We start from the raw sequence: 72089 nt of genomic DNA on the forward strand, positions 1-72089 counted from the left end.
CAAGACAGCCTAGAGTGCAAATATGGGTTTACTGTGCATGGACTTGGTGGTTCTGTGGATGAGAAAGTACTCTAGATGAATGGAAAATTTTTCACAGAATTATTTTTTTTTTTAATCACAAAAATCTCTGGTTCACCAGGATCTGCAGCCCTTTATCCAACATCGATGTTTCTTTCTACAAGGAGAATGCATAATACAAAATGGAGAGAAACATCTATGTTAAGCAGCATTCAAATTAGTTGCTTTTGTGAACAAAGAATCAAGATTTCTTCAAAGATGTTTATTGTGGAGAAACTTAGCTTATTCAGACCTTGCCTCTACCCAGATGTTTGTTTCTATGTTTGTCCTTTCACTACTGGCTCACATGGAGGCAAAGCATTTCATCCACATCAGTGCTCTTTCAGCACAGTAATTGCTGCGACCTAGATTCTGGTTCTGCTACTTTCAATGAATGCCCCACTTTTTTTTTACCTTTTTTTTTTTTTTTTAAACAATGTTAGAAAAAAGCTCTTTCAAAATAAATGTAAAACTTTGTCTGTTGCCTTTAGTTTTCCAGCTGTGACAATTGAATATTCTAATCACCCCAAAGTAGAAACAGGACTCAGGCACATCATCATTTTTACCCTTTTTAAGTCACTTTTATCCTGATGTCGGTGATTAGTTTTGTGCCACTGAACAGGGAACGCTATGCAGATGAGTTGTATATGTAGCTATAATTTTATCTACAATAATTAAAAGTTCACTTAATGGTGTTTGCATTCCTTAAGCCCAGCATAGACAAATACATAAGAAAAGAGTTAGAGAAAATATTTTGGCATGTGAATATTAATAAAAGAATGTTTATTAATGGATATTACTTGTGGAAATTAGAATCACACAAAAGAAGATTGTCTTTTCAAACTGCTATACAAAATATGAGGTCACAATGCACGGGACTGACTTAATGTATTTGTTAGAGGATTACATGCTTCCCACACGTCTTCACCTGAGTTCACCCTGAAGTCTTTCACTCACCAGCTGTCAGGCAGAAGAGCATGATTATTGTGCCCTTTGCTGCAGCACGGAGAGCCAGGCCACCCGCGGCAGCTGCCCGGCTTAGGTTGCTAGTGCCTCTCCTGTATCACACTCTCCAAGTCTGAATAAACCATCCTACACTTTCCCACAACATCACGGTCACTTACCAGCTCTCTGAAGCCATGGCATTTCAGCTCCTTCTTCCTTGTTTCTTAAATCGAAGGGTATTTTATTGTTTCATGAGCCCCAGACAACTCTCGGCTCTGGTTTCAGCTCAATGCAATAACAAAATACCCCACTGTGTCCAACCACAGGCTAAGCTAATTTTTTTAGACAGACAGCCTTGAGTGACAAAAATGAAAGTTTCTCTAGCTTACTCCGTTACTTCCTCCTAATGCTTTCCCCTTTCTCAGACACTGGAGACATTGCCTTCACAGATTTAGACTAGCTTCTGAGCTATCTTGAAAGTTTGCCTCTCTGTTCCAGATTTTCAATAATTAGGGAAACTAGAGACCTCTGGCAAATGCTACATTATAACAAGTAGTCATAAAATTCAGGCTTCTCTCAAAGTCACAGTGATGGAGAAACCAACTATGTCACATACACATCATTTGCAGACTGCAAAAACTCCTTTCTATGTGGAAAATTTCAGATTTTCGTCTCATGTAAACTGGGGAATCTGAAACTTAATCTGCTCAGGAGACGTAGGTGTGCCAAAGCACTGGAACAGAAAAGGGGAAAAAGTGAAAAGGGAAAAGTTAGGAACCTTTTATGGTCTGATTTATTTCGCATACATCCCTACTGCTTTGATTGCTCTTTTGAGAAACCTGGCATCAAAATTGTTCTGTTTTCCTTCTATCTGCAAATCTCTTTGACAAACTAGTCAGACAGACACTGTAAAACTCAGGATAGATAAGCTTCTTCAGCAGTGGCATTTCTGGTATTTCAGTGTTTATACAGAGAGGAGATTCAGTGCATGTGATTCAACGGAAAAAGAGTACCGAGGCCGTGTACTTTTCAGACTTCCAATTTCCCACAGTGAACTGTGAGTGTATCTAAAGGTAGAGTATGAAGAAAGAAACAACACATTTATCCTGATGACACCAGGTTTTTTTCCTGTTACGTTGTCAAGCCATGAGGCTGGTGCACCTCCAAACAGCCAAACACTGTGGTGCTTTGAAGGGGTCCTTAAAGAGACTCGGTGAAGAATTTACCTTCCTAACACTTGCTCAGTCCTTTTGAAATCATTTGCTTTACCGCATGTTTTGTGGAATGGTGTGTGGCTGTGGAGCCACTGACAAGGGAGAAAAAGAGAGAAGTAAATTTGCCAGAGGTGCACGTGAGAGCTCCTTGAAGTCACTGTTTTTGGAACACTTTGTGGTGCAGTGGTAGGCAGATGGGCTTCATGGGGCTGCAAAGGGAAGCTACTCAGGCATGGTGCAAAGCTATGTCTGGGAGGAGGGCTTTTTTGTGTATAAATTTAAAAGTAGTTTCAAAATGAAAGGAAACTTTGGGTGCTTTACACTGTCCATCCAATTATTACTCAGTAATTAAAGGCCATGTCTACCAGGTGCTTAAATACTCAAAAATATATCTAAGTAACATTTTTTAAAATGTGCAGCCTAGCTTCACAAAGGTGTTCAAGATTAACTTGATCTTAATGTGGTCCTTAATTTCAGTGAAATTCCTTAGAAATATATACCAAGATGCTTCTCAAACTTTTACTGGGGGCCTGTAGGAATCTTCAAATACCTAAACCCATTTTAAACATGTAAATTAATCTACCTGTCTAAAAATTACCTTCCTTTCTTTCATATTATTAAAGGTACCAACCATGTGACAATGTACTAATGTGCCACCAGTAATCTGTCTGGATTCCCTGTGTAATGACACCAGCATCTTCTAAGACAGCCTACAAACATGAGAATCCCATCATCTTTGCCACTGGCTCTTGAAATCAGAGTGACCAACCCTGAAGAAATCCAGAGAAACAGAAAAGTTTGAAAAAATTTAATATTAATACTAAACAATTTTCATGACGGTTAAAGACTCAGTTTGAATTGTAATATGGAAACTAAAACCTTGTCATTTTTATGTACAGATCTACCTCTATATGTATGACAATGAGTTCTGAAAGAAATAACTGTTTTAATAGGAGCTTCCCCCCCCCCGCCCCGATTATATATTTGATTCTAAAGGGAATATTTCAGTCATTCTTGTCTAGAGGCTTCCTGGGTGGGCTGATATGGGACATTAGCAGCAACAAGAGCAAATGCCACCTGGAATTTCACAGGTTAATGAGGAAACAAATGGAATTCTGGAAAATTTTAAAGCTAGATTTTTTTTCTGGAGCTTACAGATAAAAGGTAATTTGCATTCCACAACTATTATATTTATTAAAAGACAAGAAACACAGTATGCATATAAGATAATGACTAAAAAGCAGCTAAACTATGTCTGAAACACAACTAGTGGTTTATAGCATTAGTAGTTAGGGCAGTAATCAATTTTCAGTTGCTTTGGTCAGTGTGTTTTCTTCTAGCTCTCCTACCCATTATTTTCAGAATCATGATCACGTTCTTCATTCGCACGTCTAGTTCATCAGAGTAAATTTTATAATATCTAAACCGGCAGGGGAAGGCTATGCTACCAGCAAGTTCAAGGTGTGCTATACTTTTAAATGAATATGCTGTTGATCAATTATTTAAAAAATTTACTTGACCTGATACTCACTAATCACTAGTGACTGTCCAGATGAGAGAAAACCTGGGAAGCACTCTACCAATTTCTGCTACCTCAGAGCTGCAGTAACTTACATTACTTGATGTCCTGCAGAAAATGCAGCTTACTCATAAGAGGGTCTGCTGTGCTAAAGGCAGAGACTCTTATGTGAAAAGCATCAGAATCGTCCTCATGCGTACTATTACCCATTTTAGATGGAGAAAAACTGGAAGTGACATTCGATAAATACCAAACTTCACTGGTTACCAAAGTGAAAATCAGATAGGAATACAACTTGCTGCTCTGAAGTCTGAATTCACAAAACCTGTGTTGCTACAAAAAGAAAATAGACATCTTTTGCAGTAAGAAAGAGCCTAGCAATGTCTCTGGAGACTAAAATTACATTTACAAGAAAGATCCCTGTCCTAAACCAGGATTTTTTTTATCACAACTGAAACATAGTCTATGATTTCTTTCTTAAACACTGATCATTTGGCTCAGATGGATTGCTAAAGCATAGGTCAAGATATTCATTCTACAGAGGACAATTGTGAAGCCACATCTTCACACTACCATTGGCTCATTTACTTGCTGAGTCTAGTGACCCAGAAGTCATGATTTAAGAAACTGCAGGCAGCAGAAACTGATAAGAAAAAAGGTTAGACGAAAACTTGGTGAACAGGAAAACAACCCTGTCTTGCCTTGAGATGGCTGAATAACTCTTACTTATTTTAAAGTCTTTCATCATGTTATTACATGATTGCCTTATGAAATGTGATGCATACAGATATGTGTAGGAAGCAGAAGAGACCTGTGGCTGTTGTTATCACCTAGATAATCTTGTTAGTCTCGTAATTTTTTGTATTTCAGGATTTTGACTCAAGCATCTACCATGACCGGAATTTCTAATGTGCAAAATTCTTTGAATAAGTAGCAATATATTATCCTTTAGTTGTTATGCTTATAAAATAGACCTATTCTTGTGCAGCATTAGAAACCTATATCTTATTTGCCATTTCACAGGGTTGGACAAATAAACACAATTTTACGGATGACAGATAGGTGACATATGGGGATTCAAATACTCAGCCTTCCAGAGGATGATCAAGACATTCTGAGTTTTACAAATGAATTAGAAAATGTAGAATATAATGAAGATACATTCCATGTGCTCTAAAACCAAAGATCAGTGATAAGAGTAAACCCATTCCTCTTTAAAAGTTGCACAGGAAACTATATTGTTCAGGTTCGGTATCTCTCTCAGTTCACAAGGATTTTGTGTTACAGTTCATTGGTCTACTGAATCTATTTTTAATTAAAACTACTTGCTACCCTAGGCTTAGGCTAATCCCTGAGAATTATAGACACAAACAGATATGTAAACCAGAAGAGAGAAAATAGTTACTGACAGCTACTCGTGGAGAACAAATCTGGGCTCTTCAAGTTATCACGTGTGAGTTTCGGAAGTGAAGATTAACACACAGGTGGGCATCCACGATTTTGTTTCAACCTGTAATAAAGTAACCTCAAAGCATGAAGTTCTGCAGTTTCTCTCTCATCGTGATTTAAATAGCTACAGCAAACTAGTACAAGGGAGTGAGGGGGGGCGGGAGGCAGTGGAGGAAGGAGGAAAGAAGAAGGAGAGGAAAGGAGGGAAAGGAGGGTAGGACTCTCACTTAGCAGCATGTTCTATCTTTGATATTCTCTCCATTAGACATTCCTAAGCATTCTTCCTCAGGGTGTAACAGTCCCATTTCTGTTCAGGGCAGCTGTAGCTTGCATTGAGGCAGGTAACCACACAGTAACCATTCCAGTGGAATGTTTCGTGAATTTTTAAATAACAGTTATTTGAGATTTGTTCTGCTATTTCCAGATAAAACCAAAAAATGTCAAGTAAAACATCTATCAACTCTCAATTGCCTTTATTACATAGATGCTGTAAACTGAAATGTGTTTAGATGTCATCTGACCCAACACTAGTCCTTTTAACCAGAGTTATGCCAATTCATGGCATAAATAAAAAGCCTTAGTGACTCACAAATACAGGAAGGATGACAGAACAGTAGGATGCAAGAAAAAAAAATAGAGCAAGGAGCAAGTAATAAGGTTAGATATGATTTATTATGTATTTCAGTATCCCCAATCCTATACCAACACCTAAGATTTGTATGACTACTCCCCACTAATGAAAATCACAATGCTTTAATAGCCTTGTCCTGTTTTACAAGTGACTAGTAACTCTTTAACTGAAGTTAAGTGGAGCAATTTGAGGACAGAGTTTGTAACTCTCAGGCCACTGGGTCACATTGTGTACATTCTGAAAAACCCAAATATTGTTTCTAAGATTCAGAACAAAATTATTTGTAATTTTCTTTAAGTTCCATCAGGGAAGGCGTCAATTTTCTCAGTAAATGGAGAGCTTGTCCCCTAAAAGTACTCTTATTTATGGCTCTGTCTTCATTGCAAAGTGCAAAGCATTCAGGATAGTTGCATGGTCTTTTTTCATTATTTATTTATTTTTCTTATTTTGGGGTGGGGAGGGATGAGAGATGTAGCATTATCTCAGTCTAAGGTTGACCTTAAAATCCTCATGTTACCTAGGTGTGCATGGTGAGAAACATAAAGTAAACTGAACCACAGATATGAATGTAATGTTGACCTCATCTAGATGTCTACAGTACTTTGTTCCCCAGGGATTCTCGTCGTGACAGAGTTAACATGCACGAGCCATTTCAGTGTGGAAAGGAAGGGAAAGAAGACCTAAATTCAGACTATTAAATGGTAACAGGATCATTTATTAAGATGAGGCTTTGTTCTTAGTTTTGAGCTAGCATAAAATGAAACCACTATGCATATTTGTAAAGATCATCTAAAATCTAGACCTATTGCTGCCAGTAGAACATAGACAAGGGAAGAAACTGTTCATGAGAGTATAGCTGCTTCCTTTCTTCTCTTCTAAAGCTATTATTGAAGAAAGCATTGTAGACATATAACTGATAAATGGTACAAGAAACGCATTTGCCCTTGCTCCTTTATTAGATAGCTATCAAGGAAAAGCTTTTACATCAGTACATAACTTTTGATTCTCCACTGAGTTAAGATGAATGGCTTCCATAAGATGTCCTCTAAAAAAAATTCTTTATCTGATCCTAAGTATGCTGATTAAACTTGGAACAAATTGGCAGCAAAAATGTTTTGTTCCTTGCCAAGGTGTTGGCAGGACACAGAAACATTTGTCACTATGGAAGCCAAAGGAGCTGCTAAAATTAGGAATTATTTCTGTATTGTTTATTTCTTGCTCTGCATAAGAATTTGGGGTTTTTTTAACAGAGAGAAAGGCAAAGTAAATGTGACATCAAACCAATTAAAAGAAACAGAGAGAAAAGATAAACCTTGAAATAAGAAACAGAACTGCATTAAGTACCTTTATGTCTGCTCCCCAGTCTAAAGTAACCTTGCTTAAAGTCATGACTTTCATAAGATTGAAAAAACCCTGGCTACGACCTTGGAATGCAATGAACTTGATCTGTTTAGCTCCTTCACCAGCCACTAGGATGCCAACTTTTGATAATTATACTTTATTAATTGGAGAAAAGGTCTTCCTAATTCTCCCTGATAAACAGCTATGATGGCAGCCTTATGAGACCACTCTTATATGGCAGTCCTTCCTTTCTGCTATGCTCTTCTTGTTGGTAGATAAAGATCTGATCTACTGACTCGAATAATTGTGCCTTCAATTGCACGTATCAAAGCAATTTACAAGCAAGCATTCATTAATAAGGAAAAAAAAATTAATAGGGATTAAGTATTATAGTTCATTACTTCTTAACATGCTTATTGCTGATGTGGAATACTAAGCCAACACCAAGCACACCTGAAACCACAGTCACATAGAAATACAGTATTCATTCACTATATATATGTTATTCATTCCTTCACTGTCCACCAGATAATTAAAATTATCTGTGGACTTAAACCCAACACACTTTAACAGCAATTCAATATTTTCACTTGTTTGGAACATTTTACTGTCTTCTAGTCCGAACTGTTACAAAGAAAATATTGTAACATAAACATACAAAAAGAAGATTAGGAGCACAAAATTTTTGACAACAAATACTTTATAAATGAAGAGATATAATGATTTAATTTTTTATATGCCTTGGCCATGGAATGTTGTCTTTCAGAACATTTTTATTCCTCTTTTAATTGAGTGATTTAAAAAGACTATCTGGAAACATAAAAAAAAAATGTGCAAAATTGATGTATCAAGATTAGTTGCTTAAATGATCTGTATTTGTACAAAATGTCCACGACAGCCGTAGCTGAAGAAAGATATTACACAGTAGTATCTTAGTCTTCCTAACACTCAAGACATATACTTTACGATCTGTAGTCTCTCTACTGATAAATAGAAAATCTCTAACAGGTAATATAGCAGTTATTCTTGTACCAACAATGAAGGGTTGTTTAACATCAGAAATGTCTTGATTGTGAAGGAAGGACTGATGATAAATACTCCTGGAAGCCACTCAGGAGCCTAAGGCTCTTCAAAAGGTTAAGACACAACAAGAAGCTATCCGTTGCTGGGAAAATGAGTAGCAGTTTGGAAAGCACACAAACCTTGGGATACAAAGCTGCTGCTAATACATAAATCATGTTTTTTCAAAGTTCAGAGCAGCTCTTCCACAATTTCATCTCCGTTATCTCTGCTTTGGGGAATACAAGCTTGAGTGACTTGAGAGCTAATTCTTAAGGTTGTCTCCAGTTCATGTGAGCAAAGCCCATGTGATGTCTTCATACCTATTATAATTTTATATAATTTAACCAGTCTCTTCTCAAATGAAGATATGCCTAACAGGTAACATGCAAGAAGCAGAGCACCTAGTGTCTATGTCATACATTCAGTGTTAGCTTATAGACATCAGAAACAGCACTGTGCATGGCAAAAATGTGTAGGACTTCTGGCCTGTGGCATTCTGTCTCCTCAGTTATCCCACACCGACAGTAAAGAATCTTAGACACAGGCAGTGGAACAGGCTGAGCTCTGAAGTACAATGTGAAACTTTCCCAGTCCACATAGGAGAAATTAAGTTCTGAGCAACTGCATAACACTGGTGGTTTTGCACTAAAACCACCATTTCTATTTGAATTATAGTGTATCTTTTGAAAAGACAGCTTGTATTGATTTAATAGTTTCAGGTGGCACAGAAACCACTCCACTGTTAATACAGTGCTTTATTTTTAGTTTGCATTCACCTCCACCAGCTTCCTTCTCTTGATCTCTTTATGCTTTTTTTCTGCTAAAATCCATAAATCTCTCCTATGTAGATACTTCGAAAATGAGATCAAGTCATGGGCTAACCTCCTGTTGGATTATTTGATGGATTGATACCTTAAATCTTCCACAGTAGAAGGGACTTAAATCTTACACTATATAGTCCATTATTCAAACTTCAGACCATCTCAGTAGACCTTTTCCAATTTTCTATATTACTTTTAAATATGTCTGTCAAACACAGTAATGGTCTCACTGATGCTATAAAGGGTAAGAGCATTTTCCTGCTCCTCCTAACATTCTCCGACTGCTCTGTTCTCAGGCCATATTTGAGATGTGTTTCTCAAGCTTCTTTTTAAATCAAAGGACACCTTTTTTTTTAAAAGGTGGACTTTTTAAGAAAGCATGCCTTTTTTGGATGAAAATTCCACATTTATCTTTTCTACAGAGTTTGTCCATTTAATAGATGCTATTCTGACTGTATAGTATGTTTTTAAAATCAGAATATGTGAAGTGAGCCAAAAACATTCTTGGTCTGACTCCCTGTACAGTGAAGATATCATCTTATTCTGCAGTACTGTTTTAGGTATTAAAAAATAAGGTCTTAAGTCTATAAAGGACCACAGTGTTGCTCTGTAGAACTTTCCTCTCAAGCAGGCTATAAATATTTCTGCAACTCCAGACTCATGTGAGCCACAGAAAGGAAGATGTGATAGTGTTCATATCAGAGCCTTACTGAGTGCAGTGGGGTCACTCCGTTGAAGTGGAAAGCAAAAATGACCAACCAGTCCTCACGTCGCTATTCAAACAAATGGAAAAAGCAAAACGCTGTGTGTCAGTAAGCATACCTGGTGCAAATGTTCCCTCAAACATCTTTTCTCTCTGCACGTTAAGAGAAACACAGGAACCAGAAGCACAAAGAGCTGGACTTGAAACTTTACATACTGCACTACCATAGTTGAAACACCACGAAAAACAGTTTGCACTTCCCTTTCCTTTGAAAATGAAAGCAGAACAAAACAAACCCCATCTTGTCTCATGGGTAGGAAGCCGGGGCAGGGGAGTGGGGTGGTGGGGGCTGTTCTTCCACGGTGGTGCTGTACGGGACTTAAGAGCTTCCTTGGTCTGCCTATCAGACAAAAGCCTCTTGTTAAATGCACTCGTATGTTGCATCCTCCAAGAAGTAGTGCCTCACTGCACACCTAGAGCAATGCTGAAACAAGCACACCTGCTTTTTTGAGGCCAATAAGAGAAAAAGCAATAAGGAAATCTGGATGGAAATATGACAAAGAACGCTTTTTGAGTTTTACCTCATATTGCTTCATAGATATGCAGTCTTATACATGGATCACCACATCGAAACCCTGGAGATGGAAATATGAGATCTGAAAAAAAGTTAAGGACAGAGCTGGTTACATGAGCATTCAAGCTTTGGGACCTTCCTTTAGGAGCTATCAACAGCACTGTAAATTACTCAGATTTAATTCCTTGGGAAAAAGAGCATTGCTCTGGGATATTTGAAAAAGCATCTTACACATTTTGACAAAAGAATCATTATGTTTAGATTCTATAGTAAACAGTCTAAAATTTATGACATGCAGTACAGCACGCAAAACATTTCTCAAGACCAGTGAAGAATTCAGTAAAATTACATTGAGTGATATAGCTCTGATTTAGAGAAAAAAATAGGTATGAATCTTTCACTGCAGAACTCCTGAACCAATGTCTACATCTCTCGAGATTTTCTATGTGGTGATTGAACTTCCCCTACCCTGTCTCATTTTAGAATCAAATGCACCAAATTATGTTTTAATGTTGTCTATTATTAGGTCTGGTCCAACGTTTCCTCTTGAAGACTTCTGTTGGAAAACACTAATTTTTTGAACCTGAAATGTTTTGGTTCTGTGGATTCTTGCGGAACAAACAGCAGGGCTTTATTTACCTGGTTTCTGGAGTAGACTACAAAGTCACCTTGTTCCCAGCTATGTGCCACAATTGCAGCCCGAGCCAGTGGGGTTTGGCAAAGGAACCAAGCAAGATTCCAGGGACCTGTTGCAACGATTCTATGCCTCCATAAGCTTTTGCAGGATTGGTGGATTTTGCAAAACTCTGCTTCTGGACTGTCTTGGGAACGGAATTCCTAAAGTATCTCTTGAAAAAAGAGAACATGTGAGTTGATAGGACAAAATAATGTACAGCTATTTGATGTCCCATAAGGGAGAACTGAGGTGTGCAATACGTTCAACAATGTATGTGAGTAGTCTGTATGTACTAATAACACACTAACATCTAAGTGCCTATGAGTAATGTCTTTCAAGGAAACAAGTCTTTACTTTCCTGAAGTCCTTTTTTGAAATGTTACAGATTTTTGGAAATATCCATGGCACCTCGGATCAAATATCATAGTACCAGTTAAGGAAAGGTTTCAAAACTACAGTTTTTAGAGGTACCGTTCTAAGTTTCCAAGACTTTATATTTTGTTCTTAAAAAACAAACAAACAAACAAACAAAAAAACCCAACAAACAAACCCCGACCCAAACCCCTTATCCAATAAATACACACTTCAAAACTTTAACTTTAAAGCATCACACTTTATTTCCTGTTGAAAACTATTTGTTATGTTCTTTGCTGATTAAATAAGCCTCCAAAACATTTGGGACCACGTTTCTCCAACCTATTTGTAACACAGTGTCAAATAAAAAATTATTTCCTGTTCAGATCATAGACACCAATCTCATCAGTGGTCCTCCATTAGCAAGAAAGTGAAATCCAGACCTCTACTTAATAAAACTGACGCCTTCCCACATTCCAAGTAAAGCTGTATCAACCATCTCTCATTCCTTGAGAAATAACAAGTCTTTCCACAGTTATTATTCATCTACAAAGTCTTTACAAGTACTGTTATTAAACTCCTTTTGAAGCTTGCTCAGAATAGTTCAGAGAGTGGTGATTTTGCATTGCCCCAGCCTCCTTTTTCAACAACACAGTGATTACAGAGTAAGTACTTCGAAGCAAGCCTTGGAATTAATGTTCCTATGGGCAAATTAAACCTTTTTGTAACATTAATGCTCTTTCTACATATGAACACATAGTTCTTACCTCATTGGGAACAATATAATAGGAATTGAGGCTTCTTCATTCTTGCATTTTCCAGGACATCTTTTTCAACTGCTTTATTATTTTATTTTAATGAAATCACATTATACATTCTCTGCAATGATTTAAATTTCTATGAGAGCTACTTATGACAAGGACTCCCAGTTCATTAATGTGATGTAGTGGTTAGGGTCCAAGCATGACAAACCTAGATTTCCTGTTAGTCATAGCTTCAGTCTTTTGTGCCCAAATCCTGCATTTGCATTAGGACAGTAATAATGGCAAGTTAATTAAATTTGAAATTCTGAGGTTCTCATATGCAAAAATAATATGTACATATAAATTCTCAAGGTAGAGTGCATTGTCACAGTTATGCCTCTAAGTTCCAAAGTAATTTTACTAATCTCAATTCTTGTTTTACCAGCTCCACAGGAAAGAAGTTGGGCAAGAAAAAGATGTCTGATAACACATATTCAGACTTTGCTAGGGGTTATGCAAAAATGTTAATAAAAAATGAATACTTTAAGTGGCAAAATAGCCAGTAACAGAGAGATGCATCTTAAATTTTGTCTCAATTAACTTGCTCATTGATGAATTAAAAAGAATGAGAAATGGAATGTGAATTAGATTTGCACATTATAAGATTTAACATGGTAAAAGAAGAACACTAAAACCAGAAGAGAAATTAGGAAGGTTAGAAACTTGGGCAGGAAATAAAATGAAGTCCAATCTGGAAAATATGCAGGCTATTGCATCTAGGGGAAAAATAACCTGAAACACAGATATTTCGCAGAAGAGGGATTCAGCCAAAATCCCTCAAGGTGACACTGGATAGCAAATTATAGGGGAGCTTGCAAAGAAACACAGCAACAAAAAATGCCAGTGTAAATTCAGGCTGTACATGTAGAGGCACAATGCTGTGGAGTAGGGAGAAGATAGCTCGAGTCTGTGTAGCATAAAGGAGACCACACCACAGACACTGCTTATTGTTACAAGCACCTCTGTGCCAAAAAATTTCAGCAAGCTGGAGGGAGTTCAGAGAAAGCAACCGAAATAAACATGTGGTTGTAGGGATTAATTTATGAGGAAAGCTCAAATGAAATAAAATACCTTGGCTTGGCTAAATAGTTTCTAGGAGGGGATGTGATTACATTCTTCAAACACTTCAGGACTGTTATCTTCAAGGAAGAAGATAAATAGGATGCATAGAAGATCTGGCTCTACATCTACTTTTATAATGTCCATATGCTTGAAAAAACCTGTATTGTCTTCCAGATGACCTCTTTCATCTCACTTCAAATCCCTCTCAAAAATGGAAGTGTTAGTATAGAGGTCAAGCTGAAAAAGAAATTAAAAAATTGTTTCAAGTAAAATTAGACATTTTATTCAGCTTGAAATATTGTTTTAATTTTACGTTCCTTTCAGTTTGGTTTGGAGAAGACGAGGTTTAGGATGAGGGGCAATAGTTTTAAATTGAAAGAGTGTAGATTTAGATTAGGAATCAGGAAAAAATTCTTTAGTGTGAGGGTGGTGACGCACTGGAACAGGTTGCCCAGAGAGGTTGTGGGTGCCCCATCCCTGGAAGTATTCAAGGCCAGGTTGGATGAGGCTTTGGGCAACCTGGTCTAGTGGAGGGTGTTCCTGCCCATGGCAGGGGGGTTGGAACTAGATGGTCTTTAAGGTCCCTTCCAACCCAAACCATTCTATGATTCTATGAATCTATGATTCTATAAGACAAAGGTTAGCTCTTTCCTGGAAGAATGCCCTTAGAAGCAGTTGAAGAGGTATTCTGTATGAGTCCTTCAGATTCTTCTGATGATGTTCCATTTTGTACAAAATACTTACATACTTACTGACAGCAGGACTGAAACTCAGACGTGTCTGTTCCCAGGGGACTGGTTTAACCTATAAACCATGTCACTCAACAGGGAAGTATCTAGAGGCAAAGGAAATGAAATCAGGGGTAGAATGGATCTAAATCAGGATTTTCACATCAGAATGGTAGGCTGAATAATGGGTGTGTGTGGGGGTTGACCCTGGCTGGATGCCAGGTTCCCACAAAAGCTGCTCTATCACTCCCCTCCTCAGCGGGAGAGAAAATATAATGAAAGGCTCATGGGTCGAGATAAGGACAGGGAGATCATTCAGTAATTACCATCACGGGCAAAACAGACTAAATTTGGGGAAATTAGTTTAATTTATTACCAATCAAATCAAAATAATAAGGATAATAAGAACTAAACCCAAATCTTAAAAACACCTCCCCCCACCCCTCCCTTCTTCCCGGGCTCAACTTCACTCCCTATTTCTCTCCCTCCTCCCCCTCAGCAGCACAGGGGGACGGGGAATGGGGATTGTGGTCAGTTCATCACATGTTGTCTCTGCCACTTCTTCATCCTCAGGGGGACGACTCCTCACACTCTGCCCCTGCTCCAGCATGGGGTCCCTCCCACAGGAGACAGTCCTCCACCAACTTCTCCAACATGAGTCCTTCCCACGGGCTGCAGTTCTTCACCAACTGCTCCGGTGTGGGTCCCTTCCATGGGGTGCAGACCTTCAGGAACAGACTGCTCCAGTGTGGGTCCCCCACGGGGTCACAAGTCCTGCCAGCAAACCTGGTCCAGCGTGAGCTCCTCTCTGCATGGGGCCACAGGTCCTGCCAGGAGCTTGCTCCAGTGTGGGCTTCCCACGGGGTCACAGCCTCCTTCAGGCATCCACCTGCTCTGGCATGGGGACCTCCATGGGCTGCAGGTGGATATCTGCTCCCCATCATCCTCCATGGGGACAGCCTGCCTCACCATGGTCTTCAGCACAGGCTGCAGGGGAATCTCTGCTCTGGCACCTGGAGCACCTCCTCCCCCTCCTTCTGCACTGACCTTGGTGTCTACAGAGTTATTTCTCTCACATATTCTCACTCCTCTCTCTGGCTGCAATTGCAGTTCTTAAATACATTATCCCAGAGGTTCTGCCACTGTCACTGATGGGCTTGGCTTTGGCCAGCGGTGGGTCTGTCTTGGAGCCGTCTGGCATTGGCTCTATCGGACATTGGGGAAGCTTCTACCTGCTTCTCACAGAAGCCACCCCTGTAGCCCCCTCACTACCAACACTTTGCCACGCAAACCAATACAATGGGCTTCAAGAAGAAAAAGTATGTTGGAAGAACTTCCTTCTTATTCATTTGGAAGATGGGTTTTTGTTCCCCTTTGTAAGGCTGGCTTGGAAACTTCAAAGAGTATGCTCATAAAAGGTCTAAATGAGCTTTCCTGAGATCTCTGAAATAATTATCATTTCAGTTCAACCTAAACTGTTAACTGAATTTGAACTAGATATTTATAAATAGCTTTAATGTGGCAAAGTTGGCATTTCTCAGCAAAGACAACTATAAAACAAGCCAGGAAACAAAAATAGGTATCTGCCACTAGAACTCATTTAGGCTGTATGTACTTCCTGTGCAGATCCATTTATCCAAGTCATATCCATAGCTTAACTGATGCTCATAAAGTCCAAGTCAATTTTGAATTTGATGGAGTTAAATCATTAATGAAGCTGTTCAGTCATGTGCATGGTTAATTGATTAATATGAAGTTAATGGGCATTCTGAACTTAGCCTCACCACTAGGAACTTAAGGCTGGTAAAATTAATCTTTCTTAGTGGAAAGGTCTTCGATCTGGGTATGAGTCATGCGACTAGCCAGAGTTAAATAAGTAGCCAGAGTCATATCGGTAGAACTTCTAATGAAGACAATTGAGCTCAAACCTTCAAGCTAACTGGAAAGAACAGGCATTTTGGCCTGCTTTATAGAATTCATGGACTTCACTATGTGCACCTCATTTGTGCATTTGCTACACATTTCCAGACACAGAGAATTTAAGATGTTGGTACTTTTCTGCTCAGATGTTGGCAATACTTTCTGCTAAATAGAAAGTGTAACTGTGATGAGCATGTAGTTCCACATTGCTGCTCAGTGCTTTGGGAAGCTGGACCACTTCCTTGCATTCCTAAATGTGGATTTACTTCCCGAGTTTTAGATAATACAATTTTAAGCTGTTGACCTTTATTTTAGGACAACTATTCAAGTCAACGGTAAACTCTCACTGAATTCATTAGAAGCAGTTTAACTGTATCTCATAATATTGGAAAGAACATCAATATTCATCTATTTCTGTTGACAGAGGAAGTCGATCAACCATATAAGAGATTCACGTTGAAAAATAATTGACTGTAGCTGCATACTTTTCTGAAAGCACCAGGCTACATACTTTCTGTAAGGAAAACATAAATATGAACCTCACACATAGAAATATCTCCAAAAAGCAATAAAATAATGTCAAGGACACTGCTATGCCAGATTTTTTAAGAGGGTATGATAGTTCTGTTTTCACTTTTTTGGCCAAGCAAATTGTGTTTTGTCTATCTATGCTGATACTGTTTATGATTTAGTCCTACACTTCTGTGAAATGCTGGCCCCAAATTTTTCTGTGTTCTTCCACAATGATCTGGAAGCCTTTCCTGTGTAATCGGCATGGAATCCCCCGGAGCCATTTTACTACATAGCTTTTCAGACTGAAGTGAGTATAAATTGATGTTTTTTCCTAATGCGATTACAGACATTCCAGCTCTTGTCAGACTAGATCAGACTCTTATAAACATTTAGACAATTCTGAAAGAATTTATGCCACCCATATTTTTAGCCACAAAGATATTATCATATTTTGACAAGGATAACTGTCCCTGTACTGCTTCTCTCTCAGTGCAAGAAACAATCAGATCAGATAATAATTCCAAGGTTCTTTTCTATTTTTGGGCTCCAGCGCCTAAACAGAACAAAGCTTCAAAAGCTCACTCGCATGTGCTTATATGCTTGTACCCCGGGGATGCAATCTACTGTAATCATTCTTTTTTCAACAGCCATTGATTCCTTACACACTGGTCAATACTTATTTAATTCCACAGCCTATTATAAATGTTTCTTGGTTCTTGCATTCTATTTGGTATAATCCATTAAATGTGATCCAGCCAACCATTTGTCTGAATGTCCTTGAGCTTCACAGTGAATCAAACCAGCGTTCTCTAAACAATCTTGCATTTCCACTGAAAACAAAACAGATGTAGATTCTGGTAAGCATGAATCACCTTTTTAATTAAAATGTGAATTATATTAAAGAAATGAGGATTAAATAGCTGGAACTTTCCTTGCAAGATAATTTTCCATTTAAAATAAAACAACCAATGCATAACAGAAATGGATTTTATCTGTAAAATGAGAGTTTGGGTCTCCTTTCTCCTTTGTAAGAAGACTGGCAGCTCCAAGAATACCACACCTTCTGGAGTTACATTAACTAGGTGCTTATGCTTTCAGATTAAGGTTTGATTTCCTCTACCAGGTCTATGATTTTTAGACATGCGAGGAGAAGATAGCATAACAGATAGAAAACAATCAGTTACACTGGTCACACCATGTGGGACTAAGCTTTGGTTTATTGTCACACACAAGTCATTCTATTAAAGTCCCCAGTACTCTTTGGATAAGTAAATCTGAGCAAGTGTGTAGCTGTTGACAGAATGGGGGTTAGTCCTCAAGCATTTTTTTCAGGATGTAGTTCACACTAAGATCTTATTCTCATATTTTCATTTTAAGTGCCAGCTAATTCTATACATTTCTGCTTCCTCATCCTTAGAAGTACCAAGTCTACCTATTTTCTACTTATGGGGCCTGTGAGAAAGCATGAAGATAACTAGGACAATTTAACTTTTTCTTCTCATTTTAGGAGAAAAAAGGAATCTCCTTTTGTTAATCCATACCCAGCTCCAGAGAAACCATATGAGAAGTTCAATAACACATCTGAACTTCTTGATCACAAGACACATATAGTCCTCCACAGCAATACTGCTTCTCTTGTATATCCCTAACTAGAAGGATATCTTCTGCTGCATTTCTCTCCCTTTATCTGTGATAGTCTCACAACTTCATAGGCTCTTTAGGTCTTTCTCCCACGGCTCCTTAGGAGAGAATAAAAAAGAAAAAGCTTTTGTTACTTGCTTTGTTTTGCTTCCAACAATGGAATTCCAGCGGTAAGAAAAGCATGAGCAAAAAACCACTTTTGTCTACAGTCCAACCTGAATCACTACCGGTTAGTTCATGGAATGAGGATATTAGTAAAAATAAAATAGGGACCTCGCAACAATATCCATACAGAGTAGTTAAAGAAATATGAATAGATTTATCCTTCCTTCTTCTGCTCTTACTTTTCTGGATTTTAATAACATATGTAATGTCTTCAGGCACAACACTACAGCACATAATTCACAGGAGTACGTATCAGCAATGTGTAGGACTGCTCTTCAGTGAAAGAACTGAGAAGCGTGGTCTTTATTCAGTATGATGAAACAGCTTCCCTTACCGTTTAAAAAAATACAGCAAGCCATTGATTTTTTTTTTATTTTTTTCCCATGGGCTAATTTGCAGATATCTGGCAAGCTTACAAAGAAATTAGAAATTTTAAACATCTTAAGCAGGTGCCATGACAAAGTAGTACTGATTTAGCTATGGCTGAATGATTAGCATTTTCCCCTGCTCCTGGCCCGATGCATATTTTCCTTTTTTTTTTTTTTTGAAAGACTGACTGAAAAGTTGGCCTAGATTATCACACCTCTTAAAACAAATACTGACTTTTAAAAAAACCCTCCTAATTCATGCTCTGACTAATAAAGCCCCTAAAAAAAAGTTTTTGACTGAACTCTGGTATGGTCACAATTTCAATGACAGCATTATCAGAGAATATTGCTACATGATTATCTCTGTAAAGATTAAGAAGGAAAAACCGGAAAGTTGAACTATCTTCCAGCAATGTGATGATTACAGAAGTATTGCAGAGGCAGTGAAAACAATGAACTGTGGATACCAAGTGAAGATGGTTTGGCAAAGTTTCATTTGGAAAGATTCAGTGTCTGCACTGTGTTGGCTCTGTGCAGGCTGAAAGGATAACCAGGAAGATTTAGTTCCTGATTCAGCCAGACATTTAAGGACATGAATAGTCCCATTGAAGTCAATGAGATTACTCACTTACTTGAAGTTAACCACATACTTAAAGTATCTTTCTGAAATGGACGCCTAGGCTTGCAGAACGGTAGTAGGAAACTAATTTGCCAGAGACTGGCTATGAAACAGATTTGTAATGTTTGTTTGGAAAGTCTGTCAGAGCTTTCCCATGAAAAGGTACACTTCTGCACCCCATTGAAGTGCCAGGATAGCTAGGGGCAAGTAGGTAAAAAGAGATAAAATAGTCCTTTGCCTTGTTCTTTAAGAAGATTATGCTGGGGCATAGAGTAACCTCTTTCCACTTTGCCTTGTGTGTCAAGAGAGCCAATATTTTTCTGGACTTGATTTTCTCATATTTGAATCTTAATGAGTGAGCTTATTACTGTAGCAAATCCTCCTCCTGGGAAGTACTTCTAAAATGAAATTAAAGAACAAGTACTGATTGATTTGCAAGATTTGCAAAATGTTATTCATGTTATTTTTCAAAAAGGCCAAAATATCCCAATAACACTATTCCAGAAGTTTGAAAGGAAGTCCCCTATCACTGTCAATGATCAGCATTCTCAGCTGAAAAGAAAGTGAAGCTGAAAGGGAAGATGGTACTATTATTCTTATTTAACTTCAGATAGAGCAACAAAAGACAGAAAACAATGTCCATGCTTTAGCTTTATGAAAACAAGATGCTCAAAAAAAAAAAAAAAAAAAAAAAAAATAGATGAGCTGTTCATTTAAAGTAATTTTAAACACCAAAGGACAATGAGCCTGTACACAGAAAAAAAACCTGACAAGTTTCCAAAATGAGGCTAACTACTCAAGAAATTACTGTGACCTGTTCATCTGGAAAAAAAAATTAGTTCTACATGTACAGGATAAAATACATACAAAACAGGAGGATTTACACAGTAAATAGCTTTTTTTTTCCTTAGAGGATGAAAGTCATAAGCCATGTTAGAAAATGAGATACCTACAGCAGGGAACAGTATTTTGTCAATAGGAAAAGGTAGTCCTTGGTAAAGTTATGTGACTTCAGGTACTCTGGGCTTTATTCCAAACTATACTTTAAATTTCTGTCATTATCACGGAAAAGTGAAAAACCTTTGTACTGTATTGGTCCATTTCAAAAATGTAGATTTTTTGTTTTGTTTTGTTTTGTTTTTAATTCATTCATGGCAAAGCCTAGTCTTTCTTATTGTGATATTTTGACACAATAAGGCCCTATTTTATATTGAGTACCTATAAGCTGCTGAAACATAAACAGAATATAGACTGTCACTGAATTAAGGAATTATCAAACCTATTAGCTTTTCCCCTCATGACTACGTTTTGTCTAATAAAGTGTTGTTTACTGTACTGGTCAACACATAGCAGCAGCTGGCAAAGCCTACAGTGCAGTTCTGAGACGGGAAGGTGGGTTCAATAGTGACCAGTTCCGTCTCTGCCACGATTCCTTCCCTGACTGTTAAAAGGTTCGTGTTAGGATTTCTTCCAAGCCCTTCCCAAGGTGAAAAAGGAAAATTGTTTGGGACAAGAGATAGAAAAGGCACATAAGCTGTAGCATTTTAAGGGATTCATGAAATTATCCCCTATATGTGTAGAAATAGCCAGTGAAAAGGAATGATGGCTTGTGATTGCCCTACAAGTGCACATAGACATGAGATCTGCAGTGGTGGAAAGAAGATAGACTGGACAAATGAGATGCAATTATTTTGCTGGTTCTTGGTTTTCATAACTGATCCTGCTTTGTGCTCTTGGTTCTCAATCACCATCTGGAACCTGCAGGGCACCAGCGTCCTTTGTCATTGGCTGTGCTATAATCCTTTTTCCCCTCTCTCCAACTCCTAATCTTTCTCACTAACAGTTCTCTTCAGTATCATATGCATGCCAACAGCCTCTGAAGTTTTGCATCAAACAGGCTGGCACTGATGGAAATGTGTGTTCCTTTTCCAGGCCTGGTTGTGAGAAAACCCAGTAAAGCAAGCCGTGAGTTTATATCTGAGAAGATGGCTTCTGTCCAATAACATGTCAAGTTTGTCAAAAGTGTCTGACTGAAGCCCTTTATTATCACACACTGGTGAAATGATTTGCCTGAAGGGGAAACAGAGCATTAATAAATTGAATGAATTGCACATTGTTCATGACAGACTGCAATGGTACAGTCTTCCGTGTACTGTACATTCCAGATACCACCCCAGGTCCTATCTGACTAATATTCATCTGTATAAAAGCATAAGAATCAACTTGGGATTGGTAGCACAAATCAGCTGTTCTTAGGATGTCTCACCGAAAGTGTTTCCCAGGCTAGATCATATGCCACTTAGCCTTAAACCCTGACAATATACCATGTTTACATTGTCAATGGTTCATCAGCCTCATGACATAGCAAAACTGGCAATTCAGGCTGTAAATATGCCTGTCATAATATCAAGATTAGAAATATGGAGTAAACTAAACTTGTATATTGTCTTAATCGCCATGGTAAAGGATCTGATGACATGGATAATGCTTTGTAAGTACTACACAACTTTTGAGCTCCTTGACAAAAAACACAGTAAATTTCTCTGTCTCTCTAAATTATTCTTAGATCTTTATGAAATAAAAGAGCTTAACAGTCTTGCTAGAATTTTGTTGGCCCAAATGACAAAGGGAAGAGGAAAATAGCTCTATAATTTATTGTATTATGTATTTATTGTATTATGGAAAAGAGAGCTACAAAAAATAAAGAATTCACATTGTGCAGAAATGTAAGGAAACCTTGGTACAAGAATGAATTCATCCATAAATCTGCTTCAATTTGATTTTCTACTGAGGAAATTCAAATATATATTAAATTATTTCATGTATGCTTCTTTGAAGGTACAGAAATGTCAGCACTTGAGCAGAAAGTCCAGCTCCAGTCATGGTGTTACAAATTAGCATTATTCAGTGAATGCCTTTCTAATCTGAAACATTTTGAGGAGCTCCTCTTATTAGTTCTGATAGCCAAGCACTTGAAAATACAGACAGAAAAAGGGAAGATATTTGATTTCCTAAACTATATATTGGCAGCAATGTAAGGTTTTTACCTTACCATTCAGTAAGGGAAAAAAAACCCAAACAAACAAAACCAATAAAAGAACCAAAAAACCCCAACCTAAACCCCAAACCCTACGGCCACCAAACCTTTACCCAGAAGGAAGTCTCCACCAATACTGTATCAAATTCCCTGTCCTTTGTAAGGCTCACCTCTGGAAATCCATTCAGATTTTAATTGGCTTCCAGGACCATCGCTACTGCATACTTCACTAAGATCAGTGGCTTACTCTGTTTATTCAAATTATTCCCTCCATATTCACTCACTGCCTCATCTGTGTGTCCCAGTTCACTAAGAAACTACACTCCCTGGAGATCTTATGTTCTCTCTGTCTCAATAAATAAATAAATAAATAAATGTAATAAAAAATTGTCCTTCAGCACATCCAAGGGTATATTCTGAATTTTAATTAATTTCAGAGGAAAAAGTACTATGATAATATTTTCATAACATTTTTGGTGGTATCTTTGTCTTTTACTTATGCCTCTGCATAAAGGGTCATCAATAAATCACCGTTTTCCTGTTACAACTTGAAACTTACCCTTCAGCCTTCTTCAGCTGCCAAAGTAATTTAAGCTACAGTATGACAAGTGGAATGAAATCCCTAGGCTTACATTAATTTTTTAAAAAATGCAATTATTATCTAAAAGCCTTTCTCAACTCTACCTTTCCTGATGATGGTGTTCTGAAGAAGCAATCTGTTCTATGTGAAGTTTAAAACAAGTTGGTAGCTTCCCATACTGCACTATGATTCATTTTGGAAATCTCTGTGCTGATATCAGCATGTTGAATACCAGAAAGAAAGTGACCCAGCAATGACTTTGGGTAGCTTCATGGACTGAAGTAAATATTTACATTACTTCAGGCAACAGGGAGGTAGGGTGGCACAATGAAAGCCATATTTGTCCTAAGGATTATGTCACTGTTCCAAACACAGCCTCTCTGTGCAAAAAGCGGGGAGCATTTTAATTACTCTTCTCCTCCCCCATCATCAAAATATTTTTAGGATTGCTTGACCGTGCAAACTGTGTGACAGCCAGTTGTCAGCAAACAAAGGACACTGTATTCCAGAGGGAAAGAATGGTCTTCTGAACAATTACAGTCTCAGAGATGCACAGAAGCTGAATAGATTCTCTCTAATTTGATCATTTGTGATATCAACTGGGCAGCTAATAACTTTGTCTAAGGAATTTGATTGCAAAATATATAAATATTGGGAGAGTCCTCTCACGTTCACAGGAAAAAACCCCTGCCTTTTAGAAAAAAAAAAAAAACAAAACACGGTACCAGCTATGAGTAAGAAATGGCTCTCAAAAAATGGATAGGGGAAAAATAAATACCAATTACTCCTCTTAAATAGTTTTTTATATTAATGTACTACTTTAAGACAACTGTAGCACTTTGTCTTCAAACATTTAAGCAGCCCTCTGGAAATAAGTGTGTCTTAGGGCTAGAACAAGCAATCTAGGAAGCCAGACTACCAAATGCTCTTTTTTTAAAAAAAATATTTTTTTTTTTTTTTTTACTTAATTTAACAAACACTTTTAGCTAGAGTTCAGAAAATGTTTTGCAATGGAAAATGAAGAGAAGGCATTCACATTTGTATTCTATGTGTAAAACATTCAGGCTGCTTCCTGCAAGCTTGGTCATAGGGTCACATCTGCCCTTAACATATTGAGATTCATTATCATTTGGATGCACACAGGACTGAGTGCATCGATAACTGGTCAGTTATTGTCTCTCTTCCTTCCCTTTCTAGACATCCCCCCCCCCCCCCCCCCCCCCCCCCCTAAAAAGGCAGCACAATCACTTTATTGGAAGTACTACTTTATGCTGTATTGCTTAATTCTGATATGCCTGATAAGGCATCCACTATTGTTTAGAAACTCATCCGGTAAGATGATGGGAACATTTCTGACAGTGTAACTTGAACAAAGAATTAACCAAGTAATTTTCTACAAATACTCTGACATATAACATTTGTTGTTCTCTGTTTCTATAGTGTTGGTTCTTGGAATTTGACTTGGAATGCAAATAAAAAGAACTTGAGAACCAAAAATGAGATTTTTTTTCTTTAAAATGAAATTAGTAGTGACAGCCATATTACTCAACAATAGCTAGTTTACAATTAAAATTTCTCAAGCTTAAAATCTTTTTTTTTTTAGCTCAGGATCTTAGTGCATTCTTTTAAATGAGGGACCACAACTGTTTGCTCTTACAACAACTTTGAACAGTTGTGACAAAACCTCACATAATGCCATTTGAGAAAAAGTAAACTGTTTCTTATTGTCAAGTGGTATAACAAACATTGAAGACAAACACTGTCTCCAACAACATTGGAGTGAAACACGGGCTACTACAAGATACACCTAACACAAAAGATTTTTAATTTTATGGTGTACTTTGTCCTTTGAGTTTGTCATTCATAGACCAAAATTTACACTATTCTAACAGTAACTTTTTCCTTGACAAAATCAAAGCAGTATCCTTTCTAAATTAAAAAGGTTTCAGTGGTCTCACAGATTTCCAGAAGATGATAAATATAGTGATTATTTGAAAAGGTTTTAATATATTATAATATTATAGCTGTTAGCTATAAAATTTTGGACCCAGCAATGCTGGTAAGTTTGCACTGAGGGTAAGTGTGCTTTATGGTCTGCAGGTAAAAGCATGATTTCATACCTTTAGGCTCAATATGCTGCTTTCTCTCCATATGGATGTCAGTAAAAATGGGGAGAGGGGGGAAATAATAAATTTTTCAGGAATACCAACATAGTTTCTGCAGCCAGTTTTGGGGGAAAAAAAAAAAAAAAAAAAAGATAACCTGTATTACCAATATTTATTCTGACATTTGTATCATGTGGTCCCCTAACAGTAACTAAAAGACAAATCTTTCCAAACATGTTTCTTTCGGGACTGAGCCAACAAAACCAAGCAAGACCACAGGGAAATATCAGTCCTGAAGACCAGACATGTTTGCTGGAAGAGCACGCTTTTAAAAAGACTTCATGAAGATTGTTTATCTTATTAGTGGTATGGCATAGCATAGAAAATTCCATGGGGGAAGAAAAAAGAAATTGTTTTATTTTTACTCTAGATGCACTTACTTGGGAAATTTAATCTCTAACCAATGGAAAGGTCAGCATTAATCTCTTTTTAATGTATGTAAGGGAGAACTTCTATTTGTTTCAGGGTAGGATGCTCTTATGCTGTTTCTATAGTAAATTCATAGCTTTTCTGAGAAAGACAAACTTGCTGTTAACAGAGCACGTTTAAAGTGAAACAAAGCCTCCTTTGCTGTAAGGTGATGGATGTTTTCTACTGATCTCATGTTATTGGGTGTATGTTAATTCTTTATATCAAAGACACATCTTTTAGGCTTGGTTCAGAAGAAGTGTTGGCAACATGAAAAATACTAGCACAGGCTCTTTAAACAGCTTAGTAACTGCTTAAGATTACTGAACAAAACCCCCACAGTTTCTCAGTGGATTATATAGGGTTATATGAGATGCAGCTACATGGTGTAACCAGACATCATTTCAGACTGCACTTCTCCCACCTTGACTAACCAGTTCTCTTTTTTCAAAGGAGAAAGATTTTTTAAACTTCAAAGCTTACAACATTTTGACAGTACTTCCACCATTTTACCACTCCCTTCAAAAGTCAGGGTTCATTTTAACAAGATACATCAGATTTCTGTCTTTTTTTATCATCCTGTTTCAATTCACAGGTAGTGCACCTTCCAAAGGCAGCACTGCTGTTCTGTCTTCAGTGTCCTAGTAAGTTTCTGGCCTACTGATGGATCCAAGAGGTCCTGCTTGGTTCTTCATCCTCTCATAGCATTTGCGGAGACACAGTCATGCAACCTTGAGATCAATACTAGACCCAGCAACCGGCAGACAGATTTCAAAGAATTTTAATTGCTCTTTTGAAAGTGCAACAAAACTTCACAACTAGACTGTCTTGACAGAATCTTTAAAGCACCACAGTTTTGAGATGTGAAAGTTTGAGCTATTTTTTCTTTTCCAACAGTTTGTTTGTAAACCAGAGCACATCCATTTACTAGCTGGTTCCTATTTTTAGCAGGAAACCAGAAAACATACTGAATCTCTTTTTTGACTGTCTCTTATTGTCTCTGAATTACACAGCTAACATAGTGGAATGTCTTTCGAAGACAAAACTTCAGCACTGTGGAAATAAGAATGGACTGGGTGCTGCTTATTGTCTGTGATTTCACAAACAGTCTTGAAATTGTTTGTCATGCCTGGAAGTAACCTAAGTGACAGAAGAGCCAAGATGACAGAAAATAACAGAGAATAAATGATTTTTTTTTTTTAATTGTTGCTTTTATACATTTGAAACAGACATGGCTTTGTAAAGTGCTTTCAGATACTCTGCCTTATACCATGAATATTGTGTTTTACTTCTGTAAATCAGAAAAAAACTTACAAGGAAACCCAAGGGGAAAAAAATACCCAGCTCTGCAAAATGCTAGAAGAGAGCATCCAGATCCATTTTTACCAAAGATTTTTGCAAGACCAAGGTTGACCAAGTCAAGAGGAAGCTGGAAGAAATATATAAACTGTTTAAAAGCAAAAATAGCTGTAGTTCAATTTTAAGTTATTGGATTCATTTTAGGAGATAGATAATCAAATTTCATGGTCTGTCTTAAGCAGGAAGTCAGAGTAAACTATTACCCTTTGGCTATGAAGTTCTATTAATGCAACCAATGAAATATAAGTCAAACCTAAATCTTTGAAGTTTTTATGCTTCAAAAATAAAAACCAAGTTGTTTGTGTTCCTGGATATGAGAAACACAACACCTGGAAATTCTTATTTCTTTCTAACAGTCTCCTGGCATCTCTGTTTTGTCATTTGTACTCTTTCTACACTTCCAGTCAAGAGACAAACAGGAATAAAATCTGATCACATACAGTTTTTATTTCACCACTTTTAGTAAAAGTTTTTTTTCCTGCCAGTTTTGATTCTCATTTAAATGAACTTTTTAATCATAATATGATAAATCTATCGCTGATGTAACTATTCTTTATCCAGTATTACAGCTGTGAGTGGGTGGGTGACAGCTACAGCCTGTATTTTCCCTGAAGTAATTTCAGCATAACTCTAGGGGATATTTAAGAAGGTATGTTAAGAATATTTTTGAATTTCCTTCATAGTAGAAAAATTTTATGTGCATCTTGGCCTACTGCCTAAGATCTGAGTTGGAGAAGAAAAGGCTGTGTAGATTGCACATTCATTACATGCAGAGGGAGTATACATCCTGATGGTTAACTTCCATGCCAAGCAATAAAGGTAGAAAGACTTTCAAGAGAATCACAGTTTTACACCAGGGAGTTAGTTCTGTTCCCTAGATCCAAATAATTTAAAGTAATAAAATGCATTTTGAATTCATAATTGATGTTCTATTTAATGGTACACTGAGAAATACGTTTTTCCAAGATTTTTTTCTTTAAACTTTTTTTTCAAACTATGTCCAGCAGTCATAAGCTGGGGAAGGAATTAAAAAACCTAAAAATGTTAAGTCAGCAGAGCACTGACATTTGAAGGGTTGTCTCTGCTTTCCTTCAAGCTATCTGCAATACCCTGGTTGCTCTCAGAAGTTGAACTGAGAAGTTTCATTCTTGGTAACCACACATATCTTCACTCTCATTCTATCTGAATAAATCATGATGTCCAAAGCAAAATATACATATTGTTTTTTAATTTTGAGGGAGACAGACATCTACTGTATGAGAAGTAATGGAGCTAACCAGAAAACACAGATTGCCACTTTCAATTTCTTCAGTTTTTACCTTTTCTCCACATTTAACGTCGATCGAGGCTGGGCAAGACAGGTTCATGGAAACATGGCTTGGAAGAACAGAACCTTATTAGACTATTACTTTATCTCAAAATGAACCAAACCAACATACGTCGACTGCTGCATATACTAACTTCATTCCTTCACAATAAGTAAAAGACATTTTATATAGGGAGCCTGCATTATACTTGGCAACCATTAGTTTCTTCAGTGAGAGAATTTCATGTTTTACTGGCATTAGGAATACAGACATGGCAAGATAGGACACTTTTAGATGATGTCTAAGTATCAACATCTTTTTCACTATCTGTAAGCTGGAAATACACACTCATTAATCTGTTAAAGTGTCCAGTTCAATTCTATTTCCTTTATTCTTATTTTTTCTTTACTGTAGAAGGATAAAATCTTGTTTCTTTATGATTCTGAAGCAATTAGAAGAATAATCTGCCCCCTCATTTTCTGCACAAAAGCATGGCCAAAAGCAAAAGCCAGAGACTTTCCACACAGCAGTTTGTTCCTGTTTTCCTTCTTAGATGCTTCCAATACAAATGACTAGCTGTAGCTCTCAACTGTACCAGTAAGCACAAAAGGTTAAAGCAAACTCTTATTTGTAAAACAGGAAACAAAAGACAGCAGGGCAACACTTTATCTTAGTAATAATATTTGGTAAAAACAAAGTAAACTTGTCAAGGATGAGGGTGTGCATACAAAAGCAAAACAGGACATGCCTTCTAGCATGTTGCCTCCTGTAAAATGTTTCACCAGTGCCCTCTAAATCCCTCAAAATTTCAAAGTAAAAATTGGCAAGACTTTGAGTTACATGTTTAAAATAACTCTGCTGAAGAATTTTAGTTCAATAACCAAACTATTAGAATTGGATATTTTAAATGTGGGATATTTTTTATAGAGTTAGACTGTGCCTATAAAACAGCAGGTTCAATGAAAATGAAAGGTATGAAGTACAAAAATGAAATATACTCTTATGCAGAGCTTCCAGTATTGGAATGCATCACTGCAAGACACCAATGAAGTCCAGAATTTAAAACTATAATTAGACAAGAAGGATGAGAACGTTCAAGAAGAAAGAAAGCCCACACAGAAAAGTTTAGGATATTTTATATTCCAAGTGAAGACAGCTTAACAGAATCAAATACCATTGCTTACAAAACGAAAATTATTTGGTAAAAGTATTTTCAAGATTCAGATTTAAGGCTCAAGAATGTCTTTGGAAAGGCCAAACTTGGTAGTCAAGAAAATTTACCACAATATATATTTATCAGAAGATATTTTATTGCCAACAAATACAAAATTGTTGTTTTCATTCCCTGATGTCTCATTTTAAAGATAAAGCTTTTCCTTCACCACTTTTAAAGATGTGTAAATACAGCTGTAAAAAATAAAAACAAAAAAAGAAGAATTGCGACAATAAATTATGAAAAAAGAAGAGGTAAGGAGGAGGAAAGCCGAACCCATCAAGGAGAAAATGTATTAAAAGCAACAGAAAAGTTATGAAGTGGAATCAAAGTATCATATTATGTTTTCCTTCCAAGAGAAGTTTGGAGGGGGTTGCACATGAAATAAAATAGCAGCAAAGAAAGAGGATAAGTACAAGTGCAGTTGTGTCCCGCTGGAATTTGTTTTTTATTAACCAAAACAGTAGTACTCATCAGAATCAATTTTGGGATGCTTATGCAGAGGCTGTGAATCCTCCATAATAGAAGAATCACTGAACTGGTCCATATCTGAAGGGCTTTGGTGACCAGGGACATCATCTGCTAAGGTGTCCAAATAACTCCCCACTGATATTCCATCCAGTCCATCACTACAGTCTTGTAAACTGTTACAGCTGCCGTGGAGGGATGTCTCCTGACTTTCCAGCAAGCTGCACAGGCTGCCACTCAAACTGCTACCTCTGCTGGCAATGGCCTTCTCTTCAATCATCCACTTGATTGATTCAATACTTTCATTGATGATGAGTAGCTGGCGCATTAGCTTCACATCGGTGGCTCTGAGATTAACCTACAAGGCAAAAGTGATTAGAAAAATTACTCATTTTCTTCAAAATCAAACTCTAAATAGCAGGCTGGAGGCAATGAATGGGTTAAAAAAAAAAACCACAGGAAAAAATCCATCTTTCATATCTAGGATAAATCTATTTAAATAATTAGTAAAAAAACCACCCCAAATGTTAAAGTATTGCTATACTAATTCTTTCAATGAAGTTCAAGTGGGAACATGACTACATAAGCAGTCCATTCATGAGAATGCTAGTCAATGACAAGACTTGTACGCACACTAGTACAATGCTATTTAGATCAGAAACACAGCTGCTATGACAACTCCTGGAGATAGCTTTTCATTATTCAGAGAAGCAAGACACAAACCCATTTCCATTTACAATTACTGTAAGCTATTTAGCAAATCCAGGCAGCTAAGCATTCACCCCAAATTATCTTTATTATAGTTACTTGGGTAACCTAAAATTTTTAGAAGTGCATCATTTAGAAAAAGGCTTGTGGAATTTTAACTTTTATTCACACTATGCCTGAGTTTAAGTTGCAAGCTGCTGTGTAAATGTCTGAGAGTTGAAATATTGAACTTATTGAAACTGTAAATTTCCAATTATTTAAACCCATATTAGATGAAGGTGATGAGATGACAGTCAACCACTTATTATAGATTAAAATACAGAGCAACAATTTGCCCAAAATAACTAAATAAAAAATACACATTAAGCACAAAGTCCTACTTTCCAACTTAGTTGTGGTGGCTGATGCATACACACAGAAGTGTTACTGGTAAAGCACAGTGGAATATTACAATGCTGCATTTCACAGATATATTTAAATTAACTGACTTCATGTTTTCCTTAACAGACAAACTTTATAAGCCACTGTTTTACTCAAATTTCCACAATGAGATGACACATAAAGGTATGGCCTAAAGGTTTTATTTGTTGCCTCTTTCTTTTCATCTGAAACATCACAAGTGTTGGCAAAAAAAAAAAATCTGTGTGACCTCCTATTCATCACATGAAACGAGTGAAAATACTGAAGAGGTACTCTGACAAACTGAAGATGATTCTGAGTTTGACCATAATATCAAGTGTGGAGAGCCAGAAGCTACTTACACACATACTGTGAGAAGATAATGCTAGTTTGTGACCCAGTTAACTCTCCAGCACTTTTGAACAGCAGCTCAGCACTAATACATGTTTGACATCACAACAGACACATAGAATCATAGAGTCATAGAATGGTTTGGGTTGGAAGGGACCTTAAAGACCACATAGTTCCAACCCCCCTTGCCGCGGGCAGGAACACCCTCCACTAGACCATGTTGCCCAAAGCCCCATCCAACCCGGCCTTGAACACTTCCAGCGATAGGGCACCCACAACCTCTCTGGGCAACCTGTTCCAGTACACACTTCCAGTCTCATCACTTCCAAGTAAGACCTCTGCCTAGATGAACTCTTGCCATAGTGCCAACATACAGCACTGGAAAAAAAATTAATCCAGATTAATCCATAGGGATACCATGTCTAGCATGTGATTTGTGTCATATTTTATCACATGTTTTTACATCCTTCAATTGTACTAATCAAGCATACTACATGCAGATATGTCACTGCTTTAATACATGCATTTGGAAAATACTTGTATATAATTTGAGTGTACTTCTTTACAAAAAATACATGTGCCATAATGTCTGATATATACACATATATTACATGTTTTTCTTCTACAGGGCACTAACATCTTAACTTTCAGACTATTAATTCAAAAAAGACAATACAGTAAATAAAAAATTTGATCAGCTTCACTAAATTGAGAAATAAGGAGGAAAACAAGTAAGATCTGTCATACCAGACAACAAATATTTTATGCTATTCTCCAAGTCCACAATTATTATACAGAAATATAGCACCTGTATTGTTCATCCACAATGGACTGGAATGGAATCAGTATTCTCAGGAAGCAAAGATTGTATCTTGTTTTGCCGAGTACAGTCTGGACATGGTTCTTTCCATACTCAAATGCCATCTTCTTAATAGCTTAAATTACACTGGTACATGTTCAAAAAGTTATTTTAATGTATTTTTATTCTGTTGATACTGCAGAAGATTGTACTGGCTCTGGTTGGGATGCTTCATAGCAGCCAGTAGGGTGCTGTGCTTGTACCTGTGACTAAAACAGTGTTGACAGCATACCAGTGCTTCAGTGTCACTGAACAGTGATCGCGCAGCATCAGGACCTTTTCGGTTTTTCACTCTGCACCCTCAGCAAGCAGGCTGGGGCTGGGAAAGATGTTTGGACATGACAGAGCTGTGACAGTTGACCAAAACTAACCAAAGGGATATTCCCTGCCATATAATGTCGTGCTCAGCAGTAAACCTCGTGGGTTTGTTCTTCCAATGTAGCCATTGCTAGGGGCCTGGCTGGGCATCAGTCTACTGGTGGGAGATTCCTTCCTTCCTTCCTTCCTTCCTGCCTTCCTTCCTTCCTTCTCTTACTAAATGGTCTTTATTACAACCCATGAGTTCTTCTCACTTTTGTTCTTCCAATTGTCTCCTCCATCCCACTGCAGGGGGATAGGTGAGCGAGCAGCTGGTGGGTGCTTAGTTACTGGCCACGGTCAACCCACACAAATAGATTTCAAGCTTTGCTAGTAATATACTGTCTATGCAACTCTCACAACTCCCAGTCTCCCTCCCCAGTCTCCAGAATGACTTCTGAATTATCCTCAATCCAATATCATGGGATTTAACATAGCTAACCTGGTACTGTGCAAAAGAGCTTTACCATTCACAGTTTTAACAATATTGTCCATCTATCATTGTTTCAGATGTGAGGTTCTGAAAACAGATTGACCATTTTGTAGCCCTCCTGCTCAAGCCAGTTCCTCTACTCCTACCCATAAATCACTGTAAACCATTTGCTCAGCAACTAGGCTGTCATGAAAGCAGCAAATTACCCGACTTCTGAAATGCAACTACAGACTTCAGCAACTTGCTGAATATAAGCAAGCTTGGAGACAGCAAATTTCCCAAAAGGCTGATTAAGGAAATGTTTAACAGAGCTAGCACCAATACGCCTCTAATGAAACAGTCGCTTTTAGATAAAGTAGACATCTCATATACTTCAGATTCAGTTCACAGGAAATAATTTTCTTCTCTAAATACACCCACAGCTTCAGTATTTCTGTGGAACAGCCTTACTGGGAGTAATTCTTTGCATTCCTGTGTACTTGAGTTTTCCTCCTCGAAGCTACCATGTTGTCCCAAGTCTCCCATATCAAGAGTGTGCTTTTCCTAAGGCAAACATTAAAAAGTAGTCCACCAAGTGTCATCTTTCTTTAACATGGTTTAATTCATCATCTGCTTAATAACACAAAAATGTCACTATGACATTTCTTGCCTCTTATCTGCTTTAGCCCAGACACAATCAATCACATTTGTTCACATTTATGTAGCTGCAACCCATGTACATGTTGGACGAAGCACGTCAACTAAACACAGTAAAATCTCATCATGCTTGACGGCTCCATTTGTTATGCACAGTAACAGGTGCATTTCAGAAATAACCTAAACAGAGTGTATCATAGAACATATAGGTATTTCAGAATAGTTTCTACAGCTGCTCCTTGAGTTAAAGGTAGAGCACAGCACCACCATAGGGAAGGTGTGTGTGAATATTTATCAGTCCTCAGCACAAACTTGTGGTGTACAGAAGAAACAAATTGTGACAAGAGAGCAAAAAAGGAATTCTAGTTATAGGCTAGCTTTTATATCTTTTTGCTTAGTTTGTATAATCACAATAGTGCAGATCCCCAGGAAGGATCATAAAGGTTTAACATTAAACTGCCAGTCATGGCAAGAGAAAATAATGAAATTAAACTGACAGTGAGCATCTTTCAAGTAATGCAGTCTGGTAACATAGATGGATAGAACAGATTAGCATTCAGACACAACCAGATCTTCAGTCTGGAAGGGATTACTGGCTTAAACACCTGTCTGTGCCTCCCTCCCTCTCATACTGGTTGTTCTAACAAGATATTTCTTCCTTGCACAACTAGCCTTGCTTATGGTCTTCCATAATAACACGTGCAACATTCAAGAGAATTTACATATATATAAAAACATACGGACATCTGTGTACATATATGTATACACAGATATCTACAAATATTCATGTTATTTTTATATATACAGTGTTTTTTAAAAAAAGGACTTGACCAGTTATTTGTTTTAAAATAAAACTCTTAATGACCAGGGCTGTTAACAAAGACAATTATCGCTTACTGGCAGTCACCCAAAATAGTGCATTAGCTGTCCATAGCCTGGTTACTTTGCTTTTGGATGAAAGTTGCACTTGTACTCTGACTACAGGCAGAATGGACTTGCGTTTTCCTGCTGCATGTTCTGTGGACATAGCTTCCAGCCAGCTCCAAACACAGTGAGTCCCCTTCCCCTCCAAAAATGACAAAGCTAAGAATTCTGTTCAATATATCCTTTTTAATCTACCAAAGCTGTGTGCAACTCTAGTTCCTTTCTGAAGATTACTTTCTTTTAGATTCCTGGGGTCGCATGCTGCAGCTGCTTCTTCTTTTAACTACAGGAAGTCTGCAGGGATATTAATGGCAACCATAAAATGTGATCTGAGGAAAAGATACTCTAAGTTCATTTAAAAGATATTAGTTTCTTTTTTTCTTCAACACTTCTATGTTGTGTGCTGTACAGAGCCCACTAGTAAAAGGAAAGGAAATGAGTGAGCCTCAATAACAAGGTATTCCCTTCAAGACAAATCTTTTAGCCAGAGCACAGTGAAATAAGTCAGTACAAGACACAAAATCTTAAACTTACAGGTTAATGGAGCTATTTAAGTCATTCAGCTCAGATGCTCACCTCAGCCCAGCATCTTGAGCAGGACTCAAATACTCACCTACGGCTAGCTACTATGGAATCTGTGTTTCTAAAGCAATATAATTTTGGACAGATATTCCTCAATAAATGGAAGCTGGGTGGAAACAGTAGCAAAATATGGTACCCCACTGAAAGCCACTCAGAAGTTCAGCGTGTGAGCAGTCTTGCAGAAGAGAATTGGCACGTGAAGAGGTTAGATGAAATAGGCACTGGAGCCAATTCCATCCGTTGTTAAACACTGCCATACCCATCTCTATCATCCATTTTACAAACAGAATTTCAAGCAGCAGAATCTTTCCATGCCAAACAGATGTGTATGATCACAATGGTTTAGGAGTATTAATGCTACTGCTATTTTCCTTTTCTAGGGTGTGTCAGAGACAGCTTTCCACTTTCCCATTCAAACAGCTTTATGGTTACACAGCTCTGCCTACCTCCCCTTTCTTTTTTAAAGGCAGATTACCTCAGTTTTCCATGCAATAATGAATTCCATGAATTCATTTGAGATGTAATAAAAAAAACCCCAAACCAACTTAAAACTCAATGTACAAATAAGAATTTGTTTTGAATTCTCAGAATTCTCTTTCTTCAAAAAAGCTAACCTTATTCCACTTTCTCCTGGTGTTACTTTTGCTATTACAAACACTGAGCAATAATTTTTAAAGCAACTAAGAAAATTAATTCCCAAGGAGAAAGGTGAGAGTGTGAAAAATAAAATAAATATTGGTTGGCAATATTGAATTGAGTCTTACGAAGACATAAATTTACTAAGCAGATATAAAAGGATATAAAACTCATCAATATAACCCCATCAACCAATTCGGTGAGAGAATATACACAGCAAGCTAAAAAGACCCTAAGAAACCTATTCAAAGTCCAAAATTCAGAATATGTGAATGCAAGCATTACTTAATTGGAGTGACTGAGCTAACATGTTTACAACAGGGACGAGTGCAGTCACACACAGAGGCTTTGTTTATTAAGCAACTATCGTACAGCATGAAGCATGCCACTTGAAGATTAGCAAGCTCAGAATGGTATTACAATAGCTTCTCAACACCATTGAGTAAAAGAAATGCTTTTTTTTTCCCACTTAACATGTCTTAAATAAAACCGCAAATGACAGATACGAAACAAATGCCTGGTCCTTAAACGCATAGGATGATTAATAGGCTGTGCATGAGCTCCGTCCTACTTTAATTAGTACATATGCATGTGCATGACTTTAAGCCTCTTGCCTACTTCAAAACTGTCCCACTGATTCAGGATGTTTGCATTGGTTTCTTCGCATAATTAAGCCACTCTGGGCAATGGTATTTCAGGATCAAGATGAAAAAGCAGAACGGCTAGACTAACTTCTGAATTTGAACACAATCATCAGCATCACCTGTCAAAAAGCCAGGGAGCTTTTATGTGACAGAGAGCAAGAACACACATTTACTACCCTTAGCTAGAAGGGATCATCTATGCACAGGTGGAACTGTAACTGCTTGTGGGAATGCTCCATGTCTGCTTCACCACAAAGTCAACGAGCTTGGATTAATTCCAGCACTACAATAATTCCAGCTAACCCAATCAACCTGACACTATATGTGAGGTCTCTCATTTCTTCAGTTTCTTCATATGCATAAACAATGGAGGTAGTGACCAAAGTCTGCCAGTGATGAGACTGTCAATGAGTTGAGGTAGATGTTCCAGTGTTCTTCATTATGCCATGTGTGTCTGACTGGGATTTACCTCACACTGATTTAGGTAAATTAAATTTCAGGCAACAGTCATATATGTAGATCAACAGCTTTTTGCGCATCTCATTTCTTTAAGCATGGACTTGTGTTATAATGTACTGCTGGAACATTTTCCCATTTCTTTCCTCATATTTTTTAGGCTTGTGGTAATCTTCAGACAACAAGGGAGCACATACAAAAGCTACATATACAAAAGCTAAATTTATGTGACCCATTGTAGTAGTTGCAGATTGCTGATGTAGTTTATTTCTGCAAATTAAGTTACACTGACCCTTCTCAGCTGCACTTCCAAAATGAGTTGCAATAAAAACATTGTAGCAGGTTACAGAAGCAGTCTTGATCACTTTTTGCCTTCTTTTGCAAAAGAGATTATTTATACTCTTGTTTCTCTTTAAGATTCCATATTTGTTAAAACCCTCGTAGCAGATTTTTAGGCAGCATTCATTACAATCACTGAAGTCCCAGCTGTTCAGAAAGTAAGCAGCCATTAAATCTTCAGTTTCTGTTTGTGCCTTTGACCTTGCTAGTTTAAAAAGAAGCTGTAGCCTAGTCATGATATTGTTTCAACCTGCTGCAGTTCCAGTGCAATTCTGCACCAAATGCTTACAATAAATATTTCTACAGGTCCTTCTGTAAAATTTGGCAGCAACATAACATAGTTCTGTGAACAGTGTCTTTAACAAGGAAGGAGAAAGAGAGACAGTGTGATTCAGCATCAGCCAGAAGAGGATTCTCCTTCTTTAAGCTGAATTTACCAAATACCCATTATCTACAGCAGGTCAGACCTGAGCCACCACCAGAATAATCAGGAGGCAGAGCAACTTGATGAGGGAGGAAGTTAGCTCAGTAAGCAATGAGTGTAAATAATTTAATGATCGGGTTTCAAGGACACTTCTTACAAATATATGAATAAAATATTGTGCTAGTATGGTTATCATCTGGTATAGGAAATTACAGTATTGGTGATTTACATTTCTCTTACAACACCCTATTTTAATATGTTAATTTTATACATACTAATTGATCCCCTTCAGACTTGACAGAATGCTACCACAAGTTGCACAGTTGTTTGATTACATTATCTCTGTAATAAAAAAATTGGATCTCAAGGACTTTTTCCACCTCCCTGAAATGCGCATGATCCTTTTCTGTGGAGTATCTGTGGATAGCCTAACATCTGCATTAATATCTAGTAAAATCTCAATGATTTGGATGAATCGTTCACTTAGGGTAATTTTTAATTTTTTTTTTTTTTAACACTATACTATTTGAGGTATCTTGTATGCTTAAGTATAACACAAAATTATCAGGGGGAAAATATTTTTTGTTTGTTTGTTTGTTCTACTTTTTTGGCCATCTTCTTGTTTTACAGTGAAAAAGAAGAAACAATTTAAATGCTTACTACGCACATATGACTACGATTAGCAGCGAGAAACATGCTATACATCAAAGACCAAGTAGCACAGAAAAAAATAAAGGTTAGTTAGCTAAGTCCCTATTTCATTACTTTCTGCTCTAAAAAATAAATGCTAAATCAGGTCTTTAAATACAGAAGCACCACAGAATTCAGAGAGAGAAACATCCAGCCTCAGAAGGAAGAATGAATATAAAAGAAAGGTCCTGATTATTTTAAAGCTCAGTTGAATGAATGTGAAAGGGAGCAGTGAGGAAATGTAGGGGTCTGAGAAGAGCAAAAAGTTTCTAATACTATGGGAAGCTATAACTAAATGTTTCCAAATACCCCACACTGCTGCCATAAAAACAGCACCTGACTTTAGAAATGTATCTACTATAACCGAGGTGAAAATGTCCAGAAAAATCCATACTATGGACCCACATATGTTACAGACAAGATAATACCACTGCAAACATTCAGGTCAATATGCAGCGGTAACAATCGGCTGTGAGTGTCAGAAAGCATTACAGCAGACAGACTATCACAGCATCATTACAACGTGTCACGGACACCAGCCACAACACAGGTCTATATGTATCTTCCCCAACAACATGAGGCAGCACTGGGGCTCAATAGTGTATCTAGATTTTTTTTTTTTCATTGAATTTCACTCTCTGCCTTATTTATGCTTGTCTTGACCAAAACATGAATACAGTGCAAAAACTGGATAAAATATCTGTTCATTTCTGAATTAGGTTTGGTTAATGACCTCTCCAAACCTGCTCATCCCTTTAAAATTCATTAGTTTTAATATTGGCACTATGTAAGCATGCTCAAAAGCAGAGAGCTAAAATAAAAGTGAAAGATCATGGGTTTTGCTCACAGGTATATCCAAAGTTTGAAAATGTTGCTTTTACTGAGACAACAGTGATCCTCACCTCATTATTATTTTTAAAAGGAAAAAAAAAAACAACAAAAACCCCCAACTTGTTTCATTAAGTCAGAACTGAGGCACAACAATGTTACTACTGGAGACAAATCTGAACTTTCTTGAAATTCAAGTCTGTTTTCGCAATAGTGCTGGAGAGACACATAAGATTAAAAAAAATTCAAATCTTTGTCTGAATCTTCCCAGAATTCAACATGGGATTCTGTTTGTAATAATTCTGTGGCCCAGGAGATGAGGTAGGTCCTGTTAAAAGCGCGTTTTTAATCTAACAACCTAATCTTCAGTAACAGCAAACTCACATCCTATTTACTGAAGGTTTATCTGAATAAAAACAAAAAGGAACTTCGAGACGGCCTTGCAATTATAAGTGATCACATGTCCTCTTAGAACTGCTTTAATAGAATTAGAAAGTGACATGCTGATCACTGGGGGTTTTCTTCCCTATGAAAAATTTATGAACATCATGTTTCAGTGCTAAATCTTTTCAACCTTACTGAACAAAAATGAGTCAACATCTTATCAAATAAAGTTTTGGGTTTTTTTTCCTTAAGTTTAATCTGTGCACTATTTGAAGTTGCAAGTCTTTCAGATTCAGCCTTTTCTTCTACATTAAAAACTTCATCCAAATTTTCCCATTGGTGTAATCACCATCCTGCTAAAATATGGTTCATACACAGTCTTTGTTCCCATCTGAATGTACTAGCAATTTTGAGAGCTTTCATACAAAATGAAGCAAAGTTGTTTATTTTGAGTCTTTCAGCCAAAAATACCCTTCCAAACTTCCAGATTCCTTCAAATAGTTAACTATATTTTTTGTTACCCACTAAGAAGGTATCAAACAGCTAGCAGCCAACCTGCATCTGGGAACTCCAGGTTAAAACACTAGAAGCAAACAAGAGGCTAGTACCATTTTTAGCAGGCTGAAACGTTGAATTTGGCCAACACGACTAGCCAAGCAGGCTGCTGCAGGCTATAGTAGCTGCAGCTTTTGAGCCCTTTTGGCTCAAAAAGCAAAAAGGTCCCCTTTGGCTCCTACAGAACATACTGCAGTAATACATTCTGGAGGTCACAAGGCATGATTATCCAGGTAATAAAGTGAATGCATATATTAAAAGTTAAATAAACAGAAATCTTATACTTCTAGCCAAGGACATCTCATGAGAAGGTAGCAGCTGTAAACAGTGGTAACTATAAACTTCAGGGCAAAACTAGCCACCAGTCTTTCCATATTATTTGATCCCTCCTCTGACTAATAACCATCATCCACATGATGTGGTGCAGACCTCAGCTTCTCCAGCACCACCCTAGCTCATGTCATATTGTTCCTTTAATACCTAAACCTGCTCTTAGCAAAGATTTCTACATAGCTGACTACTGGGGCAGTGTGACTTGATCCTAGTTCAGCAAAGAATATTAATCATAACTGTCTATGCAGTTGCCAAAGGTATGAGTAGAGTAGGAAGGAATCAAGTTCATTGGTTTCATTTCCCATTTCTCTTTCTACTGAGGAAATACTAGCAAGTAAGCCAGTTGGGGAGAAGAAATAAGGTGCAAGACTTGCACCAGACGGGTAAGAAAAGACAAATACGGCCTTTGCCAATAATCAAGGATGACCTGGGAAGTGAGAGAACTAGACAAGGAAATCTGGGACACAACGGAGTTGGACTAGAGAAGTCCAGTTGTATTTGAAAAAGGTTGGTTAGGGGTCTTCTAAAGTAATTTTGTCATTAAACTTCAACAGACTACAAATTAATAAAAATTAAGTGGAGAAACGACAAAAGCTTAAACATGATATTGTTGTTCGGGTTGCATTTCTTTTTCCTCTTGTGTTGGTTTTGCGTGGCAAGGTTTTGGTAGCGGGGGGGCTACAGGGGTGGCTTCTGTGAGAAGCTGCTAGAAGCTTCCCCTGTGTCTGATAGAGCCAATGCCAGCCGGCTCCAAGATGGACCCGCCGCTGGCCAAGGCCAAGCCAATCAGCGCCTCTGTGATAACATATTTAAGAAAGAGAAAAACAGTTAGAGAGGGCTTTTGCAGCTGGAAAGAGGAGTGAGAAGATGTAAGAACATCTGCAGACACCAAGGTCAGTGCAGAAGGAGGGGCAGGAGGTGCTCCAGGCACCGGAGCAAGATTCCCCTGCAGCCCATGGTGAAGACCATGGTGAGGCAGGCTGTCCCCCTGCAGCCCATGGAGGAAGGATGAGGGGGTGTAGAGATTCCACCTGCAGCCCATGGAGGACCCCACGCCGGAGCAGGTGGAGACACCTGAAGGAGGCTGTGGCCCCGTGGGAAGCCCACGCTGGAGCAAGCTCCTGGCAGGACCTGTGGATCCGTGGAGAGAGGAGCCCACGCCAGAGCAGGTTTGCTGACAGGACTTGTGACCCCGTGGGGGACCCATGCTGGAGCAGTCTGCTCCTGAAGGTCTGCACCCTGTGGAGGAGACTCACGTTGGAGAAGGTCGTGAAGGACTGTCTCCCGTGAGAGGGACCCCACCCTGGAGCGGGGGAACGATGAGTCCTCCCCCTGAGGATGAAGAAGCGGCAGAAACACCGCGTGATGAACTGACCGTAACCCCCACTCCCCGTCCCCCTGTGCCGCTAGAGGGGGGGTGGAGGTTGAAGCCGGGAGTGAAGTTGAGCCCATGAAGATGGGAGGGGTGGGGGGAGGTGTTTTTAAGATTTGGTTTTATTTCTCATTCCTCTACTCTGTTTTGCTTAGTAATAAATAAGATGAATTCCCTCTCTAAGTTCGGTCTGTTTTGCTTGTGATGATAATTAGAGAATGATCTCTCCCTGTCCTTATCTCGACCCGTAAGTTTTTTTATTTGTACCTTTTCTCCCCTGTCTAATGAAAGAGGGGAGTGATAGAGCGGCTCTGGTGGGCACCTGGCCCTCAGCCAGGGTCAACCCACCACACCTCTGAAATGGAAGGACTACTGCTCTGCACTGGTGAAAGCCTAACCAGTCATATGAAATGATGGTCACTGTGAGCTACCTTATCTGCCAAGGGGAAAACAGCAACTGTGCCTCCACTCCATTGCTCCAGTCACAGCAACTAGCGCTAGGTGTTAACGAAAGAGTACATACATTCTATGGGCATTTGAAGTTGAAGAAAATTACTGTTACTTTGGCATGCTAGCAGTACTGCTCTTCTCTTGCAAAGAGGCTTTCTCCTCTACTGTTGCAAGATTGACAGTTTTCTCCTACTAACCCTGTAACACTAGGAACGTAGGAATCGCGGGCCACTACTTGAGACTAAAATATTTCAGTGTATGGCACAATTCTCCCATGACATATAGATAGTTCATTAATGGTTACAGTGATTGAAGTGGCCTTGTGAAGACAAAATGCACTTGCAGTCACAGATCAGGAAAAGTACTCTAAAAATTATTGCTCTGGCTTCATGTTCGTTTCTCTCATAACTGTACAGTTTTGGGAAGACTGGAACAATAGTCTGAAGCTGGAGTTTACAATGACTCCTTGAATGACTTCTTGAAGTTGTCATGTTTTTGCGCAGACCCATCCAAATTCTGTTAGCCCGAAAACCTTCCTGCCCATGGAAAGGATTCTTTGGTACCAAACTACATAAAAACACAACATTGCCACTGCTTTATCATCATGCACTTTGCTCTAAACACATCATTTGACTTTGCCCAACAGAGAAAGTGGTTGGGATTAGCAGCCAAACTTAGAGAACAAATTCAGGATTATGATGTGGCTGGAACAGGCCTTCTCCAGGCACCCTTCCAAACTTATGTGTTAGTCTCATCCCTAGGAAGGATGGTAGATATTCACTGCAACAGTTTTCTGAAGAAGTGGCCAACCAATGCAGATCCTATTTCTGCTTACATAGAAATGCTTCACAGTTTCCTTCTTGCTGGCAGGACTGTTTTTCCTAGTCATTTATAATAATCAGAAGGGTCAAGGTCAGAATCGGAAGCTTTGTAAATTAAAAAATCTTTTCAACAAACACTCAGTATTAACAGAGTTGTGCCCAATGTTTGCTATGTCTCATAAGCACATATCTGAATTACAAAAAGCAGTGTAACAATTTAACACAGAACATTTCTTCAAACCAGTGGAAATTCTGTAGGATGACAGAAAAAAATAATATTCAGAAAAATGCAAAGCAACAGAACTGTTCTACCTTTGTTTCTGCCTTCAAGTAAAAACGTGGGACCTTGGAAACATTCTACACATTTGTTACATTGCAATTCTTGGATGTGTGCTTCCCTCTGTATCTAGAGAGAGGTAGGTTTCACGGCCAAAGCAGCAATGAAGTAAAATAACTCTCCTTCAGGAAGCATTTTAGTCACGAATGCAGCTGGTATCTAACAATATGAACAAAATTACAAATTAAGCCAGTAAAGTGTTTACAAAATCAGAAACTCCCAGTAGTTAAATAGCAATTTAGCATTGCTTTACAGGCACTAAATGCTTTCACTTCACAGGGCACTGCACCCAGCAGGGCCACGCACAGTGCAAGGAGTAACCAATACTTGTTAGTGTACACAACAGTCCAGTCGTGTTGCAGACACAACCCTTAGCGATGGTTTAATTTGACAGAGGCCACTGTGAATTCAACAACTACTGAATTAAGTATCCTAGTCAGACACCTATCTACTGCAGCAAAACAAATAGCAATACTATGTGGATTGCAATGCAACTGTTTCAATGGATGCATACCAAAAATATTGTCTCTGTCATTCTAGGTTTTACTTATAGGGCAGCTACAGCTTGCCACAGACGCAAAATAAGAGTATACTTGGCTGTAGGGATACCAAGGCTATTTGTATACTCACATGTGCATCATGGTATAGAGTAAAATCAAGCTCAGAAAGCAACTTACCCTTGGGGCAAGGTTTACTACTTCATAGTCAGCATTACTATGCTGACTAAGTGCAGACACAGGTTTCCCATTGAGATCTGGTTTGTAGCCATTCAGCAGATAAAGGAAGAGCCCCTCACAGTCATATCCTTAACTGCAAAATACAGATGTACAGGAATATTTTATCTTCCACATTAAAGAAACATCATTATTTTTAATAATTAATCTCCTCCTTGGCTTTTATTGCAGCCATATATTTCAGAACAAATATTTCAACCTCCTCCTCAAACTCCACAGCAGTCACTCCTATCCAGTTCTCACTCCAATTCTTCTCCAGTCCTTGAACAACTTATCCTGCCTGCCACAAAAAAGTCAATATTTTTCTGAAGTGGCTAAAAAGACCAAGATCCACAGGTTTAAAATTCTTAGTACTATGATTCCCTTTTGGCATTAACTGAAGTTATTCAATGACAAGGATGACAAGTTCAAAACTGTGCTTGAAAATAACTACAGTACGTACAAGGCCACAGGACAGCAAGACAGAACAGCTTAAATAACCAAAACATATCCTGACTTTCCTAACAAGAAAATCAGACATATGAAAGTCTTACAAAATTTGGTTTGGTTTTTGGTTTGTTTTGTTGGGTTTTTTTCTTTTCTTTATTTTTTCTTTTTCTTTTTTTCCCTTAAGCATTCAGTAAACTAATTGGCCAAAACTGGGTAATCTTGTTCTTCAGAATTGCTGTGTTGATGGACATCCTCATACTTTAGTCCAAATTTACTCCTGCCTCCTTCTTTAGATGCTTTTAACAACTGCAATTAACAGTTTCTTCAGTATTGTAAATAACGTAGTAGCTTTCTGTCAAGCATGCAAAAAAGCCATTCTTGTTGCAGTTACTTTAGAGCAATATTTGGTGCAGCTATTTCTGAGTCATCACAACTTATAAAGTCATCACTTTCCTACACAACTCCAGTACAGAAAGTTTGCATTCATAAAAACCATGCTAAAGTTTCAAGCACTGCCTGTTACCTGTGTTTAATAAGAATTTAAAAATATCTATACAGAGGCTTACAGACCGTGTAGGGGACAGTTCCTCTGATCCAAGGTGGCCTTAAAATGGCTACCTAAATAGTTACAGATTTCTCAAATTAAGAAACTAAGTGATACACTGATGCCATCTCAGGCTCCATTCCACACCAGTAAGGATAAGTGGGTGGTTGAAGTCAAAAGTCAACACATGGAACTGGCATGAAGGCATAGAGTAATCCACCATGGGTAAATGCTTATAACAAGCAGCCCCACTTACGAGAGTGAGGGCTGGAAAACAAAGGCTACCAGTCTGCCTTTGTAACAAAAAAAGTTCCCCTTTTATTATGAGATTACCTACAATTCTCTGTTGAGAGCACTTCATCTTTAGAGTCATCTGAGAACTATCTTTTGGAACTGTTTACATGTAAGATGCCCAACTTCCATGGTTATAAATGCAGGTGAAAATCCAAGAGAAAAATTACACTCAATTTAATTAAATTCCAACTGCTTTTCAACAGCTTGGATCTTCCTTTTACTCCTGTAACTTCATCCTCATTTGCTCCAGATTCCAGTGCTCAGCCTCTTTCCCAGGACATGGACAGAAATGAAACATGTAGGAAATAAACATGTCCACTTTGGAATTTACTAGGTTTTGAGCTTGAAGGCAGAGAACAAAGGATCTTGTAACCCTTAAAAAATTGATTGAAAATGTATTCTTTTTCTTTAACTACTTACTGTTAGGAGGAAAAAAAAAAAAAGTATCAAAGAGTAGAAATGCACTTGTTGGCCACCACCTCTGCTCAATTGAATATTGGCATTTCAAGTTTTTCCTGCTCATGCACAAAAGGTACTTTTTAATTATTGTTAGCCATGCGTATCCACACAAAACAAAAGTATCCACACAAAATTATGATGATCAAGGGCTGGTGAACCTGCGTTATGAGGAAAGACTGAAGGAGTTAGCTCTTTTCTCCCTGGAGAAGAGAAGTCTTAGAGGGGACCTCATCACAGTATCCCAGCACTTAAAGGGCAGCTACAAAAAGGATGGAGGTTCTCCCTTCACAAGGAGCCATGTGAAGAAGACAAGGGGCAAAGTTTGTAAGCTATTTGCTAAAAGCTATTACAAGTCACTTAAACTGTAGAACTCTGTGCAGAAGAGTTTTGTCTTCATATCTTTTCATTACAAATTGTCAGCAATCATACTTTAAAAAGCAACTTCAAAGCCAAAATGCTTACTCTACCCTTGAAACAAAGTAATCAGGAAAGAAACATCATGAAATTATAATGTATTATAGAAATAAGGGCTGGCAAAAGTCTCATCTGTACATGGGCAGTCTAACTGGAAGTCTTAAGTGAAGTATCCCTGACACCACTGTGATGATCTGCACAGGAGACAGAAGCACTTGTACTGACGCATTTCACATCGATGCTGCGAGCTAAGGTATCAGCAATGTTTCACAGACTGTTGGTCAAGCAGTAACTAATAATGCAAGCACATACTCATCTGTACTTCCTGGGGACTTAAACCCTTCAGCTGCTGCTATAGCTGAATGTGAACAGCCATAAGCACTGATTGAATCCAACATGGAAATGCTCCACAATTCAGATCCTTTTGCCAAACACTAGGTGAGACTTGCCAGTCAAAAAATATGTTTAAATATGCATTAATTTAAATAACCTTCCTCACCTTGTCCTTCCAAAGACGGTCTGAAAAGATGGAAAACTTGGCAAAGTTCTGATACTATAATCAGGTCGCAATTTTTTCTTGCCAGATGTGATCATTTTCCCTATGGATCAATCAACAAATCCCTTTTAACCTGAGCATCCTGATAGCACTGCCCGAGCTGCGTTTGTAAAAATTACAAACTCCTCTACCACATCATGCAAATCAGAGAGCATGAAGGAGAGAACTCGTTAGCAAGATCCAAGATTACCAGCTTTTTCAGTGAACTTCAGGAGGACTTGAGGAAATAAGTTCATTTCTATTTCTGCACACCTTCTTTCTACTTCTAAGAAGGGCCTCACTTCAGGGATTCACTGAATAACTGCTCACTAAGAAACGAAGTTTAATCAAACCCTCCTACACGGGCTTGAGGCTTAGCCACTAGTAATTTTATATTTAAGATTTTATCTTCAATCAAGTTTTTAAGCAAAAATTCCAATTAATCTAATAGAAAACCACCATCTGATAACACAGTTTTGCACTGCTGACTAGACACACTGCACCAGATCTTGGCTTCAATTAAGTCAATTGATGTTATCATACAAATAGTGAATGCAGCAGCCTGTACCTACAGTATGTGTTAAAGACATGTTTCAAGTCACAGTTGTTGACTTTTTTAAAAAGGTCCTTTAAAGAAACTAATAAAAGCACACACACACACCCCCAACTGTGGATCTAATAAGTCTAAGCAAATATGAAGTTGTTAAAACTCTTAAGACCTGGTAGAATAGAGTTACAGCAGCTCTGCCCACCAACCTGCACCTTCGTTTACATGCTAACGATAGGAGGGGAGGGGTTGTCATTATAATGATCATATTTGCCTTAATTCCAATCAATAAAAAGTACTTTTAGCTGTGTTTCATTTTGTCAGGGCTCCATGTTAAATAGCCTTTTAAAAAGAGTTATCCTAAAATAGATCTAGGAGAGCAAAAGGGGAGAAAACTTAACTAACAAGAGAGCATAGGAATATGCCTCTATCTCAAATAGCTTTAGCCTAAATCTGACACACTCATCTTCTTGGCAATAGGATTGTTTATTTCTTTATGCTTTCACTCTAAAACCTGCCGCACTCAGAATACCTGGTTTGGTCTTCAGACTCGTTAATAATATTTGATCCTCAACAGTGTTCACTGGAAGGAATCTCTTCTAAAAGTCTCAGCATTGCCATTTACCCCCCACTTCCGTTTACCTTTTCTGCCTGAAATACTTTGATGCAAAACATGGTACTTTTTTTATTGTATGTAATGTAGACTATACTCTGTTTAACTTTCTTAGCTTTCAAAGAAGCAATAAAAAGTTGATTTGGGAAACTTTTGAATGAACAAAACAAAACAAAAAACCACACTCTTTTTCTTCAGGTATTAAAGGAAATCTCCCTTTGAGTAACCCCAGAACTCATGAAGGAGAAGTCCGGCTTTTGAAGCAGTATCATTTCATGCTGCAGAACAAACTTCACTGATTATTTACTGCAGTGTGTAGCTGCTTAAGTCATATGTATTGAACGATGATTTCAGCACCACGATACAGCAGAAAGAGGGCTGCAGCTATAAGGGGTTATTATTAATCCCCCAACGGAAGATTCCACCTAAAATACCATAGGAGTAAAAGAGTTTAACATTGTGACAAATTTCATACTGAATCAAGGGTACATTGGCTAGTAGGAGGTACTCATCACATCCTAGGCTGACCAGAGCACAGCGTTTTGACCCGCACTGGCAATTACATCTTGCTGCTTCTGTTACTTGATGGCCTTATGCCTCAAAGGCACCGCAGTCTCCATCATAGCCTTGGTGAGGAAAACTGAAGGTAACAAACAGGATGGGGGCCTGACCAAGCAGGTCCATATTTCAAGAAAGATACTTTGTGGTGCTTGCATGTGATTCCAGTGACTACCAGCAAAATCAGGCTCGAGGGGATAGGAACAGCAAAAGGATTTGAAGAAGCAAGATGCAAGCCTCAAGGCCTTTAGCCAGAAGATGCACACCTGCCACACACCCCCACATCTGTCAGGTGCTTTAACTCATAGTCTAACCCAGCATTTCTAAATCAAATATTGACACGATAATATGCTTAGCTCTTAACATTCCCCTGCAGCAGATGACACAGAACAGGTAATCACTTCCACCATTTCATTCACGCTCTCCCAGCCCAAGGACACGGCAACTCAATGAGAGAGAGTTCTTAAAGCTTCCACCATCCCTCTCGTCCTCAGAAGTATCCACTCCAACAGATACCGCTACTTTGCTCTGAAGCAAGGCAAGCACTGGCTTCTCGTGTACAAGATGGATGGAAGAACAGAAGATCAATTTCTTTGGAAGAACAAAGTGTGCATTGACAGGAAAGGAGATGTGGCCCTCCGGTTTTAAATGAACAAAAACTTCCACCTACTTCCACTCCTGTATGTTTGAATTTACACTGGTCGCTGGAAGGATTGTATACTGCCTGAGCTGAGGCTTGGTGTTTATTCCCAAGCATTACAAATAGGTTCAGGTATGCTTCCCTTGTTCTTTATCAAACAAAAGGATGTTGGGGGAACACAGAGGTATTTTATAATAGCTATGAGCTGGAAAGCAATGAGAAAACATAGTTAACAGTAAAATACGTCCTTAGCACAAGCAAGAGCATTGGGATCACCATGATTTAAATGCAATGATAAGTCAAAACACAAAAGCATCTATAAAATAGCTTTTTTTGTCAGATATAGTTGAAATTTGCCAGCACAGGCACGGTCATTGTGATAAAAAATAGCGGTGAGAAAGGACTGAAGTTGAGCTGCATAATTGCACAATTTGTATAAAGCCAGGTTTTAAAAAAAACCCCACCAAAACAAAACAGAAAATAGCCACATCTGTCCAAAATATCTTCATTAACAAAAACAAGAATACAAGAAGATAATGAGACAGTACTACTCAGCATCAAAGAAGATGTCAGCACAGTAACCTGTGTCACGATTTTGTATGTCTGAGTAACCTTTTTTTGTAAATGCTGACAAAAAGTTGTCTCAAGCCTGAAGCGAACAAGCAAAAAAAGCACAGATGTGTGTATCCAAAGTTCAGTGAGTGGGCTGCAGAAGCTGCCATCATAGTGCATGTAGAAAAACATAGCTTGATGGATGATACTTGGTTTTCTAAACTTCTAAACTTTTCCATTTTTTGCATGTAGCATGTATTGATATTGTTCTTAAATTGATCAGATCAGTAGAATGTCACAAAGAAAACTGCAGAGGGGAAACTGACAGATTAAGAACCTGAAAAAAACTTAAGGATAGAGGAAAATCCTTCAGTTGGTAAAGAGAGTAGAGGAAAACCCCAGGAAGATAGTTCAGTTTCGTGCTCTGGATTACAGAACAGCTGAGAGCATGAAAAAGATGTAGACAGAGTACCAATACTTCACCTTTTACAAATAGTCATTATATTGGTGGTTTAATGGGCATACACAAACTAGAAGTCAAACAGGACGAGGTGTGTAACAGAACTCGCCTTACTTGGCATGAGTAATGAGTTCAGATGTGAAAGTCAGTCAGTGAAGTGACAAAGAACAAGGGAGGTCAAGGATGTTGAGACTAAAACATGTTCATGCTGAGGGCAGGGAGGAAGAAGAGGGAAAATGGGTGGCAGGAGGAAGAAGAGGCAAATTGAAGACTGTGACATAAAATTTGCAAGTGTAAAGTAGGTGAAGAGATCAACTCAAAAGGAAAAGGTGATGAGGGCAAGTCACTTGTTCCTCCCCCTCTTCCCCCCAATAGGCCTAACTGTCATGACATGTCTAGACAGTCACGCCAAGACCTCTGGATACCTCGTCTCCTTTGCAGTCCAACATCCCTAACAGTTTTACATTATAAGCTACCTGCAGTTCACTCTACAACTCTTGTGCAAGCTCAAAATTCAAAAATAAACATGAGATATGCTGACAATGTGGAACTTAGCATTAAAACTGAAATTCACAGTGATCATTACACTAAAATACACTGATAGTTTGATTTGTGAGTGTCTCTTAAACCATATGAAACCATACAATAGCAAGTGTGATTTATAAGTTACCTCTCAAGATTAAGGTCATCATCTTGGCTATTAACTCTCAGAATATTCATTTTTATTTCCTTTTTCCCCTAGCAAGCTCATTCTTTAAAAAGCTGTTACAAACCCACCCATATTTTGCTTATACGTGTGTAAGGTTGCACAGGGACTGATGGTATGGCTTTATACTTGTTCACATAGGATGAGATTTTTGTTTGCTGTAAACGGCTGAGTTCCAAGACAGTTGCATAAAGTCATATCAACATGTTGCCAGCAAAATCCTCATCTCAACAAGATCAAATTCCATACTGTTTTCAAATAAGCTTAGTGGCAAGCTCTATGGAAAGAACTGCTACCAAAAACAGTCTTTTGGGACCTCACATAACAATCACACTCTAATAAAAATAGAAGCCAATTATGCTTGCACATCTGAAGTACTTCACATCATCAGAATCATATCTGCTGAGTGTTCACTAGTTGCTTGCAAAGCATGTTTTTTTGGTCTGCCTTAAAAAAAAAAAAGAAATTTTACAGCATCATCAAAAATAAATTTATTGAGATGGTGACATACAAAGTAGGACAAGCACCTGCATTAAGATGGTAAACAACTTAGAAGTTTTGAACTAATACAGCACAGTCCCATCAGGGACCACTGACAAAAAAACCCTCTCAGCCGAATTATAAGTAGTTGTTTGCTCAAGAATTATTGTGCATCTTCTGCACAGTCTGTTTGGAACTACATCAGTCTCTGAAGACCAATGTCCAGAAACTGAGTTACTGAATACCAGGCCAAATTTTCAGCCCCAAAACATCCCGTGTCTCTTTAGGTATTAGTCATCAGCAGGAAACAGGTGCCATGCAGAAAGTGCATTTACAACAGAGAGAGAGTAGTGTGTTATTTTATTGATACACCAGCTTTCAGTACTTTTAATGCGCTGACAGAGGAACAGAAGCCAACAGCGAGTCACTAGCGAACTGCCACTCTGTGAGAAAAGGAGCCGACACGTTACACGTCCTCCACGCCGTTCAGCAGAACGGCCTCCTCCTCGCCCGGGCGGCAGCAGCACCGGCGGCACAGCTTGCAGCCTCCCTGCTGCCGCCCCGGCGGCACCGGACCGCGGCGGTCGCGGCGTGGCCGGATCGGCGGGATGCTCCTGGGGGCGGGCAGCACCACCTTCCTGCGGCGGGGCCGGGCCGCAGGGCGGGAGGAAAGCCGGCCAAGTCCCCGGCCGGCCCTGCGGGGAGCGCTCCCCACGGAGGGCCGGGTGCCGCCGGGAGGGAGGCGGCGGTGCGAGAGGGCTGCAAACGCCCCAAGCGCTGCCGCTGGGCCCCTCGGCCGGCGCCCGGCTACTCACCATCTCCTGCCTCAGGAGGTGAAGTTTCGTCTCCAGCCTGGCCAAGGCGACGGCACGGCGGCGGCGAGGGCCGGGGGCTGCGGCGGGGCCGCGGGCGGGCGCGGCGGCGGGGCGTTCCGGGAGCTCCTCCCCGCGCAACGGCCGCGCCAGGCTCTCGGGCACTTTGCGCCCCAGCTTTTGCTCGACGTCGCGGAGGTCTGGCAGGGCGCCGGACTCCATGGCTTGCCCCGGAGGGGCCCGCGGCGGCGGCGCCGGCAACTACCCGCGGGCGCCAGGCCGCTGCAGGGGCGCGGAGGCGCGGTAATCCGCGGCAGCGCTGGGGCCAGCGGCCGAGCCGCGCAGATGACCCGCCGCAGACATGGGGATTTCCTTGGCGAACCAGCTGCCCCCCCCCGCCCTGCCCCGGCCCTCCTTTGCCACCGGGTGGAAAGACAAAAGCAGGCAGGCGGGAACGACGGAGAAAAACTCCCCCCAAGCCGAGGGGAGGCGCGCCCCGGCCCGGCTGAGGGACCGCGATGCGCCGCGGCAGCTACCGCCTGCCTGCCTACCCGCCCTGGGCACCGGGACCCGAGTCATCGCGCGTCTCGGCCGGCTGCAACTTTAAAGCCCGCTGGCAGGTGGAAGAGGCGCGGCGCGGCCCTCCTACCGTAATGCCTGGAGAAGAGGCGCGGCACGGCGGCGGAGGCGAGGCGCCCCCGCACGGCGGGGAGTGCGGCCCCGGCCGGGACCGCCCGGACAGGGCTCGGGAATAGCGTGTTCCTTCGGGGAAGAGGGAGAGCAGAGGGGAGGGCGAGGGAGAGGAGAAGGAGAAGAGAAAGAGCAGAAGGAGAGGAGGAGGAAAGGAGAGAAGGAGAAAAGGAAAAGTGAAAAAAAAAGAGGAAAAAATATAGTCTCTAGAGCTCTGTGATCCTAGATCAATTTCTAACAGGGATAAGAGTATAAGTGCAGCAGGAATGTTATTCCCACTCGTCAAACCAGTTTTATTGCAGGCAGGCTATTTTCCCTCCCCCCCCATTATTATTATTATTATTATTATTATATATTGTTATTATTATTATTATATACCCCCTTCCTCCTCTTTAAAAAGCAGAGTTTGGTAGCCGAACCAGTTGCTGTAACTGATAGCGAGGCATGTGCTGTCCGTGCCGACAGCAGCACTGAAAGTGCCCTGTTGCTCCTTGGCCTGGGGTGTTGCTCCATACACCTGTCACAGCACTGAAAAACCTTTTAGGCATGAAACTTGGGGTATGAATAGCCCCATCCATGGAACCGCAGCTGACGCATGTTGGGAGGGGGGGTTGAGAGAGTGAGGCCAGCCACTCTGTTCTGGTGCCAGATCCTTTATAGCAACTAGAATCACAAAAAGTGGTGTGGTGAGCTTGGGAAAACAAAATATTGTTACAGCAAACCAGGCGTTCTCTGTCAAATAATTTAATCCTTAAAATCTAAGAGTTATTGATCAGAGAACTTTGGAAGGGTTTAGTACAGTCAAGCAAAAATCCCACAGACATATATGATAATCTATAGGTGCATTGATTTTAGGCCAGGACCCTTACTGCGTTAATATAATCAGACCATCTGGAAATCCTTTGCTTGAGACGTATGCAAAGACATACATGTCTCTCATATTTGTCTGAACTGTTTAGTTCAGATGACAGAAAAAACATCAATATTCCTATGAGGAAAAAAAGCCAAAACCAGTCACACACACAAAATCAGAAACCTCCTTCTTACTGCTGCCACCCCTAAATGGGTCCTACAGTTCTATTTTAATCTATGGATATTTGGAGAACAGCTTCTATATAACCTCAAATCAATGTTGATTTGTGCCATTCTGTAAATTAGCAAGAATCATGCTGTTCTTCCTATGTGAACTATGAACATCTTGTTAAGTGAAAGTTTAAGTCTGTATTACTGTTGCTACAATATTGAACTATAAAAGGAGGGATCTTTGTTAGGCAAGAAGCACCTTATAAAAAGGTCATGCTTCAACTGAATTCAAACATTCTTTTTGAAGAGACTTTTTAAAAACAAGATCTGAATTTTTTTTTTTTTAAGATTTCAGGTTACTTGAATTATCAAGCTTTTTAAAATTAAAAGGTAAGAAGAAATAATTCAAAGTTTCATGTTAGTTTAAAAAAAAGTTTTCCTATTGATAAAAAAACTTTCCCCAAGCCCTACTGTAAATAATCTGAAAATAATGAAAATAAGTAATTGCTTATGATGAGCAACATTCAGAAAGTAAACGATATAATGTACCCTACGCATTAATGAATTTATGCTTTACTATCAGATGCCCTGGTTCTCATCTCCCACAGGCTTTGCATTATTATAACATCATGCAAGTCAATGGGTTTACTATTGAATTACAAAGATGAAAAGATATGCCGATGTTAAAGCCAGATTTGGTAGACTAATCTGTGTGTCAAGGAAATAGGCTTCTCTTTAAGTAAACAAAAACATTTACCTCAAACAGGTAAAATTGTATTTTTGTTCTCCAAGCTGAACAAACCAAGTGACCTCAGCTGCTCCTCATAAGTCTTGCCCTTGGGGCCTTTCACCACATTGGTAGCCCTCCTCTGCACACACTCTAACAGTTTGATGTCCTTCTTATACTGAGGCGCCCAGAACTGCGCACAGTGCTCGAGGTGGGGCCACACCAGTGCGGTGTAGAGTGGGACAATCATCTCCCTCGACCAGCTGGCAATGCTGTGCTTGATGCACCCCAGGACACAGTTGGTCCTTTTGGCTGCCAGGGCATACTGTTGACTCATATTCAACTTGCCATCAACCAAACACCCAAGTATCTTTCCGTGGGGCTGCGCTACAGCCTCTTGTCCCCCAGTTTGTACATATAACCAGGATTGCCGTGTCCCAGGTGCAATTGCACTTGCTCTTGTTAAATTTCATATGGCTGGTGACTGCCCAGCTCTCTAGTCTATCCAGATCTCTCTGTAAGGCCTCTCTACCCTTGAAGGAGTCCACAGCTCCTCTTTAGTTTAGTATCGTTGGCAAACTTACTTAATGTACATTTGATTCCTGTGTCCAGATAATTTGTAAAAACATTAAAGAGCACTGGCCTAAAATTGAGCCCTGGAACACCACTGGTGACTGGCCACCAGCCTGATGAAACCGCATTTACTGTAACTCTTTGAGCCCAACCCATCAGTCAATTGCTCACCCAATGCATTAAGGACTTGTCTAGCTGTGTGCTGGACATTTTTTCCAGAAGGATACTGTGAGAGAAAGTATCAAAAGATTTGCTAAAATAAAAAAAATCCACATTTACTGTTTTCCCTTGGTCAACTGGATGGGTGATCTTGTCATAAAAGGAAATTTAGTTAAGCAGCACTTTCCCCTTGTCAACCCATGCTGGCTATGACCAATGACTGCATTGTCTCTCAAGTGTTTTTCAATAACTCCCAGAATAACATTCTCCAAAATTTTACCAGGCACTGAAGTGAGACTGGCAGGCCTGTAATTTCCAGGGTAATCCTTCTTACCCTTCTTGAAAATTGGGACAACATTTGGCAGCTTCTAGTTGACTGGGACCTCTCCTCCAGATTCCCAAGACCGTTGAAAAATAATGGAGAGAGGTCCTGCAGTAACATTGGCCAGCTCTTTTAGAACCCTGGGATGAATCCCATTGGGCCCATAGATTTATGTGCATCCAGCTGGAGCAGCAAGTCTTGTACAAGTTCAGTGTTGGCCGGGAGTTTATCATCCCCCCAGTCATGGTCTTCTAACACAGAGATCCGGGGGTCCCAGGGCTGTTGAAGACAGAAGCCAAGAAGACATTAAACTTCTTTGTTTTGTCTACATCCCTATTTGTGAGGTGACCGACCTCATCAAGTAACGGACCAATGTTATCTCTTGTCCTCCTTTTGTTGTTAACACATTTAAAAAAGCCTTTTTTGTTGTCCTTCACAGTCCTAGCCAGCTTGAACTCCAATCAAGCTTTGGCCACATAAATTTTCTGCCTACAGTGGCGAACAGCATCTCTGTAGTCCTCCTGTCACCCTGTTCTCTTCTGCCCTGTGCTGTCCACTCTTTGAGTGAGACTCGGAACTTTTTGAATTTCTCACTTACTTTGAATGTCTAAATAAGGCCATTTAGATCAGTCTTTGCTAGCATTATAAATGCTAGATAAAAAGATTCAATGATTTTAACTCCTTGTTTAATCCTCCTATCAGCCACTTCATTGTTTCTGTAGCCAGAAGTCTTGATAGTTTAGCCCAGCAAAGCGCAGATGCTTGTGTACACAAGAAATGAGGCTCTTCAGCCCCTTGATGGATAGGCTGTCTGTTGTCACACCATCTTATCTGCATCTCCTACTGTGTGTAAGAGCCAAGGAATAAAAGTTCCTTCGCATGGCTCTACTGAGCATTGTCTTAGACTTGCCTTAGGTCAAACCATGATTTTACCTAAGAAATTGGAGAGTGGATGTTATGCTAAATATTTTGAAAGTAAACTAGTGATCCAAAAAGGATTCCACTGTGTAGTTTTTCTTGACACCTTAAACCTATGAGGACTGGAACACCATACTATCTTTGTCCAGAAGGATGAAAATATTGTAAACAAAACCATAATGCCATCACGCAACACATCTGCATTTGCCAAAGATCACATTCTCAACTTCATTTTATGAACTTTGGGAATGTAGTTTAGCCAGATAACTACTTTCCAGCCTGTAAGGTAGGATCCTTATTTTAATGGTAGTTCTTTGCAGATTTAGCTCTTGAATGATTGCTGAGGCTAATCACATGGGAAATCAGAGCACACAAGTCATTAAACAGGACAACAATGGGCAGCTTGAGAAGGAAAAGGCTTGGTTTTGGTTTATGGGGGTTTTTTTGCTTTACATAAAAGATGGTGCTTATTGAAGAGTGCTGGAAAGGACCAGCAAAACAAGAGCAAATTTGTTTATAGGGATGCTATACATAAGGGATGAGACACAGCAGCTCAGGTTATTTATGTCTTTGATTGTAATAATAATGCATCTCTTTATAATATATTTCTCTTCAATTTCTATTAAATAAAGTCTTTAAGATGTCTTAGAGGTCAGAAGTAGATGTAATATGATCCTGCAATGTAGTAATTTTCCTGAAGCTACATCCAAAGGGGGCACATATAGTCAGGCCCTCCCTCAGCTAGAATACTGTCCAAGATGAATTTGACTCAATAACGTTGGAAATACTAGCCCAATCCAGAGACTGCTCAAGTTTTCCCCTTAATTGAGTGGGCAGTCAGACAGATCTCAATCTTTGGCCATCATAAAATACTTAGCCATACTGAGCCGAGTGCTTAGATGTTGTCATTGCTAGTTCTCCTTTATAAAAATTATGTGGCAAGAATATTTTGGAAAGTAGCCAGCAGGCACCTAGAACGATACAAGTTTTCTACTTCCTTAATCTGTTGACAGTGTCAGACAGATTCCTATGGTACATGAGGAAGTTTCATTTGTATTTAACCTGGAGTTATGTCATATCAGACTGTGGATGAGCAAAGGTTTTAAATAAAAAATGCTGGAGGACAGCCAGTTTTGTGGGGGTTATTTTTCATAATGTGATGAAATAGCCTTTCTTACTGAGGAAACTATTCCCAACAATAAACTATACTTCGTAAGTGTTGGAAAAAGACAATACCAAATATAATGATGAGAAAATACTATTTGCATTGCTTATGCCAAAGATTTGGGGACTCTGATGAATAAACCGTGAGAGATGAGGTTTCAGTAATCTGGGTCCTAAACGAATTCCACAGTCTCACTGAAGTAAATAATCCTTACATAAATAATTGCTGTAAGTGGACCTTCCCTTGGAAGTACAGGCTACAGAAGTGGGACCTTTGTCTTGTCTTCAAAGGCTGCAGGAGCATTAAAAGAGTTCCAGGTACCTGACAACACAGGGTGTGGTAGGCAGGGTGCTGCTTTTCCTGCTTTCAACTAGTTACCTCACTAATGACATATTCTTTGTCAGAAGCTTCTAGGAAGCAATCGCTATTTGTTTATTCAAACCAACACCCAGAGGAGGGTGAGGCGGTTTGAGCTGGATGTTCATTGGTCATGCTTTGGTGTCACACGGTGTGACTCCTACTCAGGCAGGATAATCTGAACTTCTTAAGTAGGTCCCTTAGGAGGAATGAAGATACTCCAGAAGAACAGTAAGGTCAGAAGCCATTAATAATCATCATCAAGGTGACTATTACTCAAATCCACTAACAAAATAAAGCCTGGTGCATGCTTACAGAGCAGGAGAAGTTTGGGTCATACCAACCAAAGTCAGAACTTACATCTGGGGGAATGCAGAGGAAAGTGTGTAGGTAGTTCACCCCAAAACAGGCTTTCCCCAAGTTTAAGACTGTATCCAGCGGTAAGAAAAAAGAACTGTGAAAGTCTGAAATGGCTATCAAGGGCACCTTGCTCTGACAATCTGTTACCTCAGCAGCAGCAGGAACAATGCTGAGGTGCATTGTCCTGTGCTCAAAGGCCTGTGAACAGCGGAACATGAACATGGGGGTGGAGAAACGAGCAGGGCATTTTATTTCTGTCAGTTTTGACACATTGTCTCAGCAATGCCTTCTAAAAGTGATTAATTCCCTTTCCTGAGGTCCTTGCTGTGGGCTAGGAACAGAGAGCAGAAAAAAGACATATAGAAACACAGATTAGTGTTTTCTTGGCTTTGTTTAAAGGAAGGAGGTGAGATTGCTGCACTTGCTGTTTCACAGGCTTGTACAAGAACCCAGATGAATCAGAACTGAAGGCATGAAGAGAAGGCCCAATTTTTCAATGTATTCACAGCAACTTGTACTGATGCACCCTACTGCCTTCAGAGGCATTAATCATTGCACACAGAGAACTCAGAAGCATATCTAAAGTATTATTATTATTGTTTCTCTGCTACTTTGCCAGGTACATACATGATTTCATTACCCATTACTGCCACTGGGCAAAGATTGTAGATATCGGTTATAAAACCAAGCCTTTACTTTAAAAATACATGGAACAATGAACAGCACCTATGGGTCAAGCTTAATGTAAAAGCCTTAAAGGTTGTGGTAATCATCTATCTCAGAGTTACAGTGGTAACTATACTGATTTATATAAGGCTGTAAGCAACACTGGAGAATAGATTTGTGGGCAACACCCAAGAGCATGCAGCTATCGCAGCAATCTCCAAATCCAGCATTTTAACCTTTTTTCCCAATTGCAAACTTCATAATATTTTCCTGCAGAAAGATACATCACTGTACAATAGCTTTAAATCTACTGTCAGTACTTTTTATAGTCTCCTTAGCAAAACAAGCCTAACAAAGAAACAGTCTACAGATCCCGCAAGGTTTGTGATTGAAAACCTACTTCAATAAGCTGTGTTCCCATTGCACCAACAGAAGAGTCCTTTAGCTGCTATGAAATTCGTAATGTGTACCAGTTTTAAAAATAAAATAAACAAGAGGACTCTAGTCAATGCAGCAGTCTAGATTGAAGCTTTTTTCCTGGGACAAAAAACCTCCAATCATCCAGTTTCCCCTAGAGTTGTGCCAAAACCCTCACATCAGGCCCAAGCCTTGGCTTACATCACATCTAAGCAGAAAGGAAACTAAACTTCTAGAAGCACTCAGATCTGCTACATAAGGAAGCAGAAGAATAACAACCCCGTATGAATCATGCTCATGTTCGCTGTTTTAACATGTTACAGGAGGAAATGTGAGAGTTGCCTAGGGGAGTTTCTAAATCCTTCGATTGTTTTGCCTTCTAATATCACAGATGCATCATAACACAAAGCTTGAGTATGGGGATTGCTGCCGCTGTGAAATTGAATGTTATTATTTTATTGCAACATCATTTCCAGACACCATCACTTTGCTGGAGCCATTTTCATTTTTACTGCTGACAGAGTTGGACATATACACAAGCACCAGTAGTTTTATTATGTTAAAAATCCCAGCCTGTGGGTTGAGTTCAGAAAACAGCATCCAGCATCCACAGTGGATCCTCAGTTAGAAACTTTTCAAATTGCATAGTAAAACCTAAGGACATAAATAAAACTTCCATAAGAAAGAAGGGTTTCAAAGGAGCCTATTCTAATTACGATAGTTCTTGCTTATCTGGATGTATGAATAATGAAGTGTCTTATTATTGTCAGAGGTTATCACTATTTCAATTTCTGGTGCTTTGCTTCCAAAACATAATCTAACTTGTTTGTCCACAAAAGGAAGGAGTTTCCACGCTGCTGAAAACTCAACCATCTTTGTGAGGCCCAGAATGCCAAGGTCTTTCCTTACATGATCCTCACATATCCTCAAGAAAGCATAAAGTGTATCCCACCCAAGTGCCAAAAATAGTCTTGCCTACAGCAACAGTTTTTGTTCAGTTTTTATGAGTACAACTTTCAGTCCTTCTAGCAAGCTGTACCAAAGCAATAAAATTCAGCAGGTTTCTCAGAAATTTCCTTAGCAACCTGCAAAGAACAGGAACAGGTGAGTTGGCTGGCAGTACAGTAAGGTAGTCTCAGAAACCGTGCTCTTTTTTATTTACTGGTTACTCTAAACCCCTAAACAAAAAAACCAGAAAGCATATTGGAGAACTTGTCCTGAGCACTTAGGAATATGCTACCCTTCCAACTTCTCAGCCTTTTTGACAATTTCCTTCTTGTCAGAGGTGTGTCAGCAACATTTCATACTCAAATGCAACCTTACTTAGTTGGGTCTTGGCCGCGTGCAGTCCTGTACTTTAACATATTGTGAAGGGCAGCTGCTTTGATTTAACGTTCCTTTCTACATCATCAACTTTCTACATTATCATGGCCAACACAGCAATTACATCTCTTCCTACTATGTATATAGTAAATATTTCTCTGTAAAAAGACTTGGGAAGGCAGATCATGGGATAAACATACTCTTGCAAATGAATCCTTCAAGCTTCTCTTTACTCACCATCTCCAAGACTCACATACATGACAAAATGCTAGGCCCTTGTAGCGTATGATGAAAACATTTAAACCACCTGGACTGTAACACTTGTACTCAGGGTCTTTACCTCTTGCTTCAAGTCTTCCGAGAAAAGGTACATTTTCTGCTATAACAACTGCAATTAAAGGGCAGTCACTAGGCAGCATGCGTTTTCAGTTAAGATTTAGCCCTGCTACCTCTTTCCTTGCTAACAAAATTACCTCCTCCTGCAAACAGTATGTATCCACTCCAGTAGGGGTCCCCGGAATTAAGTACTTAGAAGTTTGGAACGTGTTGCAAGAATATATATAACCCTGTGCAGCTCAACTCAAACTGTTTTCCTGCACACTCTCAGTATTACCTTTAATTATGTGATCACAGGCTTTATTTTCACCCACATCTTGCCTCGTCCCATGCAATTGCTTCTTGACTCAACATCATTTCTCTCACTGACATCTTTCAGTTCCTGCCCTCTTCTCAGCTTTCTTATTTCAGTCTTACTCTGCTTGCTCTGTTAGTCCTGAGCTTACTGCTGAATGTCTAATTTCCCTTCTGCCAATCAAGTCCCAGTCAAAGTCCAACAATAGCCCATTTCTCCATCTTTATCCTCTTCCACTGACAGCCCAGACAGCTGCTGTATTCCCCATTATACCTCCCAACCATTAAGAACCATCATTTAAGACCAGGAAGCCCTTCATTTTCCATCTTTCTTTGCTTAAATCCAGCTCCTTTCCAGATCAGTCTTCAGCACTTGTTTTCTTCAGAATTTCCTTCACTTTTCATCTGATAACACTTTCCCCCCTCATCTTCCACCTGCCTGCTTTGTTTCACTCAGTCTCTCCCAGTGCCTAATCTACACCTGACTTCCAGGTTTGTTTTGTTATTTTTTGGGTTTGTTTGTTCTGGTTTTGGTTTTTTTTTGTGTGGGGTTGTGGGTTTTTTTTGTTTTGGTTTGGTTTTTTTCTTTTTCAGTATACAGTACATATTCCTTTCCCTTACTTCCTGAAGGTCAGCATGGTGGGTTCAGTAAAAATGAAGGAGAGAGTAGTTTTCTGCTTTCAGATCTGCCATCCGACTCCACATTTGGACTTGGCAAAAACAAACATCAGGGGGTGTTCTAGCAGTCAGTGACCAACTTAATAGTATATGTGCCTTCTCACTGCATTTGGTTGTAAGGGGCTACAAAAAGCATAGGTAAGGTACCCTTTTCAACAACAGTCAGGTCTACAAGCTTTGTGGGCATATTATATACATTTTACTTGGAAAGCAAAGAGGTGCTAGAAGAGAAGCAACACTTTTTGAGAAGAAAAATTAATGTACATATCCAAATGTAAAAAAATGGACTTCAGTTGTTGCTTGGTTTTTTTGTTTGTTTGTTTCCTAGTCCTTCCCCCATTTTTCTTCTGCCTGGAGAGAAGTGTTGGATTGTTTCTTATAGCTTTTGTCTGAGTTTTCACATCTCTTCTACCTCTCATCTGTTAAACAATGAGAACAAAACAACCTCAAAATTTCCCTTATTTCAGTAGCTGCCACAAAAATGTACCATTTTACTGTAGTTGTCAAGCTATATAAACTTTTTCAACATTGCTGCAGGTGGTTTGTGCTCAGCAGGCCAAAAGGGCATGTCAGTGCCATGATTGACTCTCCTTGGCCAGCCTAGAAGATCGATCATATTACCCCTTGCAGCTTGCTTCCTCTTTTAGTGATGCCAATATTATTCCAGGTTTCAGCCTTGCTGTTGGAAATGGCCAGATATCTGGTGATCTAAGTGTTTTAGTACTGTGAAACAGATTAGGGTTTGTAATAGTTTTATAGAAATAAAAAACATTCTGTGGCTTCAGGATTTGTGGTTTGACCCTGGAAAGAATTAAGAATAAAAGGCTGAAGTTATGCCTCTGGAATAGAGTGGGTTACTGAGAAGTTTGACCATCTAGTTTTCTTAAGAACTAGCCATTTTTACCAAATGTGTTTGCATATTAATTTTCAGATATTTGTCCAAGATGGACAGAGGTGAAGAAAGGCTTTTTTTAAGAAAGGACTATCATCACTACTGCTAGGCACACAATTGGACTGCAGACAATGTGAAGGTACTCAGGGCTTCAAGAATTGCTAAATGGAGCTTATACACTCAGTAAACTACTCTTGGGAGCACAGCCATTCTAATACTGTTGAGAAGTGCCAAAGGAGCTAAATAGAGGTAGGTTCAAGCAGAGGGCAGTTAGGTCCAACTTACTGAGTAAGCTAAAGAAACCACACCCTACTTTCCACTTGAGAGACCTGAATGGAAGCATCTTTTCATATTACATTGAAATGAAGTCTGTTTACTTGGAAAATGGTAGCAAAATAGTTAAATCCTGCCTGCAGCACGAGATGAAAAGAGAAAGCATGGGAAACCAGATTATTAATGTAAAGAAAAGCCACAATAATAGTACATACAGTTGTGCCAATCTGACCAATAAACAAAGAGTAGTGTAAGATTCTATTAGTCTGATTCATAAGGAACACATGACTTACAAAGCCATTCAAATTTCTTTTTATTCAGCTTGGCTGGACAGAGAAAACATTGTGGCTTTGTCAGCCAATTGTGATGTTTTACTACTTTCTGGCACCATGAAGACATTCAGAATCCTGAAACTTTTGTATCACATGAAACTGAGTAATATGAAGGTGCATATTTTCAGTTTCAGCAAAAGCACAGGGAACAAACTGCTCATTCCTGTTTTTGATGTTCCAGCAGCATAGATATAAGGAATTCCACACATTTGTCATGGTAAGAAGTGGAAGATAGGATTGTTTTTCTTAATGATATATTTATCACCAGCATTAAGCTCATTTCTAGACTTCAGAATAAAAAGATTCAGGTTAGCTATATTCTTAACAGTAGAAGCTGGTCAGATATTCAAGGCAAAATTAATTCTAAGAAAAAGAATCACAGTTATAAGGAACAAAACTACATCACTGGAGCTTACACAGGCTCAACAGGAGCTAAAACATATTATTCCCAGCCTCCATCAACTCAGTCTCTAGGGAGGTTACTTTTCAGTTCTTTTTATATGCACTAACTATTGAAGTCTAAGCAGTAAATCTCCTAGTGCAGCGAAACCACATGAATGTGACTTGATACTGAGACACCCATTAAGACTGTCTAAATACTTTTAGGATTGTTTCTCATCATGCAACAGATCCATGTAAAATCTTTTGCACTCCATAATTTAGGTATTGTCCCCTTGCTTCTCATTACTTCTCCCCCTACCCCAGGAAACTGCTGATCATTTGCAACACTACTTGCTTCTGCCACTCAACCGCCTCCATGCAGTGCAGGTCAATAGATCTCTACATTTGTTGTTGATTTTGCATCTTCAGAACCTTTGATTGCTCTTGCAGGACCATGGCTCCTAGATAACAGCTGAAAAGTTTGAGTTTGTTCTGTTCTATGTTTAATTTCACTAACAAAGTGTATTCATGTATTCTTGACTGTCAGCAAAAAAACCTGTTTTGCAGATCAAATTTTCAACAAAAACATTTCTGTGTCCATCCACTGTGGGAAGGCTGAGGGATAGAGGGTGGAAGGAAGACTCAAAAGGGACAAAACGCTTTTGACAGAATTTGTACAGCTTCTAAAGATGTGGTTACTTTTCAGTCTGTTTCCAAAAATTTCCATTGAAAAAAATATTTTAAGTTCACATACAAAGGATTTTCCCCCCTTACATTAGAAATGCAAGTGAATGAAGCTGTTTCATTTTTGAGACACTACATTGGATTCTTTTTTTGATTAAATCCTCTGGATTCTGATATTATGTAAATTCACTTCAGGAACTAAATACAATTGTGTTTATAAGTAAGCTAAAATAGTTTCTTGGATTTGCAGGATTTCATAATGTGTATTAACTGCTAAGACAAACCTTCATTCCTCAGAAATTTCAAGATGATAGCAAAGAGTTCTGTCTTCTGAACTTGGACACCAGTTCTCTTGTTGAGAGCACATTACTAGCTCTGCTACCAGCTCTAAGTTTTGCAAACAGAGTCACCCAGGGAGATATTAGCAATCCAAACCCAGACCTGGCACAAATCTTCTGTGCTCTCCTAGTGAAGATAGCACACTCATTATTCAAAGCACAAGGCTTCTCATCCTCCCCAGCAGACAGTGGAAGAGCATGGGAGGTCAGGAAGTGTGCGCAAAGGAGGTCACAATTGCTCTCCTACTTTTTATCTTCTGTTGTAAGATTAACTTTTGACATTTCATTAAAGACAGTCCTCTCCCGTTTTTTCCTTTGCACACCGCTTAATATCAACTAGTCTTTCCTTATTAGATAAAGGAGGCAGATGTTTATTCACCACAGTAGCAGCTACACAGACAGGCTCAAGACCTTTCACAGACACAGTAAGGTCTGTGTTTAGCCTTGCACTGATAGAAAACATAGTGTCACAAGACAAATGTCAATGAAAATGGTGCTGAAGGCTGATTCTATTTATTATGAGAAGTGAACAGTGTTATCAAAGCTGCCAGGTGTAGAAAAGTCATTCAGTACAGATGACTTTGATATCTTTGAAAGGAATAAAATTAAGAGAACCCATTCAATTATTGCCAGGAATGACTCCTCACCCTCCCCCAAGACAATTATTTTAAGTGCTGGAAGGAGAGGAAATAGCTCATTATTTTAAGTAGCTTGAATTGCTTTCCCTCCCTCCCAGTTCTACTGGGAAAATATTTAACTTGAAACAAACACAGTGCAATCAATAGTCTTCCTTTAGTCAGCTTTTAACAGCAACTTCACTAACATTTATGGTCAGGGATCAAGGGGTAAAAAAAGTCCTAGGCTGATTTATTTCCTGCCTACATAGGTAAAGCACATGAAAACTCTAGCACATTCCCAACTTGGTTACCCACAATTTTCAGCTGAAGATTTTCAGTTTATACCCTTGTTAAGTATAAGCAAAGTAATGGCAAATACCAGTGTCCATTAAGGTCAACCAAAATATTCTCTGTTAGTGATGCTCTTTGGTTTCATGTGAAGTGGAGTAGGCATGCAGCACACCTCCAACCTCATTTTAGCCTCAGCACGGCGACTCTATGTCACCATCCAACTAGCAAGTTCAACCAGGATAGTGTGATGACCCCATCAACCTAATTTTGCTTGTTGTTCTGAACCTTGGTCCCTGATTGATCCCAAGCTCCACAATGGTCAGCCCTAAACCAGCCTCAGCCATTCTGTTTGCCATTTTGTATGTGGGTCACACAGCGTCATTTGCTCTGAACCCAAACGCACCCAAAATTAGATTTGGCCTGTGAGATGTTTTCAGTTGCTAAACCAAATTCTGCTAATCCAAGTTCTGGCCACCCAGCCAGCAGATCAGTCCTTACTGGTTTGATCCCTAATCTCATAATAAAGCAGTGACTCCTGGCAGTCCCTATGGCTTTTATAATTTGATTTATTTCTTTTAATATTGATTTAATTTAATATTTTCTCTTTAGACAGACAATCTTAATCCAGATTAGCAAACCTGTTCTCAACATTATCTGTACCCTAGCACGTACTTGGAATTGGTTAATCCATAGCTTGCCTTAGTTAGGCAAGTAAGAAGATTAATAGTCTCTGATGGCAGCAGTTACCTAGCAGGGACTGTAGCCTAAATCACCTCTCCCGGTGTTTCCTGATCCAAATTAAACTCTGCCTGCCTTGGGAGAAGAGTCAGATTGTAGCCTGATGAGGTGACTAAGCCTAAAGATCAGGTGATCACATTTAGGTTTGATTTCAGGCTAAGGTTAATTGCAGCCAGCTGATTGTTACCACCATAGATACAAATTTTGCCAGGTGGCTCTCAGTGGGTCTGTGAAGTCTTAAATACACTTGTATATCTCAAGCCTACTTTTCTTGGCTTCACGAACCCCAAATGCATTCCTGGAAGATCTCCTGGTATCAACTTTCCACTAGCTGATCTGCTCTATCTTAGGTTTTTTCTTCTGATAACCTGTATCCAGCAAGGTGATGTCTGAAAGCACTGGTTTTAGATGGAAGAGAACTATGCCTAGCCATAGTTGAAGAATGTGTCAGCCCAAATTCTAACCCTGGAATAGATTTAAAAATTTAAATTATTGTTCTGCTCTGTATGGAAGTTACCCTCTCTGCTTCATGAAAAAAGGTACAGAAGCACCGTCTATGCCAATGGATAGCTGGGGGTAGAGAGATGCGGAGGTTTTACAGGCTGACTCTATGTGCTATTTAGACATATGGAAAGTCTTTTACTTAGACAGTAATGACATTTCCCTTTTATAATGATAAATTGGTTCAAAAACCTGAACCTTTAGGGAAGTATCTCTTCACTTAAAAATATATGGTGTTGTCAAGTAAATAGTCACCCAAGCATTTGGCTTTTGAGGCTATAAAATGTTATTCTGAAATTCTGCTTTACTTTAAAAAACAGTCTTTGGTCTACAAACCTTTTTTCACTGCTCTAAGTACAAGTCCAGAAGGAAACAGAATACCTCATTGACTAGTTTTATGATGTCACACATATCCTTTCAGACCTCCATTCCTATGGAGGAAGCAAAGCAGTAGTCAAAATGCAGTCATGATCTCACCCTTTCCCTGGCATCTTGGTCACATTTCCCAGGTGTCAAAGGAATCATGTCTACACATACCATCTACAATGTACCCATCTCTCAGGGATTACAAGCAGTGTATTCCCTAGGTAGCTTCAAGTGAAAATTCAATGTCACCAACATCTGGTGGTAGATGATAAAAATTTCTCTCTTCTCTTCCAGTCTGTAAACACCTGGGACAGCAAGGTGATTTTATTTGAGAGCTACTGGACTCCATTTGCTTCTCTGGGATAGAAACACAACAAAAGCCAAGTGAGAAACCAGAAGCTGTGCCTGGAAGTGCCTGAACTCAGGAGCTGAAGTTAATCTGCTTGTTAAAATCAAGGAGTAAAATACGCCACAGAAAGGGTTGGAGGGCTGTGCTGGCACCTGCCAAGCTGCAGACGCAAGGGACCAGCAGCACAGCCCTTCCTCGGGACCCTGTGGCACCCCCAGCTGCAGCAGTGCTCTGAAATCTCGTGGCACGATGGGAGCAGGCATTTGAGCTTCTCAGAAAGCTGTTATGAGACATAGAACATTATTTTTTGCACACAACTCATGGATGTCAAACAATAAAGATCATTTGCTATCCTGAAAAGAAGGCTGCGTTGTTAGAGTGATATAGTAAGAGCTACTTGAACAGAAAGAGCCATGCAGGAGGGAAACTAAAACTACAGCTGTTTAAATACAGGCAAATATTTCCACAGTGGAATAGTCATTACTCCTTTTTTAAACATCTTCCCAAAACCTGATTAAAGCAAGCAAAACTCATTTATGTTGTAGCTCTCATTTCCCTTTATGGCCTCTTATCCCTCAATCTTTCTTAATTTTTTTTTCTTTTTCTTTTTTTTTCTTTTTTTTTTTTCTTCTCCTTTTCTTATTTGTCAGCAAAGCAATCAATTATCCTACTTTAGATGGAAATTTTCAAGTCAAAACTTTGGATGAAAACATTTTTTCCAGAAGGCAAAGTTTTTCCTCAAATAAGTGAAGTTCATCCGCATGAAGAATGCCTGCTTTCAGCAAGGCATGATGCCAACCATCACAAGTCCTTTGAAAACTCAGATAGTGAACAGACATTATGCACAAAGATAACTTTCCCCCTGAATGAGCCAGCAATAATTACTGTCTTCCTCTGTCCCCTGTTTATGGAGTTCTCCTGAGCTGCCCAGCTCTCCAATACCAGCATCACCAGTAAGTCTTTGCTGGTTTCCAACCTGTAGGCTGATGACATATCTGAAAAGCAAACTCTCCCTTTTCCTGTGGTCTGACCCATTAGCCTTGGGGCTGCTGGGCTGCATCTGAAAAAGAAGGCAGAACAAAGGGATCTTTCCACGGTGAAGGAGGGTGAACCACTGGACACCAACCAGTCAGGCCTGGGGAACTCCTGCAGTCTCACATGACTCAAGCAAATGTCAGAGCTGAGGCTTCTGCTCCACAGGATGTAAAATGCAACCCCTTAGGATGATATAGGACATGACCCTGAGATGTCAAGCTTCACAGCACTCATGCTAGATATCCACTACTGGTTGATTACCAAGAACAATGTTTGAACTTTGCTTTCCACAGCATTATCCTTCATTGTCCCTCATGTCCCTCATCTCATCTTCCATAGCTAAGAGGACAGACTTTATTTTTCCTGCCACTTCACTAGCATCTGTGGGGTAAGAGCTGTAATTAACATTCATGGCTATTTGCCTCTAGATCAGAAATAATTCTGAGGTAATTTTGTGCAGAAACAGCACTTGCTGTCTGTGATGAAGCTGAAATGTGACGTACTTTCCTCTCTGACCCCCGATCTCCACTCCTAGAAAAGACATTTTAAAAAGCCCATTAAAGGTAACTATAACAAGCCTCAGACTGGTGACAGAACATGTGGAAAAGTTAATAAAAAAAAGGAAATGCTATCAGTGAAATACTGTTTCAGCCTCTTTTATGGCCTAATTTTAGCCTGTTTCCAAATTATCATTGATTAACAACTAAGTTTTTCAAGAATGGGCGAGCGGGTCACCAATGTGATGAGACTGCAACCTCTTTTGCTCACCCTTGCAGAGTTTGCAGGGGAAAGGCACAATGGCAGCAAGAGCTGCATGGTCCACAGGGAGCCTCAGGGAACAGATATGCTCCAGAGTTACTATAGGTGACCCTCAGCACCTAAACCCAAACCAAACTGAGTAAAAATCCAGGCCAGGGGCTGCCATTGACTGATGGTGTCCAGCTGAAAAAATTGTACGTGGCCACTTCTATGCTAGCTTGACTGTTACCGGCATCACTTTTCTGAATTCCTGTTCACTTGAAGAAATGATGCTCTTTTTTGCAGGCCCTGCTGCTGCAGCTGCTGATTTGCTGTCCAGAAGAAAAAACATTAGCAGTGCTAAAAGGGCAAATTCAGATCATAAATTGCTAATATCAAATAGTAGCAATGTTTGGTAGGTCCTCATTTTCTTCCCACTTGTAAATGCATGGATGAAAAAAGAAAACATGAAAATCACTTCTCTGCTCCTGTTAAAAAAAAAAAAAAATACCTTCCCCAATGGACACCATTTACTTGCTGTTGTGAGTCAGTAATTGCAGATATGAGACAGGCACTTATTATTTCTGTTAAGGATTTGTTTTTAAAATAATTAGCCCTCAACAATTTAAATAGCGTCCCAAAGAAAAAGAAGCTAGCTTCTTCTCCTGGTGTAAGAAGTTGAGGGACACAACCTAAAACACCTTTTTAGAAAACTGCGTTTAGACCTTGAAGTGCCCGTTTCGCTCAGCAGCTTCCCGTTGCCCGCTAGCACGCAGCCCGGGTTGTTTGGTGGAGTGCCACCCTGTGGTACGCAACAAACCCTGCTCGCGGCAGAAGGCCCTGCGTCGCACGCTGCCGGCGTGGGTGTGCGCGCGGCGCTACGGCATTTTACTGCCAGCGATCCTCAGGCCGTGGTATAAGTAAGAATGCGATTCCTAAGGAGAGGGGAAATGGAAATTTCACCTTATTTTAAACATGAGACTTTTGCTTTATGCTCATGTTAAATGCAATTGCTTAGTAGGTGTTAGGGTGACTTTGTTTTGCGATATAAGTTAATAAATAAGAAGTACAGATGATCCCAGTCATCCAAAGTCGAGTTGAAACCAGCTGCTTCACTTTTGGTCCATGCATTACATAATAGTTCAATTGTTTGGTACTGTTTAGTTTTATTCTTTGTCTTTAACTATGCTGCTCATACTGAGAATCATTCCTATATATTGATTTGTAGAAGGTGTTAAAAAAAGACAAAATTCCACTTGGAGGCCTTAGGTGCAATAATATTGTTTGGAGATACTTTTTTTCTGGTATATTATTTGGTAGTCTAGAGAGAAATATTGTTTTTCCTGCAAACTTCAAGCTTAATAGCCTGAGACCATTTCAGATACAACACAACTTTCAGTTTCTAAACCCACCATTTTCTCCCCCTCCTTTTTTCTCCCTTGAGATTTTTTTCTTTGGAAAAAAATTTTTCAGCACAAGGCCTTTTATCTATATGAGTAGTTTTCTCTCAACCTTTCTGAACTGAAACAAATAAAACTTGACACCAGTAGTAAACAGACAGGTTATGTGGTCAGCTTAAAGTCTTCTTAGGCAGTCATCCTGTCACCAGTTCAGCCCCATATTTAGGATGTTTAGTTCTGCAGCATTGCTTCTGTCTTCTTTGCAGCTTCCTTTGCTTCAAGCAAAAGACCGTGGGTCCCTGTTGCACTGAACAGGAGCACTAGCTTCAGCAAGATACCAGTCCTATTCCTTGAAGAACTCTTTCTAGTTATAAAATCCAAATCCATGCTTGGCTGATTGCCAGAGGTCTTAAAGTGAGTTTCTATGTGCATGCAATCCTAACTTACTGTAAAATTACTGTTTAGATCCCTTCCTTTGCCCCAGCATTTCAGGAGTGAAGGGGGAAAAGAGATGTATGTGATTGGAAATGGCAGTGGCTTACCAGATACCTCTGGGCATTAAGGATATGACTGGCAGGATGACAAAAACAGTGCACACCACACTCCATATTTAAAAATCTACACAGAAATGAATCCGAGGTTTGTTTTAGTTGGAATTGTGCTATTTTAACTCCCTCCAATGAGCAGCAAGAAGCGCATATTGTAAATGCCATTTCCCTTTCCCTTTACCATGAAACAGCACCTGAACAAAGCATCTGCGTAAAGCCAGCACTTTCATTCTAAATTGGAGGTTAAATGAGATTTCAATTAAAATTCAGTTTTGAGGGAGGAGTTCCATACATTTTGCTCCAAAATAATATTTTGAAAGTAAATGTCTCAGTTTTAATCTGGCTTCCTTGCCAAATTATTCTTTTGGTAGTCAAATATTTCGCTGGGAGGCATTTTTTGGACAATAAAAATACTAAGATGACAAACTGAATACACTTCAGCAGTAAATCTTGGTTTGGGAGTCATTCCAATTCTACATCAACATATAGCCATATTAACCAGTGTTGCTTAATGCTTCCACACGTAGGAGAAGTGAAACTTCTGGTGTTAGAAATGTTTCCCTAAGTTCAGGGTTTTTGTCCAAATTAGTTCATTTTTTTG

At 39.2% G+C, this 72089-nt stretch overlaps 1 protein-coding gene across 1 annotated transcript; it reads right to left on the reverse strand.

Moving 5' to 3' along the window:
• Positions 1-29141: 29141 nt before the first annotated feature.
• LURAP1L (leucine rich adaptor protein 1 like) lies at positions 29142-52603 on the reverse strand. The gene is made up of 2 exons (XM_075740998.1): positions 52001-52603; positions 29142-30060 (listed from the first exon to the last, which is right to left on the reverse strand). Exons 1-2 carry the CDS (start codon positions 52217-52219, stop codon positions 29686-29688), a joined length of 594 nt encoding a protein of 197 aa, XP_075597113.1. The 5' UTR covers positions 52220-52603; the 3' UTR covers positions 29142-29685.
• Positions 52604-72089: the final 19486 nt, after the last annotated feature.

This window comes from Balearica regulorum, chromosome Z (genome assembly GCF_011004875.1).
Source record: "Balearica regulorum gibbericeps isolate bBalReg1 chromosome Z, bBalReg1.pri, whole genome shotgun sequence".
Taxonomy (NCBI): Eukaryota; Metazoa; Chordata; class Aves; order Gruiformes; family Gruidae; genus Balearica; species Balearica regulorum.

Bases quoted from the DNA above. Each gene is read 5' to 3' on its own strand.
- LURAP1L (XM_075740998.1), bottom strand. From the start codon at position 52,219: ATGGAGTCCGGCGCCCTGCCAGACCTCCGCGACGTCGAGCAAAAGCTG. The intron at 30,061-52,000 runs GTGAGTAGCCGG...TTTGCCTTGTAG, and splicing joins ACCTCCTGAGGCAGGAGATG to GTTAATCTCAGAGCCACCGA.